The 72,089-nt window shown below is 32.0% G+C and overlaps 1 protein-coding gene across 1 annotated transcript; it reads right to left on the bottom strand.

Annotated features, from left to right (window-relative positions):
- Nucleotides 1–28,485: 28,485 nt before the first annotated feature.
- On the bottom strand, nucleotides 28,486–29,987 carry LOC139858094 (homeobox-leucine zipper protein ATHB-13-like). The gene is made up of 3 exons (XM_071846948.1): nucleotides 29,915–29,987; nucleotides 29,407–29,786; nucleotides 28,486–28,904 (listed from the first exon to the last, which is right to left on the bottom strand). Exons 1-3 carry the CDS (start codon nucleotides 29,985–29,987, stop codon nucleotides 28,536–28,538), a joined length of 822 nt encoding a protein of 273 aa, XP_071703049.1. The 3' UTR covers nucleotides 28,486–28,535.
- Between the last annotated feature and the right edge of the window lie 42,102 nt (nucleotides 29,988–72,089).

The following is a 72,089-nucleotide window of genomic DNA, read 5'->3' as shown; positions in this document are numbered from 1 at the left end:
TAAACATGTGTAAATTAAGGGATATCAACCACCAAGTACGTCTACCGAATCTTGAGATGTTCGGGAAAAGTTGAATGACCTCACAAGACGGGCTGCAATGATTGGATGTCATTCTAGACCGTAAGGTAATATTGTAAAGTTATGTCAAATGTATTCTACTAATTAGATATATTTATTCATGTGTATAAATTAAAAGGTTGGTTTATGTACACGAGGATGGGTATGCTTCTGACACATATGTTGTGTCATCAACTCGGGTGATGGCTAAGTTACCGTTGCCCGGTTTTCATCGACAGCCCATAAAAAGGAGTCGTCATGTCAGTTCACCATACGCTACACCAAAACAATATGCCCCTAAAAGATAGAAAAGCTTGTTGCACAAGAACAAAAAACCGTAATCGGAGAAGAACCAAGTGAAAGGGGTGAACATATTACAGCAACAGATCCTGATAAAGAGATGGCAGCTACGAATATGGTTGAGCAGACTATTGAAGAAGAACTGCAAGAAAGAAAAGCCATGGATCAAGAAGCGAACATTTTGATGATACGATCAAAATATCGCCGACTTAACCAGGAGCATTACATCGGTGCAGCCACAATAGGCATGGATATCGGTTCATATTTAGAAGCCTTTGATTAGAGGCTAAGTCATAAGGACGAAAAAGAAATCTATAACTGTCATAACCCGTCCTTAACCATAAGAACGTGTTAGATAACGTATGATTTCATTGCGAGGTATTGACCTCTATATGCGACATTTTTAAAAGATCAACTGCATATATTATACATTACAAACCATGATTCTTATTTTAGTACAAGCTTTAGACAACATAAAGATGATTATCGTTTAGCGATAATCTTAGACTTACAAACTTTACAAATGATGATAACAACACGATTTCTAGCATATTTTACAATACAAATCCTCGGATATGCAGTTTTATTTTTGACACAAATATGCATACTCAAGATCTTGCTTAAATTCAACATGTTGCAGCGGAAGCTTTTAGTTATCACCTGAGAATAGACATGTTTAAAACGTCAACATAAAGTTGGTGAGATATAGGTTTAATGCCGTCAGCAATATATATATAGACCACAAGATTTCACATATAAACATTTTAATAAAAATATTCTAAGTGGTTGAGCACTTGGTAACCATACTTAACATTTAATCACGTCGCATATTCCCTTTATTATGAAATCTTACTACACCGTACCAAGTGTAGTCACGAAACGAAGTACTGTGCAACCGTTGAATACTGGTCGTCCAGTCCGGTTGGGGTTGTCAGGCCCGATAGATCTATCAACAGGATTCGCGTTTACAATACCGCTGTAAATAATAGTTACCAAGCTACAGGGAAGTATGCCAGTGGTACAACTCAACGTAGAATATATTTTTCAGTTACTTGTGTCCATATCGTAAAACATAAAATACATGTATTCTCATCCCGAAATATTTAGAGTTTAAAAGTGGGACTATATACTCACTTTTACCTTGAAGATATGTAATTTCGACTTGGTCTCCGATTGATATCACGAACCTATCCATATATAATATATCAATACCTTTTCTTTTTAAACAAACGTCACATATATATACTTATAATACTTTTAATAATTCCTTAGTCCGTAGTTAGCAGTCCGATGTTAGTAATTCAATTTTAATGGTTCATTTTTAGGTGTTTAATAAACCCCCAATGAAATAAATAAAAACCCCCATCGTATATGTATTGGTCGAGATTAATCTTGACCCACGGTACCGGTGTTGCCAAATGACGTGTTGCGTACATAAAGTACCGGTGTTGTCAAATGACGTGTTGCGTACAATTATGGGATCTTATGATTAATCTTCTCGTATTGTTTACGGGTGATCCTGAACCATATAAAATTAAATTATGAGTACATATATATAAAATATCATGTTATTTTAAAAAGATGTGATTTATTTAATTTTCTCCAATTATTTTCGTAGCTAAACTAGTCTTAGATATCCGATCTTGTTTTGGTCATAGTTTCTTCGTTACAACTCCGTTTTCGTTGATTCAACTTGCCACTTCCTTGGATCGAGTCCCTCTTTAATACTATGAACTGTAAATACCTTAGTTTGTATTCAAAATCACAGGTCATAGGTCAAACTTTAGTGAAACTTATGAAGTTAATCATTTTCCATCATGTAAACAACCTTAAATGATTATTTTTCTAAAAATACTTATACTTTGAGTTAAATCATGAAATTTTTATGTGTTATCATATTCATAGTAAAAATCATTTTTCCAGAAAATAAACCTCCAATTCAAAGTTTAAGATGGTTTTTAATTATCCAACCCAAAACAGCCCCCGGTTGCACTCCGACGTCGTAAAAACAGTTTTTAAGGTGTTCTTTGAAAAACCAAGTTATACCTTGTTAAATTAGAATATATTTATGATATATTACAGGTCTTGAAGTATTTTAAAAGTTAAGTTAGAAGGATCTATTTAGTTTGCAAACAAGTTTGAAAACATTCAAACTATGTTCTTGTTGTTAAAATTTTATACCATAAAATAAGATAGCTATACATATATGAATCGAATAAGGTTATGAACATAGTTACTACCTCAAGTTACTTGGACAAGATTGCTGTAAAAGAGGAGTAAAGACCTAGAACCAAAAGGGTGATGGAATTGGATGAAAGATTGGAAGTAAACTTGTGTTCTTGGAAGGATTCTTGAAGTGTTTTTGTAAGAGTTTTCTTATGGTGATTAAGTGATGTTTTTATGGCTAGATCTTCATGGATATTAGCTGAATGGTTATGGAGGTTAAGGCTCTTAAAAGTGTGTGTGTTTTAGTTAAAGGAAATGTGTAGTAAAATGAAAATGGAATGGAGTATAAATGGTGGTGTAAAAGGTGTATAAGTTTGTAATTTTGTGAAAAATCTTTTAATCATGTGAAATTGTCATACTAGATAACAAAAGTAGTTACCTTATACATAAGGCATTGAACAAGGGCTGGTTGGTGGTGATTTGATGTGTATATACCAATAGTAAATACGTATAGGAGCTAGGTATGATACGAGTACATATACTCTAGATATACGTATAGAAATTTTGTGAAAAATGGAATGAGGATTCAAATATAGCTATCTTTTGTGAATACACTTATATTGTTTTATGTATTTAAGTTCTTAAAAAGTGATTAAATACATTACTTATACGATATATGTATAAACATTATAGGTCATAAGTATTTATGTCAATTAACGTTACGTATGGTTATCGTTTTGAAAACTTAAGTTAGTAGTTTCAAAATATACTTATAACTTATTGTTATTAATACAAAATGAGATATTAAAACATCCTTAGATCATGTTAAATATGTATATATACATATATATACACAAACGTATAATTATCATATGTTATATAGTTCGTGATATCATCGGTCAAACTAGACGGTCAAACGTTGTGTAAAACTCTTTTCAAAAACATAAATCTCAACAATTTAGATTGCTTATCATGTTAGTAAGGTTTAATTTATGTAAATATTAATCTTATAAGTATAGAACGATCGAAAAAGTGCGGGTCATTACAGTACCTACCCGTTAAATAAATTTCGCCCCGAAATTTTAAAATTGTACCTATTTTGCGTCATCGGGAAACAAATGAGGGTATTTTTGTTTCATTTGATCCTCTCGCTCCCAAGTAAACTCGGGACCTCTTCGTGCATTCCAACGAACTTTAACGATCGGTATGTTGCTCTGCTTGAGCCGTTTAACTTCACGGTCCATGATCTCGATTGGTTCTTCTATGAATTGTAGTTTCTCGTCAACTTGAATTTCTTCAAGAGGAATGGTGAGGTCTTCCTTTGCAAGACACTTTTTAAGGTTCGAGATGTGAAATGTATTATGTACTCCGGCGAGTTGTTGCGGTAACTCGAGTCGATAAGCTACCGGTCCGATGCGTTCGATAATTTTGAACGGGCCTACATACCTTGGGTTTAGTTTACCCCTTTTTCCAAAACGTATTACACCTTTCCAAGGTGACACCTTTAGCATAACCATGTCACCGATCTGAAACTCTAATGGTTTCCTTCGGACATCGGCGTAGCTCTTTTGGCGACTACGGGCTGTTTTCAATCTCTCCTTGATTTGTACTATCTTCTCAGTCGTTTCGTGTATGATCTCGGAACCAGTTAATTGTCGATCTCCTACTTCATTCCAACAAATAGGAGATCTACACTTCCTTCCGTACAATGCTTCGAATGGCGCAGCTTTAATGCTCGCATGATAACTATTATTATACGAGAATTCTGCTAATGGTAGATATTTATCCCATCCGTTTCCAAAATCGATCACACATGCCTCGAGCATGTCTTCAAGAGTCTGAATTGTTCTTTCACTCTGCCCGTCGGTTTGCGGATGATATGCGGTGCTCATATCCAAACGAGTTCCTAGTGCCTCCTGTAGTGATTGCCAGAACTTTGAGGTAAATCTACTATCACGATCAGATATAATGGAAATAGGTATTCCATGCCTTGAAACTATTTCCTTTATATATAATCGTAATAATTTCTCCATTCTATCTGTTTCCTTTATAGGCAAGAAATGTGCAGATTTGGTAAGACGATCAACAATTACCCAAATGGTGTCGTATCCCCAGGCAGTCTTTGGTAACTTCGTGATGAAATCCATGGTAATACCGTCCCATTTCCATTCTGGAATTTCTGGCTGTTGAAGTAACCCTGACGGCTTCTGGTGTTCTGCTTTGACTTTGGAACAAGTTAAACACTCCCCAACATATGTTGCAACGTCTGTCTTCAAATTAGGCCACCAATAATGTGTCTTAAGATCTTGGTACATCTTTCCAACTCCAGGATGTATCGAATATCTTGTCTTATGTGCCTCGTTTAATATCAACTTCCTTAATCCACCCAACTTTGGTACCCAAATACGATTTGCAAAATATCGAATTCCATCTTCCCACATAACGAGTTGCTTCTCATACTTCTTCATTATTTCATTTCCTATATTTTCTTTAGTAAGTGCTTCTCGTTGAACTTCTTTGATTTGTGAGTTGAGATTCATGCGAATTTTTATGTTCATCGCTCGTACTCGAATTGGTTCTCGTTCCTTTCTGCTTAGAGCGTCGGCCACCACGTTCGCTTTCCCGGGATGATAACGAATTTCACAATCATAGTCATTTATTAACTCAACCCACCTACGTTGCCTCATGTTCAGCTGTTTTTGATCGAAAATATGTTGAAGGCTTTTATGATCGGTAAACACAGTGCATTTAACCCCATATAAGTAGTGTCTCCATATCTTCAATGCAAACACGACTGCTCCCAGTTCTAGATCATGCGTCGTATAATTCCGCTCGTGAATCTTTAATTGTCGGGATGCGTATGCAATAACTTTCTTCCGTTGCATAAGAACACAACCAAAACCTTGTCGCGAAGCGTCACAATATATTTCAAAATCATCGTTCCCTTCAGGTAACGATAAAATAGGCGCCGTAGTCAACTTCTTTTTCAGTAATTGAAATGCACTCTCCTGCTCAGAAGTCCATTCATATTTCTTCCCTTTTTGCGTTAACGCTGTCAATGGCTTAGCTATTCGGGAAAAATCTTGAATAAACCTTCTATAATAACCGGCTAAACCCAAAAATTGGCGTATCTGCATTGGTGTCTTAGGAGTCTCCCATTTTTCAATGGCTTCAATTTTTGCTGGATCAACCTGAATTCCTTTGCTACTAACAACGTGGCCAAGAAATTGCACTTCTTTCAACCAGAAAGCACATTTAGAAAATTTAGCATATAGCTATTCTTTTCTCAACAACTCTAATATCAACCTTAAATGCTGCTCATGCTCTTGCTCACTCTTGGAATAGATAAGAATATCATCAATGAAAACGATAACAAACTTATCTAAATACAGACTACAAACTCGATTCATGAGGTCCATGAATACAGCTGGCGCATTTGTCAACCCAAACGGCATGACCAAAAATTCGTAATGACCATAACGTGTCCGAAAAGCAGTTTTCGGTATATCTTCTTCTTTGACGCGTAATTGATGATAGCCCGATCTTAGGTCAATTTTCGAATAAACACATGATCCTTGCAGTTGATCAAATAAGTCATCAATTCTCGGTAGTGGATACCGATTCTTGATAGTTAACTTATTTAATTCGCGATAATCTATACACATCCTAAAAGATCCATCTTTCTTCTTAACAAATAAAATTGGAGCTCCCCACGGTGAAGTGCTTGGTCGTATGAATCCACGGTCCAGTAATTCTTTTAACTGACTTTGAAGTTCTTTTAATTCGGACGGTGCAAGTCTATATGGTGCACGGGCAACTGGTGCAGCTCCTGGTACTAAATCTATTTGAAATTCTATAGATCTAAATGGAGGTAATCCCGGCAACTCTTCCGGAAAAACTTCAGGAAAATCTCTTGCCACAGGCACATCGTTGATGCACTTCTCTTTTTCTTTCTTTTCAACTTTATTAACATGTGCTAGAATAGCATAACACCCCTTTTCTAAACACTTCTTGGCTTTCAAACAGCTAATGAGTTTTAGCTTTGAGTTACCCTTCTCTCCATAAATCATCACCGGCATTTTATCCTTACAAGGAATGCGAATTGCCTTCTTGGCACACACAACTTCAACTCCTACTTTGGACATCCAGTCCATGCCGACTATTACATCAAAACTTCCTAATTCTACGGGTATCAAGTCAATTTTAAACGTTTCTCCGGCTAAATTTATTTTACAATCACGACAAATTTTATCGGCTTTAATTAGTTTACCATTAGCTAACTCAATCATGTACTTAGCATCTAGAGGTAATGATGAACAATTCAATTTAGCGTAAAAGCCTCTACTCACGTAACTTCTATCGGCACCAGTATCAAATATAATAGATGCGGATAAGTTATTAATGGTAAACGTACCCGTAACAAGCTCCGGGTCTTCACGTGCCTCTCTAGCATTAATGATAAATGCTCTCCCACGTGCAGGTTCGACATTCTTCTCTGGATTCGGGCACTGGCTCTTATAGTGACCTTGTTTTCCACACCCAAAACAAGTAACGGTAGCCAAAGCAGTTCTATTTGCATTGGTGGCAGGAGTCTTGGTACCATTTGTATTTGTAACGAGAGCCCTACAATCTTCAGCAAGGTGACCCTGTCGATTACATTTGTTGCATACCACACTACAGTAACCAAAGTGATGTTTGTGGCATCGGTTGCATAAAGGACTTTGTCCTTTGTAACCAAAACCTGAACCACTACCCGCACCTTTCGTGGTTTCTTGTTTCTTAAAAGATTGTTGTTGGTTACCTCGATCATAATTTCCATTCCACTTTCTTTTGTTACCCAATACTTTCACATCAGTATTGAATGCTTTCTTATCCAAGATGACCTGATCCATTAGCTCGTTCGCCATGGTTATAGCTTCATGAATTGTCTTAGGTTTCGATGCTGTAACATTTGCCTTGACCTTTTTGGGCAAACCATCTTTGTACATTTCAATCTTCCGTTCTTCGGTTGGAACCAATTCAGGACATAGCAAAACTAATTCCATGAATCGCTGATTGTAGTTGGTGATTTCAGTACCAACAACCTTCAGGCTTCGTAATTCATCTTCCAACTTCCTAACCTCGTTCCTTGGACAATACTCGTTGATTAACATTGTTTTGAATTCTTCCCAAGGAGTATCATAAGCTACATCTCCTCCTACAGCCTTCACATAATTTTTCCACCACGTGAGTGCACTATCTTGTAAAGTGCACGATGCATACTTGGTCATGTCCTTTTCAACACAACCACTTATTTTAAACACAGTCTCCATCTTTTCTATCCATCGGGTTAAACCGATCGGTCCTTCTGTTCCACTGAATGATGAGGGCTTGCAAGCTTGAAAAGTTTTGTAGGTGCATCCTACACGAGGATTTGGGTTAACTGCAGCAGCTCTTGCAGCCTCGACCCATAACATTCTGTCGTTCACTCGCTGATTGATGAGTTCCTGGATTTCTTGTTCCGTCATTCGGTTCAATCGCGCCATAATCTTCAATAAGAATGAAAAAAAAATAATTATTCACATGGAATATTATAGATGTAGTATGTATTTACAGTACATCGTAGCTTATTAATAATATGAACCAGTTATTATTATAAAAGCCTTTTCTTCTTATTAACATTTTATAATTATATCTAGGGTAGTACCTACCCGTTAATGTTCATACTTAATAGCTTAGTACAGAACCAATTACTACAATCTAAATAATACTTAACCATGGAAAATTATTGCATTTCATACTTCACTATTTTACATATGCTTATCTTACATCGAACATTAAGCAAACCACACTAATAATATTATACAAAACATTATATGATCCCATGGTTTAATACGGCAGCGCATCGTTTGGTCTATTTTCTAGGACGTTTAGGTTCAAGGAATGGCCTAACGCTTATCCTAGCTGTCTGCCTATATTTTGGCGGTGGGGCTGAAGAACTAGATGCCGGGATAGAACGAATAGGAATAGCGGGAATAGGGGTGGTAGTGTCTAGTGGAGTTGGTGCCACATCATCCTTACTAAACTCGGGATTTGAATTTTCTCATTCATTAGCCTTTCGTTTCTTTCCTAGTTCGAACTTGTCTTTTGTAATTTCCTGTATTTCTTCCTCGGGTTCACTTTCCTCCTCGGGTTCACTTTCCTCCTCGGGTTCACTTTCCTCCTCGGGTTCACTTTCCGGATTCTCTATAGTCGGTTCATCCGGAATTTGTGAGTCTTCCCCAAAGTTATTATTTTCGTCATCGGATAGGTTAATGACTGGAACGCCATCTGAAGATTCTGGTTCGGAGTCGCTGAATGTGATAACAAGTTTTGAGCCCGACATCTATCACACAACAACTAACCCATTAGTACTACATAATATTTACATATAAATTTTAACCAACAATGATAAGCAATGGTTTTTAAATCAGACCCGGTCAAAGTCCAGACTTACTAATGTATCCTAACGACTTATCAGTTAGACACACTAATGCAAACCTGGTTCGCTAAGACCACCGCTCTGATACCACATGTCATAACCCGTCCTTAACCATAAGAACATGTTAGATAACGTATGATTTCATTGCGAGGTATTGACCTCTATATGCGACATTTTTAAAAGATCAACTGCATATATTATACATTACAAACCATGATTCTTATTTTAGTACAAGCTTTAGATAACATAAAGATGATTATCGTTTAGCGATAATCTTAGACTTACAAACTTTACAAATGATGATAACAACACGATTTCTAGCATATTTTACAATACAAATCCTCGGATATGCAGTTTTATTTTTGACACAAATATGCATACTCAAGATCTTGCTTAAATTCAACATGTTGCAGCGGAAGCTTTTAGTTATCACCTGAGAATAGACATGTTTAAAACGTCAACATAAAGTTGGTGAGATATAGGTTTAATGCCGGCAGCAATATATATATAGACCACAAGATTTCACATATAAACATTTTAATAAAAATATTCTAAGTGGTTGAGCACTTGGTAACCATACTTAACATTTAATCACCTCGCATATTCCCTTTATTATGAAATCTTACTACACCGTACCAAGTGTAGTCACGAAACGAAGTACTGTGCAACCGTTGAATATTGGTCGTCCAGTCCGGTTGGGGTTGTCAGGCCCGATAGATCTATCAACAGGATTCGCGTTTACAATACCGCTGTAAATAATAGTTACCAAGCTACAGGGAAGTATGCCAGTGGTACAACTCAACGTAGAATATATTTTTCAGTTACTTGTGTCCATATCGTAAAACATAAAATACATGTATTCTCATCCCGAAATATTTAGAGTTTAAAAGTGGGACTATATACTCACTTTTGCCTTGAAGATATGTAATTTCGACTTGGTCTCCGATTGATATCACGAACCTATCCATATATAATATATCAATACCTTTTCTTTTTAAACAAACGTCACATATATATACTTATAATACTTTTAATAATTCCTTAGTCCGTAGTTAGCAGTCCGATGTTAGTAATTCAATTTTAATGGTTCATTTTTAGGTGTTTAATAAACCCCCAATGAAATAAATAAAAACCCCCCATCGTATATGTATTGGTCGAGATTAATCTTGACCCACGGTACCGGTGTTGTCAAATGACGTGTTGCGTACATAAAGTACCGGTGTTGTCAAATGACGTGTTGCGTACAATCATGGGATCTTATGATTAATCTTCTCGTATTGTTTACGGGTGATCCTGAACCATATAAAATTAAATTATGAGTACATATATATAAAATATCATGTTATTTTAAAAAGATGTGATTTATTTAATTTTCTCCAATTATTTTCGTAGCTAAACTAGTCTTAGATATCCGATCTCGTTTTGGTCATAGTTTCTTCGTTACAACTCCGTTTTCGTTGATTCAACTTGCCACTTCCTTGGATCGAGTCCCTCTTTAAGACTATGAACTGTAAATACCTTAGTTGGTATTCGAAATCACAGGTCATAGGTCAAACTTTAGTGAAACTTATGAAGTTAATCATTTTCCATCATGTAAACAACCTTAAATGATTATTTTTCTAAAAATACTTATACTTTGAGTTAAATCATGAAATTTTTATGTGTTATCATATTCATAGTAAAAATCATTTTTCCAGAAAATAAACCTCCAATTCAAAGTTTAAGATGGTTTTTAATTATCCAACCCAAAACAGCCCCCGGTTGCACTCCGACGTCATAAAAACAGTTTTTAAGGTGTTCTTTGAAAAACCAAGTTATACCTTGTTAAATTAGAATATATTTATGATATATTACAGGTCTTGAAGTATTTTAAAAGTTAAGTTAGAAGGATCTATTTAGTTTGCAAACAAGTTTGAAAACATTCAAACTATGTTCTTGTTGTTAAAATTTTATACCATAAAATAAGATAGCTATACATATATGAATCGAATAAGGTTATGAACATAGTTACTACCTCAAGTTACTTGGACAAGATTGCTGTAAAAGAGGAGTAAATACCTAGAACCAAAAGGGTGATGGAATTGGATGAAAGATTGGAAGTAAACTTGTGTTCTTGGAAGGATTCTTGAAGTGTTTTTGTAAGAGTTTTCTTATGGTGATTAAGTGATGTTTTTATGGCTAGATCTTCATGGATATTAGCTGAATGGTTATGGAGGTTAAGGCTCTTAAAAGTGTGTGTGTTTTAGTTAAAGGAAATGTGTAGTAAAATGAAAATGGAATGGAGTATAAATGGTGGTGTAAAAGGTGTATAAGTTTGTAATTTTGTGAAAAATCTTTTAATCATGTGAAATTGTCATACTAGATAACAAAAGTAGTTACCTTATACATAAGGCATTGAACAAGGGCTGGTTGGTGGTGATTTGATGTGTATATACCAATAGTAAATACGTATAGGAGCTAGGTATGATACGAGTACATATACTCTAGATATACGTATAGAAATTTTGTGAAAAATGGAATGAGGATTCAAATATAGCTATCTTTTGTGAATACACTTATATTGTTTTATGTATTTAAGTCCTTAAAAAGTGATTAAATACATTACTTATACGATATATGTATAAACATTATAGGTCATAAGTATTTATGTCAATTAACGTTACGTATGGTTATCGTTTTGAAAACTTAAGTTAGTAGTTTCAAAATATACTTATAACTTATTGTTATTAATACAAAATGAGATATTAAAACATCCTTAGATCATGTTAAATATGTATATATACATATATATACACAAACGTATAATTATCATATGTTATATAGTTCGTGATATCATCGGTCAAACTAGACGGTCAAACGTTGTGTAAAACTCTTTTCAAAAACATAAATCTCAACAATTTAGATTGCTTATCATGTTAGTAAGGTTTAATTTATGTAAATATTAATCTTATAAGTATAGAACGATCGAAAAAGTGCGGGTCATTACAATAACGACCCATCCTAATCCATCTGGACGAATACATTACATTTGGTTACATCGCGAGGTACTTGACCTCTATATGATACATTTTACAAACATTGCATTCGTTTTTGAAAAGACAATCTTTCATTACATCGAAAGTCATTGGCATGCATAACATTTCATAATATATCCAACTATAATTGACTTAATAATAATCTTGATGAACTCAACGACTCGAATGCAACGTCTTTTGAAATATGTCATGAATGACTCCAAGTAATATCTCTAATATGAGCAAATGCACATCGGAAGATTTCTTTTATATCTGAGAATAAACATGATTTCAAGTGTCAACCAAAAGGTTGGTGAGTTCATTAGTTTATCATAATCAATCATTTCCATAATTTTAATAGACCACAAGATTTCCTTTATCCAATAATCATACACTCGCAAGTGTTAAAAAAATCATTCATATGGATTGAACACTTGGTAACCGACGTTAACATAATGCATATAGAATATCCCCAAAACAGAAATCCATCTGTATTAATAACTCGAAGTACTAAAGCATACCATTTTCCAGTATGGGGGAGTTAGGACCCGTAGATCTACCTTTAGGATTCGCGTCAATTAGGGTGTCTGTTCTCTAATTCTTAGGCTACCAAGCTAAAAGGGGTGATATTCGATTCGATAATCCAACCATGGAATGTAGTTTCGATTACTTGTGTCTATTTCGTAAAACATTTATAAAAGCAGCGCATGTATTCTCAGTCCCAAAAATATATATTGCAAAAACATTTAAAAGGGAGTAAATGAAACTCACAATACGACATTGAACAATGCAAGGTTTGGCCTCGGATTCACGAACCTATATTATGTATATATATTAACACATATAATCGTAATCAAATAAGTTTATATATTAATATTAATAATATATTTTATATTTTCATTTTTCTATCTCGTTAGTAAATAATTAATATCTATTTTTAACTTAAGTAAGTTCTTAATATTAATATATCAAATACTTATTAAACTACTTTAATTAATTAATTTATTGATAATTGATATATATAATAAATGTAATACATATAACTTAATATTTGTTTGGTAGAAATAATAATAATAATACTAAATAAAAAGTTGTATTATTTTTACAATAAACAATAATAGTGATAATAATACTTAAAAATAATATTTTATAATAATAATACTAATATTTATAATAACTATAAAAGTAATAATTTTTCTGCTAATAATAATTATGATACTAGTTTAGTTGTAGTAATAATCCTAATGGTAAAAGTAGTAATAATAATAATAATAATAATAATAATAATGATAATAATGATAATAATAATAATAATAATAATAATAATAATAATAATAATAATAATAATAATAATAATAATAACTGGATAGATAAGTAACTACCTCAAAGGAGTAGTCCTAAAAAATTGCCCAAGTCCGGGTTTGAACCCGCGACGTCCCGCTAACCCGATAACATCCTTAACTATATTTATTATTATCGTTATGTCACATATCCTTAACGAATCATAATCATCATCTTCCATGATCATTATATCGTCATCACCATTAATATATATTCATCATTTCCAACTTATCTTCGTTACTCATCATCATTACCACATCATCATCATGTTATCGCTATATCATCATCTATATGTAACATCATTATGATCATAATCATAATCGAAATCATCATCATACGTAATCATCTACATCATATCATAACTACTCGCCTGACTTCATTTTCTCTCGGCCCAAAATCATATTCCCAAGCCCAAGTCCGATTACAGCCCAATTCAACAAGTACACAAAAAAAATATAGGTATCGGCCCAATTATATATCCAACCGATTTCATGATATGTGTTTGTGGAATTTTTGAGATTGGTGCATGGTAAAAAAAAAAAATGCTTCACGTGTTTTTCCTTGTCCCACTTCTTGTCCCACTAAGGCATATAATAGCAAGTGGTGTAGTTGCTTTAAACTTGTTGGCCAAAATATATTAACTTGTCCCACATATATCAATTGGTCTGGGGAAATTGGATATACGATGTAAAAATATATCTATATATATATATATATATATATATATATATATATATATATATATATATATATATATATATATATATATAGGGGTAGGATCAAAAGGGAAGTAACCATTCGGGGGAAGCGGGGGGAAGCGGGGGGAAGCAAAAACTTTTTTTTTCGTTTTTTGAAAAAACTTTGTTCACGAACATTATAGATGAGATAAAAATATGAACATTTAGTAGAGACACTTTGTGATAAATGTTTTTATTTTGGCGGGAAAACGCTCGAAGAAGTAATATATAACAATTATCGTGTTTTTCGAGCGTATTTTGAGGTTTTAGCTATTGGGGTTTAGATATTAGGGTTTATAGGGTTTAGATATTAGGGTTTAGAAATTTAGGGTTTAGGGTTTAGATTTAGGGTTTAGATTTAGGATTTAGATTGAGTTTTTAACACGAACGGTTTAGAGTTTAGGGTTTAGGGTTTGGTGTTTTGGGTTTATTCGGGCTAAATTTTTCTTCACAAAACATGAAAAAAAAACGTTCATATTCTTCACGAACAATATTATCTTTAATGTTATTTTTATCGATCGTTTTCCCACCTAAATAATGACATTCATCACGAAGTGTCTCTTCTAAATGTTCATATTTTCGTGTGATCTTGATGCCGGGAAAAAAAATTTAAAAAAAACCAAAAAAAAAATTTTTTTTTACTTCCCCCCGCTTCTCCCCGATTGGTTAATTCCCCATTGATCCTGCCCCTATATATATATATATATATATATATATATATATATATATATATATATATATATATATATATATATATATATATATAACCTACCTCCACTTGACATAACTTTATGCTATCAACATGTTTCATTATTAACGGACGTATTGTAGCAATCTAATGGGTATATTGTGATCGAAACAGAAACACTGAATAAAGCAGCCAATGGTGTCGGTCGTGGTGGTTCTTGGGTTCTTGTACGTGAACAGAAACCGAAAAGTGATCAAACATAGCAACTGTAACAGTGGTTTAATGGTGGCGATTATGGTTGAGGAGAATGGTGGTTGTGTTTGATTAGGAAAGAAACAGAAAGTAAGCGAGCAACTGCAGTAGTTTAATGGTGGTTCACGGTGGTTATAGTGGGGGTTTACGATGGTCGGTTAAGGTGGTATTACAACAGTGGTGGTGATGATTGTGTGCAAGTGATTGTAGAGTGGTAGGTTGTGGTACTTCTACAAACAAGAATAACCTGAAACAAATTATAGTTACATAGTGGTTCGTGGTTATAGATGATGGTGGCAAGTTGACGTTTTGATGGGTTTAAGTTGTGGTTGTTTGGGTTTAGATTATAGAACAGAAAACAGTAGTAGTCGACCAGAAAAAAAATAGTGGGTTTTGATTGAAGATGATGACTTACCGAGAAGGAACAAGAAATAAGTATGGTGGCGTAATTGGTGACGATAGGGAGATGGTAAGTCGTAGTTGTGGTAGAATAGTGATGGTTAATTGTTTGGACAGAACATAGCAGCGAGAAAACATTTGTGTGGTGATATGGTTTATGGTATTCCAATATCTTATCATTGAGAAGAAGAAAGAAAGAAAAGAAAAATAACGAGAGGAGGGTGGTGATGACAGTGGTTATGATCTAGTGATGGTGTTCATGTGTTCGTGGTGACAAGTAGAAATAAATTGAATCGGTTGTAGTTGTAAAGGTTTGATCAGGAATTAGAAAAACAAGAAGTTAAAGTGAGATGCTGGGTGTTATATCTATGAAAAGGAAGACATATGTATATATAGAATTCATATATCTATCGTGCATTAAACAATTATTAATAATTATCACATTAACATATTTAGACAAATTAACAGATAACAAAGATTCCAAAGTAAACACAGTAAACTCTTTTTCAATCACGGATGTACCATTTGTTATTTAGTTACTAACAGTTTTCACGGACTGTGTATCGTGTGAAATCAGTGGCGGATAAAAGTGTTCAGAAAAATTTCATATTTTTAAATTAACTATATTTATTTATTTTGGTCATTATGGTATAAAATTCAGTCATTAATTTAATAAATAAAAATTACATTAACTGTCCCTCTCATTTAGGGGTAAAATATAAAAAGTGTTAAAATTAAATAATTAGATCCTAAATACATTTTTAGTAAGCCTAAAATTTATAGAACTCATTTTCGGATCACCGTTTATTTTAAAATCATATAAGTTCGCATTAAACTGGTTTAATATCCATCGAATGACAATTGAGTGTTACTGTGGTTTACTAATTAGATTCGAAATCACAAAATATATTTAATATACTTTATTTATATATATAGATATGCTTTAAATAATAACTATCATAATATCATATTTTTATTTTATTTTGTATTAATAAATTTTATTATCAACAACATATAATATTTCAAATTATATTTTTAATTATTATTTATAAATATATATACACACAAATCTATTTACAAATAGTTGTTCGTGAATCATCGAGAGCAGTCGAAGGTCAATTGAATATATGAAACAGTTCAAACTTTTTGAGACTTTAACATTACAGACTTTGCTTATCGTGTCAAACTTATATAAAGATTAAGTTTAAATTTGGTCGAAAATTTTCGGGTCGTCACAAAATCTATGACATGGCAACTTCACTCGGCATAAGCATGAACAAATATATATGGCTGCCCAAGCGTTAGCATTTCAGAAACAGAAAGAACTTGATGATCAGCTCTCAAGAAAGCTGCTTTGCTACTTGCTGCTAACTTTGATAAAGAACTTGATGCTGAAAAGGAAGCATAAAAGAAACAAAAGCCAAAGAAGAGTTCAAAGATGAATGTTGTTGCCGATGCAACATGGGATAATGTTTACAAGAAAAAATATAGCGATGTGATGACCAGAAGATATAGCAAATCAAAAATATATAAGTGTCAAAGATGTCAAAGATGCACTGATCGCACATTCAACATCAGTAGAGAAAAAAATTAAGTTTGAACATATCCATGTTGATGAAATATGTAATTATGAATACTCAGAGTGGATGGAGTTGCTGGAGATCTTCAAACCTAGAAGAGAAGGCAAGCTGAAAAAATGTTATTGACACTCTAAGAGAGTTGTTTGATAAGGCAACTAGGTATAGTGATGCCCCAGATTTTTATTTCGATGTTGAGCTTGAAAATAAGAAGAAAATAATTGGTTCTGGATTTAGAAGGAGAGACCCAATCATCCTGCCACCATATATCCCTGTTTTGACCATCGACGAACTCATGAGTATGTTGCCTGTGAAGGAAGACGAAGAAGATTGGTTCGACTAGAACAAAATTAGATTGTATCCGTTTGTTTATATTAGATTGTATGTTATATATTATTATGTTGGGATTCGTAATATGTTTGTATCATGTAAATTAATATTAAATCTTACTTTATTTTTATTTGAGCCATTTGTTTATAAGTATTAGTGTATATGAACAAAAGTGAAATGAAACAACCAAACATACGAGTATATGTTATATAAACAAAAGGGAAATGAAATAATGAAATATATAATATAAAAAGTAATATACTCAAAATGTATATAACTTTTAGTCTTACAAAGAAATTAAAACCGTTAACAGATTACACAACTCCATAGGGAACCTTGAACTTGATGACACACATATATATTACAAGATCTTAAAACAACGCATCAACTTCAATCAACTACAGCATATATATTACACAACTTCAAATCTTTAAGAGATTCATGATCCACTATTTGTAGCAAAATCTTATCATCCCCATTCACTGCATAAAACCAATTTCCTCGAGTCCCCATCATCTTCGATGGATGAAGAAAATAACTACTCACGTAACCGTCATTACTCAACTAGTCTATCATATTAGTCTTCGTTGACAGTTCAAGTTTTATGAAATTGTAAGTGTTGAGTGCATTGATTCAAGTACAAGATACTTAAACTTATACTTAAAATCTTATAGTTACATAACTGGTGGATATGATGGTAATAAATACTTGCCAACAGTCGAATGTTTTGAATACCTAAATGGATGATTATGTCTGTTTTTTTCATACAACATCGATCAAGTAAAGCATGTGACTCTTATAACCAAGTGAAAGAGGGATGACATGTACCTAAGTCAATGTTTATAGAATTCTCCTCCAAATGCTTATATATGCAGGGCTTGCTTCATTGTTTGGAACTTCAACAAGATTTGACAAAACGGTGTTGAATACATACACACCTTGGTTTATGATATAAAAGCCGCGATGTCAAAGCTTGTTTAAGTCACAAACAATCAGAAAGGCCCTGCGTATTAAAACATTTGGAGGAGATTTCTATAAACATCTACTTAGATACATTTCATCCCTCTTCACTTGTTTATAAGAGTCACATGCTTTACTTGATGGTTGTTGTTGTATGAAAAAAGGAAGACATAATCATTCATTCAGGTATTCAAAACATTCGACCATTATCAAATACCTGTTACCATCATACCCACCAGCAATGTAACTAAAACTTTATAATTTTAACTTTAATTATGCAGTAAACTGACTCCAATGCACTTCACACTTACAATTCGATAAAACCTAAACCACCAAAGCGGACAAATATGATGGACAAGTTGAGTAATGGCTGTTACGTGAGTTGTTATATTCATCATCTATCGAGGTTGTTGGGGCAACCGAGTAAAAAGGTCCTTGCGGTGAATGCCGAGGATAAGATCTTGCCACAAATGGTGGATCACCAACAACTTAAGATATCTTGAGCAAGATCAGTCAGTCTTAAAAATAAAGTAGATGATCAGTTATCCTGAAAAAACAAGATACATTTGATAAGCTGTTTTAAGCTCGTGAAACATATTTTCTCTTTTGTTCCTTCGGATTTTTAGAATACGGTAGATGCTGGCTTCATTTCTATAAAACACGCACTATACACCATGCACACGCAACATGCACATATGCACCACGCACGCACCACACACCATACAGTAAACAAATTTGTGTGCGTATTTTACATTCAAACAATATTACTGTTCATTCAATGCCCAAATGAACTAGTCAGTATAAGTTTAACTCCAGGTTCAATGCACAAACATTACTTCAAGGTTCAAATACATTGCCCGATTTCATTTGGGCATTTAAAGCATAATTAGAATCATCAATTTAACCCCTGTTCAAATTTACACACTAATGTGGTAGTGGTGGTGGTGGTGATGGGGGTACAAGAGAAGGGAGTTAAGAGATATCTGATGTGTTTTGGTGTTGGATGATGTTGTTTTGTGATGAGAATCACGGTGTTAATGAAAGTTGATATTTATGGACGTTTAGGTGCGTGATGCCGTGAGCTTCGGGACCCCCACTTTTGGCTTTTAATGGCCATTATTTGTGCCCGTCGGCTTTTAATGAGGATTATTTGTGCTCGGGACCCCCTCTTTTGGCTTTTAACGTCTTAATTATCGATAATAAATCATAAAAGGTGATATACAGACCCCAGTTTTGCCTTTTAAGATCTTAATAGTCGAATAATTCATGAAATCTCAATATCCCATCTTTTCCCCCCAAACACGCACCACACACGATATAAAATGCACCGTGTTGTCCTATGCGTGTACGTCCTATTTTGTAAAATAGCTCATTTTGCTAGTATGATCGGTGTGACACGCACCACGTACGATATAAAACACACCGTGCGTGCATCACATGTTCTTTCCTATGCGTGTACGTCCTATTTCGTACAGTAGCTCATTTTACTAGTATGATCACTGACACGCATCACGCACGAAAATCTACGCATGCGTGGTGCGTGGTGCGTAATGCATGAACAGGGTACATATGTTGCAATTTCCATTTTTTAAGGTATATTGTTAAAGTCATCCGAAACAAGGGGCATTTTGCCCAATTTCCCTGGTATTTATTATTTAATATTTATGGAAATGGAAAAAGATGGTGGACTTTGGACTCCAAAACGTGCAGGAACCCTTCTGGTCAATCAACATGGTTGGATATCATTAAAGTTGGAAATACAACAACCTTCTGGCATGATAAATGGATTGGATCTAGCTAGTAGCCTCCAAGAAATATTCATACGGTTGTTCAATCTCAAAGCCAACAATGATGTTGTGATATAAGAAAGATGAATCTGAACGGACTCACATAACATTGGAACATGGAACTGAGTTAGACCTCAAAGAGGTCGAGCTAAAAATGAAATATTTAAACTCATTAAACTAATTTCATCTTATTCTTTTTATGGAGAGATGACGGGTATGGATCGTTCTATTTTATCTTGTAAAGATTTGTGGTCTAATATAATTACAGCGTTTCATAAGCTGAAGCAAAAAAAAAAAAAAAAAAAAAAACTTGATTCCCCAAGATGTCATTTGAGCTAAAGTCGATGATGGTCAAAAAATTCATTTTTGGTTAGACAATTGACGAGGATATGGATTGTTGAATGACAAATTCCGTTGACTATACCAACTTGAAATTCATAAGGATTGTAAACTTGGTGATAAAATTATTAAGGGCTCTTGGTCTTGGAATTGGGTTTGATCAGATATAGGTGAAATAAATAGGTTACTGCTTGTCGCGTTGATTCATGTGTTGGGGAACGTTACTTTATCTCAAGGAGAAGACTCATTGATTTAGAAAATAAGGGAATATAATGATTATTCTTTTGCAGGTACTGGGGTCCATATTGACGAGGTACAACTACCAAAGAAAGATCCTTATACACGCTGGTTTAGTTGTATTAGTAGTATTCCAAGGAAATTTACATTCATTTATGGAGATTGACTCTAGATAAGTTACCTACTAGGCTAAATTTATCACGTTGTTGTGTGGAGATTCAACAAATTGGTTGTGTGTCATGTTGCTTCAGCGTCGAGACAATCAACCATGTGTTGTTCGAGTGTCATATTGCACTTGACATTTGGAGCAAGGTTAGAAGATGTATTGACACTGAATTGCCGAGGTTTAAAGATTGGACCGAGTGGATCGCTTGGTTCGATGGTTGGCGGGAAAAAATGGAAGTGAAGAACATACTATATACTATTGTAGCTTCGGTCGTTTTGCACTTGTGGAGATACAAGAATAGTTTGATTTTTCATCCTTTCTTGAAGAAAAACATACTCTTTGATTCTATTTGTTTTACTGCTTTTTTTATGGTTTAGTAGTAGAAGAAATGTAACGTTACATGGAACGATTAGCTAGTTAAGCCTTTGCAATCTTTTGATCTTTCCTAGCTCCTTGCTTGGGGGTGTATATTAATAAATTAAGTTGTTCAAAAAAAAATTCATCTTATTCTTTAACTGCCAAGACCAATTCTTGAAAATGGACACTAGATCAACCGAAATTTTCACAACAAAGCTCTAACTTCTATGATTGATGACAACAAGTTCGGGGGATCTGTAGGAAACATGGAAACAATCCGCGACAAAACACTACCTGAAAAATTGATATACACTAATGAGAAGAATACAACAAGAGCGGGATTGAATAAACGTGATTTAGATCTTGATTCCATATTATGTCTGACATGCAAGAATAATGTGGAAACAGTTGATCATATATTGCTAACATGCCGGGAAACTACGAACATTTCGAGATTGGTATTGAAATGGTGGAACACACAATCGATTAGTCACCTTAGAAGATGCATTCGTTGAGAACCAAAGCTTTGTGAACACCACATTGGGCAAAATAATATGGCAAACAACAAAATGGATATGCGGATTTACGATTTGAAAGAATAGAGGTTGTAATGTCTTCGAGAACAAAACATGGTCACCAAACATATTTAGTTCCGATATTCAAATTTCAAGTTTCAATTGGCTATTGAAAACACTAAAAAATACATCGCTAGAATGACATCAATGGTTGATCAAACTCGGGTTCTACGTCTCGACAATAATTCGGCGTACTGGAATTGACTAATCTCAATACTCCCAGGCAACTGATTCTCGAGCAAATGAAAATAACCAAAACTTAATGTGAATTGTGTATTTGTACATATTGGTAGAATGTGGATGGGCTTTGGCTCCATACTTTCGCTTGGGCATGGCCCATTTAGATGTGTTGGTGATTTTAGTGTCACGATCATTTTGTGTGATAAGTGATTTACTTGAGACAAGAGGGTTTCGAGTTAAGCTCAAATACAAGTTAGGAGAGTGTGGAGTGCACGTTTGTATAAGCTAACTTGATTAATCCAAGTGAAAGGTTATGTTTGTAAGTTGGTGTCTTTTTGCCAAAAGACACAACTCTTTATGAATATGTGTCATTATTAATGAAATTGTGTCTTAACCTTTTAATCATAAGGTGTGACTTTTCATGGAAACTTTTATACCAAAAGATGCATCTTTTCATGGTGACTTTTCATAATCTATATATAGATGATACTTGTCTCATTTTCTATGATGATGAAAACATGAACATTCACAACATACATAAAACTCTTTGTTCTTGACTTCCAATTTTAATTGCCTATATTGGAGTTGTGCCTTTGTTTTATCCCGAATAAAGATTTCGTGTAACCCTAAGGCAATCTATGTATAGGGTCGAAATACTTTATCGCGAAAGTGACTACACGATTCAAAGGTTTATCCGGCATTCAAACCCTATTAACCAACAAAGCGATAAAGTATTTTGGTGATGATAAACCTTTGATGAATATTCTGCCGATCTGTAGATATATGTGTGAATGTGTCGTCCGGTACAAGATAAGGGAAAAAGGCTTCCATGAATATATTCATGGGAATAAAAGTTAATATGTCATGATTCTTCCTTGGGAATAGCAAAAAAATATTTATTCTCCATAATTTAGTCCGATGATTATATATGTTGGGGCCACAAAGATTTATTCTAAGAGAAACTTCTTTACTTCCCCTTGATAGATTTGAATATTATTTGATTTTTCGTTTGGTCATCGCATGGGTGGCAATACCGTTTTTGAGAAACTATATATACTGTAAATCCCGTTTGAAGATTCGAAGGTGGTGGCATCACGGTGCAAGTATGGTGGAACAACCAACCGTAGTGAGTACGCAATTCTATCCATCTTATTTAATTTAATGATTGATATAATTTGAAAGAATTTTCATGCATGAAACTTTCATGACAATAACATGATGATAAATTTGTGTGTGGTTTAAGGGTTATTCGGTAGAGTCTAATTAAACATGTGTTTGATTTGTGAAATAAATCAAAGTTGTGAAATACATGTTTAATATTGATAAAATAATATGGATAGTGTTACTGGAAAAGAGTAATCCTAAATTACATACAAATGTTTCTCAAGGCAAATCATGATGAATAAAACGTATATAGTGGCTAATTATCAATTGTTTTGGATTGATGCATGCATGTAATGATTCGGCCAAATGATACGTTTTAACGGTTACCTTTACCACTTAATTTGTATTTTCGTTTGTAACCGCCATAACGTTTCTTAAAGGAGTTAAAGGTTTATGGTTTTATTTTGTTTAACATGTATGTCATGAGTAAATTCATGACATGATTTTCATATATAATTCAATTTGCAACCTTTCAACAGTATTGGTGTTGTGGGGATACCACATATATAATTCAATTTACATATGTTGATTATGCGTCTGTTAAACAAGTCGAGTTCTACGTAATCTCAAAATTCGTTTGATCTTTTAACCAATGGTTATGGTAGTTATTTCTCTGTTATTGGTTCATGATGGTTATGCGTTGTTGAAAAATTGTGATTGTTGAGAAATTCACAAAAATAATCATGTATTTATAAAGTGAGTGTTTTGTCACTAAATAAGATAACCGTGAAAGTTTTTATTCATTGGTGAGTTATGTTCACAAATCATTTTCTAGTTGATCAAGATGGTATAAGTTAGTGATACAAATATATTTTAATATGGAATACGGATTAGATTATGCTTAATTGTTTCCAATACCGGTATGCTATAGAAATTGGTGGTATGATGTATGTAATTACATCAAGTGACTATTATAGAATGGTGTTAGAAAGATTAAGCATGGTCTAGTGAAATTCATTGCGATGGAGCTTAAGTAATTTAGTACTTGTAAAAGCAAACTATGGATTATGGTTTAATTCACAATGTGAATCCTTAAAGCATATTAAATATATATTGAGCTTACTATTGATCGTTAAGATTTTACATCTACAAGTTGTTGGATTTTACAATTGGTATAGATGAGGTATCTTGGATCAAAAGGTTGTTGTTGAGATTATTGACATTATAAACTTGTTGTCATTTATTCTTGATTCTAGAAGTAGATTTGACTAAGGTATCTTTATATTATAATCTTATTATCAAATGTAATAGGTAATAATTGTGTACATAATGATAATGAGAATACATTATCAAAGGTATACAAATTATAAGTTTACATTAGGGAGTTCTGAAAAATGGACAACTCATCGACTAATCAATCAATTAATTTTGAGTACGTAAGGGCTTCTTATGATATGATAAGAATTTAGTAAGTTCTTTGATTAAAGGATTACTAAGGAAGATTGATTGAAGTCGAAAAGGGTGAGAGTAAAGTCCATTTTAATCCCTAGTTGTGGGATATCATGTGCTAAGGCATGTAGTTAAGTATACAAGTGAAAGTCTAGACACTTATGCCTTAGACAAACTATGTTTCGTGAGTTTTATCACGAATGAAGTGATGTATGTGGACTTTGTTATGTCACAACAAAATTTGACTAAATCGCTTGATAAAAGCATTAGCTGGAAGCGCGCAAAAGTTAGCTAATGTTATGGGATTGAAGTCCATTTAAATCTTTCATAGTGGGATACCCAATTCCCTCCTAGTACAATGCTAGGAGCTTGAATTCAATGTGGAAAGCCTACTATCTTAAGATTGGAACACATTTATTATTTGATCCCAAAGTATGTGTTCGGACCCATGAGATAAAGAAGGTTGGAGTTTAATACTTCTTAATAGTTTTCTTGAAAAATTGCATCGTGGGAGCAAGATTAAAGAAAATCTACCTATGTGAGTATGAAGTTTAACGCTTCAAAGAAGCTTGGACTTGGCTTCCTATATACTCATGAAAGGATATGGACGCATGGCTTATAAAAGCGTCAAGATGAACAATAGAGCATTGAACTTATGTGTATATTTTCTTCATTATAATCACTATGGATAGAAAGGGTTCAATTCTTAGTAACACCCTTGATATTCGATTATATGAATTGAATTTATACTAATATGAAATTCAATCGTCACGACATTTCATTTATGCGTAAGTTTGTATGTATGTTCTAGGTATTTAGTAAATCAAAGGATTACACTAAAATGGGGGGGGGGGGGGGGGGGGGGGGGATTGTTGGTAATTTTAGTGTCACGGTCATTTTGTGTGATAAGTGATTTACTTGAGACAAGAGGTTTCGAGTTAAGCTGAAATACAAGTTAGGAGAGTGTGGAGTGCACGCTTGTATAAGCTAACTTGATTAATCCAAGTGAAAGGTTATGTTTGTAAGTTGGTGTCTTTTTGCCAAAAGACACAACTCTTTATGAATATGTGTCATTATTAATGAAATTGTGTCTTAACCTTTTAATCATAAGGTGTGACTTTTCATGGAAACTTTTATACCAAAAGATGCATCTTTTCATGGTGACCTTTCATAATCTATATATAGATGATACTTGTCTCATTTTCTATGATGATGAAAACATGAACATTCACAACATACATAAAACTCTTTGTTCTTGACTTCCAATTTTAATTGCCTATATTGGAGTTGTGCCTTTGTCTTATCCCGAATAAAGATTTCGTGTAACCCTAAGGCAATCTATGTATAGGGTCGAAATACTTTATCGCGAAAGTGACTACACGATTCAAAGGTTTATCCGGCATTCAAACCCTCTTGTCTCAAGTAAATCACATGTAATAATTTATAGTCTTAAAAAAAATATTTTGCTCTTCAAAATAAAGAAATTAATTAAATTAATTAAGCTTCGTAACGAAATAGAACTTCATAAGTTTATCAAAACAAATTATTTTTAAACTAATATTCAGTTGCACGTTTATATTAATGATTTGGATGATTTATAAAAACTTTAACTTGATTAAATTACTCGTGTTCTTAAAGAATATTTAAAAAAAATTACCCTGGGCAATGTTATTTTCTAATATAAAAATTTATATATCCATCACAACTATATATAGTGTATTTATGGAGTAGAAAGCTGGAATAACTCAGAAAAAGAGTAGCGCCTAGTACTTGATTCACAACTGTGGTGTGGTGGACGTATCAATTTTTATGTTACAAATATCATCGTCATCATTTAATTGGGCATTGTTAGTAGGAGATGAAAATTATAGTCCTAAAGTTTATTGTTAAGCATACCGTTTTCGTATTATTTAGTAATACAAGCACTTAATATATAACAAATGATGTTTTTATATTACTTAGTAATACAAGCACTTAATGTATGATAATAATGATGAAAACAGTAAAATATCTTTATTTTAACGACTTATATGTGTTTAGAACACTATTAACGATTCCGTCTTCTATCCGCCATTGCCCTCCGACTTCAAAGACACCAAAACTAGCACTCCGTCCATGCCCGCCGTTGGTTATCTACGTCTCGCATCACGACGTTGCTACACATAATTGAAGACGGATGCTTGCTTATTTGATTTGTACATTATGCTTTTAATCTTGTACTTAAAAATAATTAATTAATTTAGAGGATGTGTGAAAGTGTATGATGGGTACGTCATGGTCATTAGCAAAATGTCTTGGGTAAGTGATGGGAAGGAATTGATGATGTGACGCTGATGTGGCAGTCAGTCTTGAGAGGAAAAATACGTCATGGTTGAAAGTGGTCTTAAGCAATTGATAAAGGAAGATGGTTTTTATGTGTTTGGGAGATTGCTCTTCTTCGGAAACGTGCTTCGGTTATATTTTTTCTTTTTTCTTTTTTTTCACTATCAGTCCACTCCATAATTCCATCCAGATCTGCAAAATAACTTAATTGGAGTAATTGAAGCATATTTATAAGTCTGCAAGGTTCTAGTCATAATAAGAAAACATTTTGTTCCTAAAATTTTCAGAAAAACATATAGTGTGCATTAAAAACGTTTGTGAGCGCATGGACATAAGACAAAAAAGATCTTCAGACTAAGGGTGTGTTTGAGTGACAAACTTAATGTAGCTTATGGGAGCTTGTGCTTATCTATAGTTAATATTAAATCTCTAAAATGATGATGTCATAAATAAATATTTTCTAAGCATAAAAATAATTCAAAATTAAAAAGAAAAATTTTAAAACATCTTTGATGATGTCATTATTTTATATTAAATTTAATTAAAAAATACGAAATCTTTTATAAAAGGAAATAATAATCTTCAACAGCACACCAACATATTTACAAATTTTAAAGCATATTGTACAACCTTTATATAATAATTGTATTTTTATTTTCTAAAAATATTTCAAAAGACATTTATTATTACTAATAATTATTATTAAAAATATAAATACTCAAATTTGAGCAAACTTTATTATTATTATTATTATTATTATTATTATTATTATTATTATTATTATTATTATTTATTTTTATTATAGTAATTATAATTATAATTATAATTATTAATATTCAAATATGGATTCTCTTTACGAGATTAATTACATTGCATATGTATGCGAAAATTCATGTCTCTATATATTTGTAAAAACAACGACAAGTTTCTTAGTCGAACGGGTCATTAAAATAAATGACTTTAACATTTACATTCAGTTAATACATAAAACATGTCATTAAATTATTTCGTTTAAACAAAGTCATGATTCTACGGGTAATTTCACTAGTTTTTTCTATAAGCTCAAGCTAGTAACATTGTTTGAGTGACAAATCTTTTATAATTTTTTTAAAAAAATAAGTTTTTTTTAAAAAAAAATAAGTTTTTAAAAAAGAAGCTATTTCAACTAACTTAAAAAATAAGTTCATAGTTTATGAAATAAGAAATTACATAATAATTAACCTTTATATGATTATATATCATCAACTTTATTGTCCTTTTAAGTAAATTTACTACAAAATAAACTTTCACTTCCACTTATTTTATCAAACACTTATAAAAACAATAAGTTCCAACTTAAAAAAAACTCCAGCCATAAAATAACTTAAAAACCTTAACTTAATCATCAGATGGGAAGTTTAATAAGCAATTAAGAATATGGACTTTTATAATCCAGATGCATTAATATATTTTGCTTTAATATCTTTTTGCGTAACATGAATAATTTAGATAGACCCAATCGGAATTTATAATTAAAAATTAAACATGGCACATGATTCCTCCAATTAAATATAAGGTCTCCGATTCTGTTTATTCACAAAAAATCAATGCGTATTTTAACTTTCATTATCATTTTTCCTCTTAACAATTAAAACAAATTGTAAATAATTCAATTCTATACACTAATTAAATTTCAAAATGGTGCTTGTATCAAATTTGAAATAAGAAAAAAAAAAAAAAAAAAAAAAAAATTCAACTTTCAATGAAGATGTTGAGAATGCTGATCATGCCAAGGCCAAAAAGCCTGTTGATCTTCGATTCCGTTAAACATGTTGCAAAATCCTTCGTTACCAACGGTTTGATTTAATCGTTGGCTAAGGAGATCCGTGGTCGAAGGGTTTTGTAGAAGTTGTGTTAGCGAATTCGGACCAATTGATGACATGGCAGGGTACATGTTGTTTGATATTTGAGTGTAAAAAATTGGGCTTTCTTCTGATGGTGTCATTGTGCCTGTAACATTGTTGAGATCACAACTGTTTTCACTTCCATTGCTCCATGATCCTTCCGTTTCTTTGTTTAAATTTATGGGTCTGACCCCATTTGATTCACCACCTTTTACTGCCAATAACTGAGGAACAAAAATGGAATCTTGATAAGTGTTTGACATCTTTAGTCCATTTTTATAACTACCCATTTGATTTTGATAAAGATTTCGTTTTTATGAGAATCTACAAAGATTTTGTATCAAAATTATTGATTTTAACATTACCCGTATGATAAAAATGTCATCTTTCAGAAAAATCTTGATGACTTGAGAGCAAAAAATTGAATCTTGAAAATTGTAGCCTTAAGAAACTATAATGAGGATAATATTAAATATTAATGAACTGACTATAGTTTTAATATTTTGAGGAAAAAAAGTTTTAACTGCATGGTATTTAGCTACTATACATACCTCAATTCTTTGAAGAATTATGACAGAATTGAACATGACAGAAACTTCAGATCATAACTAGCAATACCCACGTGATATAATTTGTTACCATTAAAGATTTAAGGACAATTTTTTATGCAAATTGTGTAGCTAAATTAACCCCAATGAATTTCAAGAAATATAATCTTTTAAATACCTCGGCATGAAGTTTCTTGTTTAGGTTCTTGAGAGCATCATTATCAGCCTTAACAGAATCAAATTGTCTCTTTAAGATATCATAATCTTTCTCTAATTGTTTAGTCTTCCATCGAGCCCTTCGGTTTTGGAACCATATAGCAACTTGTCTTGGTTGCAACCCAAGAGCTCTAGCTAGTTGAGTTTTTCTTTCTGGCTCAAGTTTATTTCCCAACTCAAAGCTCTTTTCAAGAGCTTTTACTTGTTCCAAATTAAGCCTCCTTTTCTTTTCGCCAAGTTGCGATCCATCGTCTTCTGACATGTCATCATCGGCTGCACCACCACGCGTTTCTTCCATCCCCGAATACGACATAGATCTCCTCATTAAAAGTGTTTGAACACCTACATACAAAAAGAAGTAATAATAATATTTAAAAAGTTAACAAACTATGACCTACACATAAAACTATATATAATAAATGTCCCTACTTAATTTAATGGTGCTTGGTGATCAAGAAAGAAAATGAAACCTTGGAAGTCATGAGGAAGGTGGTGGTCATCTTCATAACCAAAAAACATGGGTTCAGGTGGAAGGAAGGACATGTCAGTGAGAAAAATAAAGAAAAAACTTATTTTTTTTAATGTGAAAAGTTGGGCTAAAGTCACAAAGATTGATTGATAGCTGTATGTGTCAATGTGGTTCTTATGGTGTTGGATCTTAGATGGAGAAAGCTAGGAACGTGGGGTGGCAAAGACACTAGAGAAACAGGTATAAGCTCTTTTTAAACCTCAAAGAAATAAGAGATGGAAGTGGGGTGGGGTGGCTTTTTCAAACTATAACTTATTTGATTTTATTTTAAATGCACTATCGACGTTACCCGGGATCACTCAAAGAGGACTTATTGACTTAACTACTTTCGCGATCATATGACACTCAACACACACATTAGAAGAAAATTCAAATTGCAACAACTCTGACAGTACGGTTGAAATTCGGCCTCATTGACCTTCATTTTGACATTTTTCATTGATTTTGACCTTTGAACGCGTTTTAACCCCTCATAAGTTGCTATATAACATTCTAAGTTGTAATCGTTAAATTTGCCACCAATATTAAACACATTAAGCAATTTGAATAAATAACACAAATCCCAAATAACGTATTTGTACCTAATACTCAAATCGTAATCGATAGGATATTAAATCGGTGTTAGTAATGTATTTTTCTCGAAACCTTATTGAAAAATGATCACGAGTTAGTAATGTATATTATGAGGGTAAAATTCGGATGGAGCTAAGAGGAAATCGGTGAATCTTCTTAGTCACCTTGAATACTCCTTTTATCAATATTTCAAGATTAATATACTTTATGTTGAATATTTAGTTTATTTTTCAAAGTTCTATGGTTAATCGGCGAATATTTCTAGATTAATATACTTTATGTTGAATATTTTAGTTTAAATTATATATGTTGAATATTTAATTTAATTTTTATGTTGAATTGAATATCTAAGTTAATCGGTGAATCTCTAGATCCAATCTTATAAAATGTAGTGGTTGAACGTTAATAACATTTAGGGTACAAAAAATAGTGTGTAGATATTGAGTGTATACGATTCATGCTTTATTCAAAATGGCTTTATTAGCTTTTAGGATCGGCAAAATTCAACAACTACCAAATATGTTTGCCTAATCCTAAAAGTGTATTAACAAACAATGCACGCCTAACTAAAGTTCGAACTTGATAGCCATTGATCATAAGATAACAATTTTGAAATAAATAGAACAAAAACAAGAACAAGCGTGAATCAACAAATAATTTGCTATGTATAATGTCCATAATTATAATTAACAATTAATTACTTAATATGGTAAAGTCGCAAACCTAATCTGATTTTTGTTGTCACACAGGATTTTATATATTGTAATTTGGAATTATATATTAATCAACAAAAGTCATAATTAAGTTAAGTTAATTTACTTGTCACGTAAGATTGAATATAAAAATCAAATAATGAACCATTAAAAATTATTCTAATAGGATTTTCAAAATTGCATTTATAGTTAAGTTACTAATGTTTTAATCAAATTATAAATTATAAATGACCCATCTCATTTTAGTTGTGTATTTAAATTTAAGAATTAAGAAGAAAATATAAAAATAAAAAAATAAAAAGAGTGGAAAGACAGTGTCTTTGTGACAACTCACATATGACCCAATTAAGGCCATTAGTTGGAAGGTTGGTAGGACCCATCATCGAAATAGGATATAGCATCTTCCATGCAAATTCATGTTTTAACCAAAAACTAATACTCTGGCTTCACATGCCATCGTGTTCCCATGTGCATCCTCTCTCCTTTACATTTTCAACTTATTTAGTTGTTTATTCATATATATATATATATATATATATATATATATATATATATATATATATATATATATATATATATATATATATATATATATATATATATATATATATATATATATATATATATATATATATATATATATATATAGTTTCAAATGTTAGCGTCTGAATTACTTGTAACTCAATTTGACATCTTTCGGTCTATTCTCTGAATATGTCTATGAAAAAGAAGTTAGTAGGACGTACTACTCCCTATTATCAGGGGCGTCTCTAATAACCGAATATCCTGTTGACATACTTACATTTGTACATCTGTATCAAATATAGACTTATATATAGAATAGATCTTGTACGTGTATTATGTATAGTCTAGATAACATTAGTCAACTCAATCCCTAAGATCATGGGATGATTACATAGGATCGGTTGTATTCACAGGTGTATAAATATTGTATTATGCTAATGAGAAAATCACGAGTTATCATTCTTTCATGGTATCAGTTTAGGTGCCGAATATCTTCTTTTCAATCCCCTTCTCTAACTCTTTTTCAATACAATTACAACAATCATAATGGCTGCAAACGGTCAGATTCATCCTGCAACAACTGTTAACAATATCAGAAACTTCATTCCCATCGTTCTTGAGATGGAAAACGGATTGTATGAATCTTGGGCAGAATTGTTCAAGATCCATTGTAGGGCTTTCTCTGTCATTGATCATATCATTCCTGAATCCACTGATGCTTCTGTTACTGTTTCTTCAACCGATATTACCAATCCACCCACTCCACCGAATCCTGCTCTATGGGATCGGCTTGATGCTATTGTACTTCAGTGGATATATGGAACTATATCTAAGAACCTGTTTCGCACAGTCATGAAAACCAACTCAACTGCTCAACAAGCTTGGGATCGGTTGAAGAATCTGTTTCATGACAATCGCAATTCTCGTCATGTCTACCTGCTACACAAATTCCACAACACAAAACTTGACAATTTTTCTAATGTTTATGATTATTGTGAAGAACTTAAAGTTCTATCCGACCAATTGCCCAATGTTGGACCTGCAATTGAAGAAGATCACCTCGTTTTACAAATGGTTACGGGGTTGAGCCCTGCTTATGAATCAGTTGCTTCACAAATTACCCACATGGACAAGCTTCCAATTTTTTATGTTGCTCGATCCAAATTAACATTGGAAGAAAGTCGTAAAGCAAAGCAAGCCTCTTCCAATTCCACCATCGCAGATACTGCTCTAGTTGCTACCACCTCGAACCCTAAATCCTCCCAGCCGCCTACTCCACCTAATACCGGTCGTGGTTTCGGCAATTATCAGCTCGATCGATCATCTAATCGTGGGGGATATCGTGGTCGGGGTACGGATTACAGAGGGAGAGGTCGCCCATTCTCCGATAATAATTACTCCGGTACTGCCCTGTTCAATTATAATTGGCAATCGGGTTGGCAACATCAATCTAATTATAACCCATGGGCCTGGCAACAAAACTGGGCTCCCGCCCCTTGCCCGTATCCAACTGCTCCTTGGCCGCGACCCAATAACTCTAATGGACAACCGGGCCTGTTGGGTCCAAGGCCAAATGCTTCACCATATGCACCTTCTGTTAATTCAAATGCGCCCACGGACATCGAATCGGCTATGTATACGATGAGCTTAAATCCGCCTGAGGATAATAATTGGTATATGGACACGGGGGCCTTATCACACATGACCGGGTCACAAGGTAAACTCATGTCTTATGTTCATTCAAGCTATCCTAAATATATTTTAGTTGGGAATGGCAATCGTATTCCAATTAATGGATTTGGCCACACCTCTATCCCTACACCTAACAAACCATTATTTCTATCTAATATCTTATTTGCTCCTCAATTGGTTAAAAATCTAATCTCTGTAAGACGTTTAACAACTGATAATAATATTTCTATTTCTTTTGACCCTTTTGGTTTTACTGTGATGGACTATCCGAAGGGGACCACCATCCTTAGATGCAACAGCACCAGGGACCTATATCTACTCCATTCTTCCATGCTGCACCAACTCAACAAACCTTCCGCTTTTATTGCTTTGTCTCAGATTTATGGCATCATCGCCTCGGACATCCGGGTGGTGATATTTTAAAATCTCTTAGAAATAAACGTTCGATTACTTGTAAATTGAACACTAGTAATAAAATTTGTCAATCATGTGTTTTTGGCAAACAGACTCGATTACCTTTTTATACATCACACACTTCTACTTTTTCTCCTTTTGAAATATTGCATAGTGATTTATGGACATCTCCTATTGTTAGTAGTAGTGGACATCAATATTATCTTCTTTTTCTTGACAATTATACAAACTTTCTATGGACATATCACATTGGACACAAGTCACAAGTCTTTCAAATATTTCAATCTTTTCACGCCCTTGTACAAACTCAATTTGGTGCTCAAATCAAACCATTACAATGTGATAATGGAATGGAGTATAACAATACATTATTTCACAATTTTTGTAATGGCATGATATTTCGTTTCTCTTGCCCCTACACCTCCTCTCAAAACGGAAAAGCCGAAAGAAAAATTCGTGCTATTAATAATATTATGCGCACTATTTTATCTCATTCTTCCGTTCCTCCCCATTTTTGGCACCATGCTCTTGAAATGGCAACCTATCTCATCAACATTATTTCAACCAAACTTCTTCAAAACATCTCCCCCACTCAAAAACTATATAATCGTATCCCCTCATATTCTAACTTACGAGTTTTTGGTTGCCTATGTTACCCTCTCTTTCCTCCTACAAAGATTAATAAACTTGAGTCCCGATCAACTCCATGTGTTTTCTTGGGGTATCCATCTAATCATCGAGGTTACAAATGCTATGACTTATCAACTCGCAAAATAATCATTTCTTGACATGTCATTTTTGATGAAACTACCTTTCCTTTCTCAAAAATAAACCCCACAACTTCTTCCAATTACTCTTTCTGTACTGATGACACCAATCTTCCAATGCAGCAAATATCCACGCCTACTATGACTAGCCCCACAACCTCTACAACTACTTCTCCTAATGGGCCTTCTATGACTAGCCCATCTTTCGATCCACATACTACTCCAAATATTACTACCTGTCCAAATACTCATCCTACAAATACTCCTAATCCTCATTCTACAAATAATACTTCCCTTCCAGAAAATAATGCTTCACTTACTACACTACCCTCTAGTCCTACCACTACTAATCCTACTACTTCTACTGATAACACGACTACTTCTCATACAAATACAAGTCCTACTACTACACCACCCTCTAGTCCTCCTACTACTAATCCTCCTGCTCCCATTCGAAATATTGTTACACGTAGTATGTCGGGTATTGTCAAACCTAAAATTCCCTTTAATTTAACCGCCACCACCTCTCTCTCTCTCCACTTCCTTCAAACCCCAAAGACGCCTTATCCGACCCTAATTGGAAACGTGCCATGAACGACGAATATACAACTTTAAAGAATAATAATACATGGGTACTTGTACCACGTTTACCTAACATGCAGGTTATTAGATCTATGTGGATTTTCAGGCACACAACCAAGTCGGATGGAACGTTTGAGAGATATAAAGCTCGCCTCGTCGGTGACGGGCGATCTCAACATCTTGGTATTGATTGTCATGAGACGTCTAGTCCCGTTGTCAAACCGGCAACTATACGTATGGTACTTAGTATTGCGATTTCTAAATCGTGGCCCATTCATCAACTAGACGTCAAAAATGCGTTTTTACATGGCAATCTAAACGAAACTATGTACATGTATCAACCTATGGGTTTTAAGGATCCGAGATATCCGGATCACGTTTTCCTTTTGAAACGCTCACTATACGGTTTAAAACAAGCACCTCGGGCTTGGTATCAACGTTTTGCTGATTTCGCATCCACCATTGGTTTCACTCATAGCAAGTGTGATCATTCGCTTTTTATATATCACCATGGACAGGATATCGCTTATCTCTGATTATATGTCGATGACATTGTTCTTACTACGTCTAGCCATATGTTACGCATGAAACTTATGCGTTTATTGTCACATGAGTTTGCTATGAAAGATTTAGGCCCGTTACATTCTTTTTTGGGTATTTCGGTCGTTCGAACCTTGCATGGACTTTTCTTAACACAACAGGCGTATGCTAATGCTATTATTACTCGCTCGGGCCTTACGAAGTGCAACCCCATTTCCACACCTGTTGACACCATAGGTAAAATCAGCTCCAAAAAGGGCCGCCCGTACGCCAACATCACTCAATATCGAAGTTTAGCTGGTGCACTCCAATATCTCACTTTCACGCGACCGGATATCTCCTATGCGGTTCAACAAGTTTGCTTGCATATGCATGATCCGAAAGAGGTACACATGGACGCTTTGAAGCGTATTATTCGATATATAAAGGGTACTTCTGAACTCGGTCTTTACATTACTAAGTGATAATGCTAAAAACGAACATATATTTCATAGCATTATCCCTCAAGAAAGACAAGCTTTTAGTTGCAATTGTTCTATTTCCAAGTGATATTCGTTTAAATAATAAAAGACGAAGACAAAAGACAGATTCGACGAATTGAAGACGCAAACGACCAAAAAGCTCAAAAGTACAAAATACAATCAAAGTGGTTCCAATTATTGATAAGAAACGTCTCAAAATTACAAGAATACAAGAAGCGAAACGCAAAGTACAAGATATTAAATTATACGCAAGGACGTTCGAAAATCCGGAACCGGGACCAAAGTCAACTCTCAACGCTCGACGCAACGGACTAAAAATTACAAGTTAACTATGCACATAAATAAAATATAATATTTAAATAATTCTTATAATTATTTATATATTATATTATTATTTATAAACGTCGGCAAGAAAGAAAACAAAGGCATGTGAACTTCACCAGCTGGCCATGCGATCGCATGGCCTTGAAGAGTAATCTTCATGCGATCGCATGGAGGCCTTTTTCAGCCCACATGCCTATAAATTCGCGTGTTTGTCTCAGTTTATATATCATATATCCATCTCTCTATCTATACGTAAATATATTTATATTTATATTATAATTTTAATTTTAATTTTAATTTCTAATAATAAGGGTATGTTAGCGAATGTTGTAAGGGTGTAAGTTGAAATTCTGTCCGTGTAACGCTACGCTATTTTTAATCACTGTAAGTTACGGTTAATGTTATTTTTAAATTAGTGTCTCGTAGCTAAGTTATTATTATGCTTATTTAAGACGAAGTAATCATAATGTTAGGCTAAAAATATTAAGATTGGGTAATTGGGCTTTGTACCATAATTGGGGTTTGGACAAAAGAACGACACTTGTGGAAATTAGACTATGGGCTATTAATGGGTTTTATATTAACTAAACGATACCTCGTTAAATTAATATATAGACTTATAATTTGACGTATTTATATATAACCACATACGCTTGACTGGGCACGGTGGGCGGGATATCTATAAATACCAATAATTGTTCATTTTACCGGACACGGAACTGAATTAATAGTTAATAGACTTGTTGAAATAGGGGTGGATTACATTCAAGGGTAATTGATGTAATTGTTAACAAAGTAGTAAAACCTTGGTTTACACGCAGTCGATAACCTGGTGTATTCATTAAACAAAGTATTAAAACTTTGTTACAATTCGAATCCCCAATTAGTTGGAATATTTGACTTCAGAAATAAGAATAATTTGGCGAAGACTTTCGCATTTTATGATTATGACTGATGGACTATTATGGACAAATCCGTATGGACATATTGAATAATCCAGGACAAAGAACAATTAACCCATGGGAATAAACTAAAATCAACACGTCAAACATCATGATTACGGAAGTTTAAATAAGCATAATTCTTTATTTTCATATTTAATTGCACTTCTAATTATCGCACTTTTATTTATTGTCATTGTATTTAATTGCACTTTTAATTATCGTAATTTTTAATTATCGCACTTTTATTTATCGCAATTTCATTATCGTTATTTACTTTACGCTTTAAATTAAGTCTTTTATTTATTTAATATTTTACATTAGGTTTTAACTGCGACTAAAGTTTTAAAATCGACAAACCGGTCATTAAATGGTAAAAACTCCCTTTTTATAATATAATATTACTTATATATATATATTTGTTTTTTTATAAATTAAAACTAATATAGCGTTAAGCTTGTTTAAGTGTATCCCTGTGGAACGAACCGGACTTACTAAAAACTATACTACTGTACGATTAGGTACACTGCCTATAAGTGTTGTAGCAAGGTTTAGGTATATCCATTCTATAAATAAATAAATATCTTGTGTAAAATTGTATCGTATTTAATTGTATTTCGTTGTAAAAATAATACTATTTCCTAGTACACCTCGCACACATCAAGTATTTTTGGCGCCGCTGCCGGGGACAATTCTGCTTAAACGCCGGAAGCGCAACGCTATAGAAAAAAAAGATTTTTATTAATTTTTAAGTTTACTTTTATAAAAATTCGCTTTCGTAAAAATACGTTTTAAATAATATATTCAAAAATATAAAAAGAAAAATAAAAAATTATATATTTTTAATAGTTTATTAAATATTTAAGTGTTATAAAGTTTCTTTATTTTTATTTTTAAGTTTGTAAAAATATAAATTTTATTTAAATATTTTGTATTTATTTAAAACAGAAATTTAAAACAGAAAACTAAAAATATATATATATATATATATATATATATATATATATATATATATATATATATATATATATATATATATATATATATATATATATATATATATATATATATATATATATATATATATAAACTACTCGGCCCGTACTGTAGCAGCCCATTTACTGGCCCGAAAACCTAGACCATGCGATCGCATGAGCCCGAAGGTAAAAACTCATGCGATCGCATGAGGGTACCTGACACGCCAGGATTTGACCTAATTCAGCATTAATTATGGAGTATATTGAATTATTATTATTATAAAACCCTAATTAGGTTATAATTAATTTATTATTTAGTTTAGTTTTTATTATTTAATTTGTATTATTTAGTTTATTTAGTATAATTAAATTATAAAATTAATAGTTTTATAAAATAAATAATATAAAAATAATATTTTTATAAAATTGTACTTTTTACAACTTTAAGTATATTTTTATATTTTGTTTCTTATTATTCATTTTAGCGTAATATTTGTATATTTCGCTCGTATTTAATTCTAAGATATAGTTTTTGCCATAGTTATTTTTATTTCTAGATTTTTAGGCTTTGCCGTAAAATCACTTAAGTGCTTTTTCTTTAGACTAAGATTTAGGTGCTTTAGAATTTTGCGACGCCTTTTTAAGTTTTAGTACCTTTTTAAGTTATTGCCATTTGGGATATAGTTTTTCTTTTAAGCTTTAATATTTTTAGACGTAACTTTTAATTCTTAGTTTTTAGTTCCTTTTTAAGTTTCGACGCGCTACTTTCTTATTTTTATTTTTCGACGCCTATTATATTTTGACCTTTTATTTTTCGACCTTTTTCGACGCGTTCTTTTTCTTTCTTATTTCTCGACATTCTAGTTTTAGGACTTAGATTTTTTTTTCTATTTCTTATCTAAAATTTCTTTAAATTTAAACGAAAAATTATTTTAAGTGGTTAAATTGATAGACATCAAAATTTTCTGGTTCGTAGTAATAGTTGGATTTGTACGTGGACCGGGTTATTGGAGCCAAACAGTACTCAATTATATTGAGACCAAACGAATCCTGCCCCTCTGCTGCATCTTTTGGCTATTCGAAACGTGAGCAAAATCAGAAAAGTCTATTAATTTGATAACTTATATAATTTTTCTTATTTTTATAACTAATAGGATATTCAGTGAATGCACCGAGCAAAACGATCACCACCTTTTGTACGTTCACCACCTGTAACTCGATCAAGACATCTAACAAATATTGTCGCCGTTGATTTTTCTTTAGAATCATCATCCAATCGACCAAGTACTCCAATTCAAATTTCCGATAATCCATTTTTTGAACCCGACCTCACAATTGAGAATCCGGAGAATATTCAGGGACAATTCATAGATCCTGAACCATTAATCTTTCCTCCGGAACCACCAATCATTCAAACAGAGATTGTTGAAGAACCTACCATTAAATCAGAATCCTATAGTGATTCAGATTCAACAAATTCAATCATGGAGAATCTGGAACCTCTAAGTATGGAAGACCGAATGAGAGCTAAACGCACTGGACAAGGTCACGCAATTACTCAACCTGAAATAAATGCGCCAGATTATGAAATCAAGGGACAAATCCTACATATGGTAACTAATCAATGCCAATTTAGTGGTGCACCGAAGGAAGATCCAAATGAACATCTTCGTACCTTTAATAGGATCTGCACACTATTTAAAATAAGAGAAGTGGAGGATGAACAGATATATCTCATGTTATTTCCCTGGACTTTAAAGGGAGAAGCCAAAGATTGGTTGGAATCGTTACCTGAAGGAGCGATTGATACATGGGACGTTTTAGTTGAAAAATTTCTCAAACAATTCTTTCCGGCATCTAAAGCCGTGAGACTTCAAGGAGAAATTGTTACGTTCACACAAAAGCCAAACGAAACTCTATATGAGGCGTGGACAAGATTTGGAAAGTTATTAAGAGGATGTCCGCAACATGGTTTAGACACTTGTCAAATAGTACAAATATTCTACCAAGGATGCGACATCACTACACGAAAAGACATCGATATAGCAGCTGGTGGTTCCATTATGAATAAAACAGCAACTGACGCTTACAAAATTATTGATAACACTGCTTCCTACTCACATGAGTGGCACCAAGAAAAAGATATCGTTAGATCATCTAAAGCAGCTAGAGCCGATTCTAGCCATGACTTAGATTCCATTTCCGCAAAGATAGATGATGTCGAGAGACGAATGGAAAAGATGACTAAAGATATTCACTCAATACGAATTAGTTGTGAGTAGTGTGGAGGACCACATTTGAAAAAAGATTGTCTCAGTATTGAACTAACAATGGAACAAAGAGAGAATGTTTCATACATAAACCAAAGGCCTGGAAATAATTATCAGAATAATTATCAACCGCCAAGACCTATCTACAATCAAAATCAGAACTATAACCGAAATGTTCCATACAACAACCAACAAGGTCATAGCAATCAACAAGTATCCAACAATACTTACAATCAGCAAAGACCTGTTTTTCAAAACAAACCAACACAAACCGATGATAAAAAGCCAAATTTAGAAGACATGATGTCGAAGCTAGTTGATTCTCAAACTCATTTTTTCACATCTCAGAAACAAACGAATGAACAAAATGCTCAAGCATTTAGAAATCAACAAGCTTCTATTCAAAATCTAGAACAAGAAGTAAGCAACCTAGCAAGGTTAATAGGTGAAAGAAAACCTGGAAGTCTACCAAGTGATACAAATGCTAACCCCCGGAATGAAACAGCTAAAGCCATTACCACAAGAAGTGGTATTACACTTAAACCACCTGAAATACCTATAATTTCTGATGGAGCTATTCCTACCCACAAGAACCACAATCTGATCAAGATAAGAAAAAAGAACCGGTAGTTGAAAAGGTTAATGAAGATAACACAGTTAAGGTTAAACCTTATGTTAAACCATACCAACCACCACTTCCTTACCCGAGTAAAATGAGAAAAGAAAGACTTGAAGCCGAGCAATCCAAATTCTTGGATATGTTTAAACAAATAAATGTAAATCTTCCTTTCATTGATGTGATTTCAGAAATGCCTAGATATACTAAATTTCTAAAAGATCTAATCACAAATAGAAAGAAAATGGAAGAACTCTCGGCTGTTACTATGAATGCTAATTGTTCTGCAGTGCTGTTGAATAAGATACCAGAAAAATTATCAGATCCAGGAAGTTTCACAATTCCATATTTTCTGGGTAGTCTTAGTTCAATAGAAGCATTGGCAGACTTAGGTGCTAGTATAAATCTAATGCCGTATTCACTATACACTAAACTAGATCTTAGAGAATTGAAACCAACAAGAATAAGCATACAACTAGTCGATCGATCAGTAAAATATCCTAAAGGGATAATGGAGAATATGCTAGTTAAAGTTGGTACTTTAGTATTTCCAGTAGATTTTGTTATTCTGGACATGGAAGAAGATTCTCGAGTACCTCTCATATTAGGAAGACCATTCTTAAACACGGCTAAAGCAATAATAGACATGTTTGGTAAGAAACTAACCTAAGTATAGAGGACGAGAGTGTTACCTTTTCAGTTAATAGAGCAATGCAACAACCGCAATCTGCAGATGATACATGTTATTATATTCGAATTATAGATTCACATGCAGAATTGTTAGAAGAATTTCCAGAATTACAAGGAACAGGAGAATGTTCTTTAGGAGAAGGAACTGAACCAATTGATGAAACTGAAATGTTAGCTACACTTATGGCTAATGGATATGAACCAACAACAGAAGAAATTCAAATGCTAAAAGAAGAAGACAGATATCGATACAAATCATCGATAGAAGAACCACCGACATTAGAGTTAAAGCCACTTCCAAACCATTTGGAATACGCTTATTTACATGGTGAGTCTGAATTACCTGTAATAATATCGTCTTCTCTTACTGAAAATGAAAAATCTCAACTCATTTTTGTGCTAAAAGCTCATAAACCAGCCATTGCATGGAAAATTCATGATATTAAAGGAATAAGTCCTTCATATTGCACACATAAAATCCTTATGGAAGAAGGTCATAAAACGTATGTGCAACGTCAACGAAGACTAAATCCTAATATGCAAGATGTTGTTAAGAAAGAAATTATTAAACTGCTAGATGCAGGTTTAATTTATCCAATCTCTGATAGTCCATGGGTAAGCCCAGTTCAATGCGTACCTAAGAAGGGTGGCATGACTGTCATCACGAATGAGAAAAATGAGCTTATTCCTACTAGGACTGTAACAGGATGGCGTGTTTGTATTGATTATAGAAAATTAAATGACGCCACCAGAAAAGATCACTTTGTGATGACCCGGGAATTTCCGACCAAATTTTAAACTTAATCTTTATTGATTTCGACACGATAAGCAAAGTCTGTAATATTGAGTCTCAAAAACTTGGAAATTTATATTCATGTAATCAATTACCTTTTGACCATTCCCGACGATTCACGAACAATTGTTTGTAAATAATTATGTATATGTAAAAGTAAGTATATGTATATTAGATTGAAGTTATAAAATATAATTTAAGCATTTGAATTAAAAACGTAAAATAGAATACAAGGTAATTGAGTGTAAATTTAAAATGAATCTATATATATAACTAAGAATTCTATGATTAATTATTATTATTATTATATGTGTATTATAATATGAATATAATTTATAAATAATAATAGATATTCATTAAATACTATCATATTATATTATGTAATTAATAATATATAATACAATTTCAAATATAGTTGTTGTATTAAAATTTATATCTTCATTATCAATATAAATATTAATATTAATATTAATAGTAGTATCATTAATGATATTATATGAAATCTGGTACATTTGATTTATGATTATTATTTAATATTATTAATAGTATTATAAATATTATTAATATCATCATTATTATAACTAGTAGTAAAAATTAAAATTTTATTTATGATTAATATTAGTATTGCTATTAAATTTTATTATTGACATCAGCATTATAAATATTATTGTTTAAATATGAGAATTGATACATGTAACTTGTTAGATCTTAATTATTATTTGTATTACTATTATTAAAATATTATTATTACTTTCAATATATATGTAAAATAAATATAAAGTTTGAGATATAAATTGTTATTATATTATTATTACTAATATTATCAATCACTAATAATATTAGTATTACGATAATCAATATTATTATTAATAATAATATTATTGTTATAAATTTTATAGTTATTATTATTATCATTACTAATTGTATTATTATTATTATTATTATTATTATTATTATTATTATTATTATTATTATTATTATTATTATTATTATTATTATTATTATTATTATTATTATTATTGTTATTGTTATTATTATTTATATATTTATTATTAGTAGTAATATTATTATTAATGCACATATATAATTACAGATACATGGATATATTCGAGATACAGTTATACATATATAAGTTCATATGCACACATACAGACTTTTATATATAAATCAATTTTATATATAAAATTATTATTATTAATGCACATATATAATTACAGATACATGGATATATTCGAGATACAGTTATACATATATAAGTTCATATGCACACATACAGACTTTTATATATAAATCAATTTTATTGTTATATTTTTTTTACTGAATTGATCCAACACAGAATCCAAATTCCATTTACATCCTTGACTAACTATATCAAATCTTTGTATTTATCTGATAAATGATTCCATTACAGCAACTAAAGCCAAAAGCAGTTAGCAGTCATGTTCTTAAATTTATTTTTTTATTTATCATGCTGTACGGTGGTATACCCTGTCGACCTCAATTGGAGATACAAAACAAACATAGCCACAGGTAATCGAGATGCTTCAATCACACACTACTAATTAAAAACCTTTACAAGCCATTTTCAAATTGATTTTTATTACAGAAAAACTCCCTGAACCCGTCGGTTCCCGTTTTTTCATTTTTTTTTGTCAATTATCGAATTCGAATCAAATTTAAAAATCCTTAAATGCGATTTTGTTAGGAATTAGATAGGTAATCTTTCTGCAAAGTTTAAAGATCCAATTTTTCGTATTAATTGTGAATTTTCGAGTCAAAGTTTTTAAAATAAAAAGTCAACTTTTGTTCTAAGATCGAATTCGAGTTTGTGGTTCGGTTTTAGGATCAATTGATGATTTCAATAGTTTATATACATGGTTCACAAACTATTTTATGCTGTAACTATAATCTAATATGTACTCTAATACAAAAACTAAATTTTTTTTTTAAAACAAACCGTGAGCTGCTGTGCAGCGGTTTATTTTTTTTTATTTTTTCGGTTTCTAATAATTCAGTGAAATGGATTGATCGTTTATATGTTTTTGAAAAATCCTAAATCTTGTTTTGTAATTCGTTGATTAATTGTTTTGAGCCATGGTTGATCCCGTGTTTGTGAAGAAGAAGGAGAAGAACATAGGGTATAGAAAGAAGGGGTTTTATACATTTAAATGGGTGTATAATTAGAAAAACGAGACTGGACGATTGGTATAGGGTGTTTGCTGTGTACGAGAGGTCGGGGGTTCGAGCCCGGTTTGGGCCTTCTTTTTAGAACAAGTTTTAAAGGTAGTTTCCTTATTAAAATTTATTTCTATTAACATTTATATTATTATGAATATTAATATTATTGTTGTTACCATGTATTAATGTTATTATTTTAAGTATTATGAAGAGTACGACTTTTATTATTATTATCACAAACAATTATTATTATTATTATTATCATGATTATTAACTAATATGATGTAAAAGAAAATATAGATTTAGAACTATTAATATGATAGTAAATATGGTTATGATTATGTATTATAATTAGAGATTATGTATAATATAAGAAGAGATAGGTTTATGAGTAATTAGGATACGATAAAGGTATATAATGTAATTACATATGATATTGATAAGATTAGATATAAACTTGTTGCGTTCATGAAAACGTTTATGTTATATATAAGAGTAATATGGATGCGATTACGCTTAATGCTATAGTTAAGATATTAAGTATTTAAAACAACGTTATTATTATACGGACATGATATATATGGATGCTATAAGTTAAATCATAAAACTTAATCGTTATTATTTTTAAGTATTATTTTTATTATCTTTATTATTATTAGTATTATCATTATTATCATTAGTAGTAAAACTGTTATATTCATAATTATTATTATTAGTATTACTACCAATAGATATTTTTATATAAAAATACATTATAAGAATATTAATACCACATATCACTATGATTTTATTATTAACAAGATAGTAACTAAGCTATATATAAAATATATCAAATTAATAGGTACATATATATTTTATCATATATAAACCCTAATATAAATTAATATTATTATTAATATGTTATAATGAAAGATAAACACTAGTTAAATAAAATATATAAATTAAATATATCTATATCTATATAATAAATAATTTAACAAGTATATCATTAAAAATAATAAATATATTTATTCGATTACGATTTATGTGTTTTAATATATATAATTGATATAGGTTCGTGAATCCGAGGCCAACCCTGCTTTGTTCAGATGTTCAATATCGTCATATATATTTTTTCTACAAAATACAGTAGAGTGAGTTTCATTAATCCCTTTTTAAATGCTTTCGCAATATATATTTTTGGGACTGAGAATACATGCGCTGTTTTTATAACTGTTTTACGAAATAGACACAAGTAATTGAAACTACATTATATGGTTGAATGATCGAAATCGAATATGCCCCTTTTTATTAAGTCTGGTAATCTAAGAATTAGGGAACAGACACCCTAATTGACGCGAATCCTAAAGATAGATCTATCGGGCCCAACAAGCCCCATCCAAAGTACCGGATTCTTTAGTACTTCGAAATTTATATCATGTCCGATGGAGGATCCCGGAATGATGGGGATATTCTTATATGCATCTTGTTAATGTCGGTTACCAGGTGTTCAATCCATATGAATGATATTTTTGTCTCTATGCATGGGACGTATGTTTATGAGAAATGGAAATATGAAATCTTGTGGTCTATTAAAATTATGAAATGATTATTTATGCTAAACTAATGAACTCACCAACCTTTTGGTTGACACTTGAAAGCATGTTTATTCTCAGGTACGAAAGAAATCTTCCGTTGTGCATTTGATCATTTTAAAGATATTACTTGGAATCATTCATGACATATTTCAAAAGACGTTGCATTCGAGTCGTTGAGTTTATCAAGATCATTATTAAGTCAATTATAGTTGGATATATTATGAAATGGTATGCATGTCTGTCAACTTTAGATGTAATGAACGATTGTCTTTTCAAAACGAATGCAATGTTTGTAAAATGTATCATATAGAGGTCAAGTACCTCGTGATGTAATCAACTGTTGTGAATCATTTATAATCGATATGGACTTCGTCCGAATGGATTAGGATGGGTCCTTTCAGTTGGTATCAGAGCGGTGGTCTTAGTGAACCAGGTCTTGCATTAGTATGTCTAACTGGTAGTTGTTAGGATGCATTAGTGAGTCTGGACTTCGACCGTGTCTGCATGTCCAAAGTGTTGCTTATCATTTTTGTCGAAAATCATCTGCTTATCATCCTTAGGAAATCACTTACTCATTATTCTTAGTCTAGACACGTTTTACTGCATTGACTGCATGAATAGTGTATAGAAAAAATTCATACCTTAGCGTATCTGACAATTCATATCTTAGCGTATCTGTTACTATAGACCTTGCCTGATATCTCTCGTAAATTTCTCCTTAATTTAAGGGATCCTGGTACTATATATATCTATGCAAATTATGCATTGAGAATATCATCCAACTATCAATTGCTGTCACTAAACTCTTCATACCAAAGATCTTTCCTGAGATCGCGTAAGATGACCTCTACGAATCGACCAAGTTCCTCTGACTCCGAAGACAGCGTGACAGGAGCACACCAACCAATCAACTACCGTGATTACTGGAGAAAATGGGGGTGAGTTCGCGACATACTCACCCTATGGAGAAGGGAAGAAGGTACTCCATATCATGAATCGAATCTACCACCTAACCTTGGAGTACTTGACCCGCTCACCGGCGAACCCATTCGCAACACTGTTTATACCCTTTTTGCCAGAATTTTTCGTCTTGAGACTACCATTAACGGAACTAGAGAAGATATCCGATCTCTACCTCACACTGATAACCAACTAGGGTTAGTAGAAGAAGTTAAAGAACTCCGAGCTCGAGTGTTAACTTTAGAGAGCACGGTACACAATTTGCAAGCACCAGCAGTATCACCAACACTAGTAACATCACCAACCTTAGCACCAACAGCATTAGTACCACCAACAACAACATCCGCATCACCAGCTTCGACATCTCATTCTGTACCTCGAGTATAATCATCGTTCTACGTATCGTTCTATCTATTTTATTTTCGTTCGACATGGCGATTATGTAATCTCTAATGTTTTAGAGATTATATATTCTTGTTCTAATGGTAAATCAAATGAGATTAATATCACATTAACTCATTAAATTCATGATTATATCTGAAGAAAATATATATGTATATATATTTTTTCATAAAGATTGTAATTAAAAATTCTTTCGTACAAACTGTTAATGGTGAAAATATTTTTAACGGGTAGGTAATACTCGAGGAATATTTAGATTTCACTTTAATAAGTTACACTGTACATTCGACGAAGCTGATTCAACAGTCATTTACTATCCTATTTACATTCATCGATATACGAATCCGTTCACCACAGAATAACCATTTTTATTCAAGTTCATATTTGGATTTTGACTTCTCAGAATCCAACAAGTGGCATAATGAAGAAAACATTGAACAAAATAAAATTTGTTAGAAACAAACGAATTAACTAATTGAAATATTGTTAAGAAACCACGCTAACTGTTCCTAGCTAACTGGTTACATTTTATTTTCCGCAATTTAATTATCGCAATTTATATTCTCGCAATTTTATTCATCGTCATTTATTTTCTGTTATTTATTTTACGCACTTTAAATGTCGGGACACGTATATAAGGTTTTGACATATCATATCGACGCATCTATATATATTATTTGGAATAACCATAGACACTCTATATGCAGTAATGCCGGAGTTAGCTATACAGGGTTGAGGTTGATTCTCAAATAATATACATAATTTGAGTTGTGATCGAGTCTGAGACATATACGGGTCACAATACGTAATAATTAATTCGATTATTAAATATTAAATTATATATTAATTATTGAACTGTCAACTGTGGACTATCGACTGAGGACCAATATTGAACAATTAAAATGAATTAAAATATTGATTATAAAATATGAAACTGAACAATTCTTCAAGTTTGCCACTTGAATTCATTTTAAACTTCATTTGTATCTCGACAATCACATTCTGCGTACAAACCTTTCATGATTCTTGAAAACACCTCAATCGAGAGGATGAACCAACGACACTTCATCTACAGAAGGAAAGATTTATGCATATAGTTATGCACCTGAAAACATTCAGAACCTGAGTAAACATATAACACGTATTCGTGCTAGCTCCTTTGATATTGTTATTATCAAAAATAACTTTGCATTCCCTTTCCAAAGTAGCAAATTTTGTCACAGCTCCAGCAAGTCAACTTCAACTTCTCATTCAGAACAACCTTATTATAACCTTGATATATACGCATGATCTTTTATTGTTACCAGGGAACCTTTCATATTCTACCATATTACCAACAGACGTACCAGCAACCTCGTTGCTTCTTGGTTTAAATCTCTCCGATAAATCATTATATTTATTCATTGAAACCCTATCATATATTCATCCGCATCTTGTAACGAGAACTGCCATAACAATTACCAGGAATTAGCAATCAGTACTTTGAAAACTCACAGCATATCTACATCAACAGTTATATGTATGACATTTATCTCTTAGAATTATAATCTCTCATTCTGAAATTCTGAAAAGCACTCAGTCACAAATCAATACTCTGAATGTTGAAAAAGCTGAATGAAGCAGCAGAAATTGTAGACAACCTTAAACGACCTTAATCATCGAAAGTTTGATGATAAAGAATAGTATGTTGGAAAAGCTCAGAAAAGTTGGAACTGGAAAACGGATTGAACTAACCATGAAGGAAACTAAGGACAAATACAAGGACCATACCATATATTTAAAGAATCCAGGTAATTCTGGATCCGATGAAACCTTCAACGAATATTTTGCTCCGTACTCATGTTAAAATCTTGCGGAAAATCTTCCTCATCAACCATCGAACTTAGAAATTCCAAAAATATCATCATCAATATCTTCGATATTTCTAAGGATATTTTCATAAATATTCTCGTCCGAAATTATATACCTCTTCATGCTTCCTGTGTATCATTATATTGGAAACATTCAATAGAAAATTTAGTACCGAAAAGCAGATTATGCGAAACTATGAAGAAAGCCGTGGACAAATCATAAAGAATAAGTTTGACTTCAAAGAATCCAAACGATTCAATGTATGCTAAAGTCTTTAGTGAATATCTTGCTCCTTACTCCAAACTCTTGCAGAAAATAGTTTCCATCATCCTCTGATCTTAGATATTCCGAGATATCATCATATCTTTCATTATAAATATCCTCCATATTTTTGGAGATATTTTTATAACTATTCTTATCTGAAATCATTAATCTCTTCGTGCTATCAGTATTACATCATATAGAAACTATTAGTTTCTATATTCTGTAAACTTTCGAGCTTAAAATATGAATGGTATTGAAGTAATGTTGGGAATTGATGCATGAGTTAGTATAATATAATGACACTTGATCAACATGATTATATTACAGTAAGCCATGCTGAGTTTCTAATGGGACGTGATGATTCACAGATCATAACGTCATCATGTGCCATGTTACATAACTCTGTCATTCTGCTTAACTTCTGAACATATCAAGAAAGTATATTCTTGATAGTTCTATTCTCAGTGAATCTGGTAATTTGACAAATCAAATCGTGCTATTACGTTCCTTCTTATTTAGAACATTAATAATGTTCATTCTGAAACTTATATCTGCGAATTCTGGACCATTACAAGAGATGCCAAATCGCCAGAAGAAGAAACGAAGGGACAAAGCTCTGAAATAGAAATTGGAGTATAAATTTCAGCAAATAGGAGGGAGTATTAACTATGGATGACAATGATTATAGGAAACAGAAAGGGGGACATTGAAATATAAGGAGAGATATAAAGCCCGATAACAACGCATAAATTACAAACCGTGTATATCAATGTTTATCGCAACATAAAGACACGAGAAAATTAAAAGCACTATAACCCCAAGAGCAAAGTAGAAGTAAGCAGATTCCTCGAGTGGAAGTTGGAAAAGGAGAATGATTGTTATGATAGTAAGGATAAGGACAAGGATTAGAACTGGATTAAGCATTTCCACAATCCTTTGGATGTATGAACTAAGAAAAAAAATATACAGGAATGGTGAGAATAATGGAACGGAAGAGTTTAATTTATAATGGAAATATCAGACCGAGTAATCGAGGCAGATCATCATATTTAATTATAGAGATCCTAATTTCCTTACTCGCCGAAGAATCAAATCTTTTAGATTTCGAAGATTTTCTTTAAATCCCTTGAATTTCGGAATTCAACCCTGACTCTGTCAACAGTTAAGATGAATCTTTACTTTCCTATTTCACTCTTTGGTGATAGCTTCATTTGTACTCTTCGAATAATCGAATTATTTTTATCCATATTACTCAATGATGATAAAACTCAAGTTATCAACTCATATTCGTCATGAAAATAATTTTATCGTTAGCCATGAATACCTCACTCAAATTTCGGGACGAAATTTCATTAACGGGTAGGTACTGTGATGACCCGGGAATTTCCGACCAAATTTTAAACTTAATCTTTATTGATTTCGACACGATAAGCAAAGTCTGTAATATTGAGTCTCGAAAACTTGGAAATTTATATTCATGTAATCAATTACCTTTTGACCATTCCCGACGATTCACGAACAATTGTTTATAAATAATTATGTATATGTAAAAGTAAGTATATGTATATTAGATTGAAGTTATAAAATATAATTTAAGCATTTGAATTAAAAACGTAAAATAGAATACAAGGTAATTGAGTGTAAATTTAAAATGAATCTATATATATAACTAAGAATTATATGATTAATTATTATTATTATATGTGTATTATAATATGAATATAATTTATAAATAATAATAGATATTCATTAAAGACTATCATATTATATTATGTAATTAATAATATATAATACAATTTAAAATATAGTTGTTGTATTAAAATTTATATCTTCATTATCAATATAAATATTAATATTAATATTAATAGTAGTATCATTAATGATATTATATGAAATCTGGTACATTTGATTTATGATTATTATTTAATATTATTAATAGTATTATAAATATTATTAATATCATTATTATTATAACTAGTAGTAAAAATTAAAATTTTATTTATGATTAATATTAGTATTGTTATTAAATTTTATTATTGACATCAGCATTATAAATATTATTGTTTAAATATGAGAATTGATACATGTAACTTGTTAGATCTTAATTATTATTTGTATTACTATTATTAAAATATTATTATTACTTTCAATATATATGTAAAATAAATATAAAGTTTGAGATATAAATTGTTATTATATTATTATTACTAATATTATCAATCACTAATAATATTAGTATTACGATAATCAATATTATTATTAATAATAATATTATTGTTATAAATTTTATAGTTATTATTATTATCATTACTAATTGTATTATTATTATTATTATTATTATTATTATTATTATTATTATTATTATTATTATTATTGTTATTGTTATTATTATTTATATATTTATTATTAGTAGTAATATTATTATTAATGCACATATATAATTACAGATACATGGATATATTCGAGATACAGTTATACATATATAAGTTCATATGCACACATACAGACTTTTATATATAAATCAATTTTATTGTTATATTTTTTTTTACTGAATTGATCCAACACAGAATCCAAATTCCATTTACATCCTTGACTAACTATATCAAATCTTATAAATGATTCCATTACAGCAACTAAAGCCAAAAGCAGTTAGCAGTCATGTTCTTAAATTTATTTTTTTTATTTATCATGTTGTACGGTGGTATACCCTGTCGACCTCAATTGGAGATACAAAACAAACATAGCCACAGGTAATCGAGATGCTTCAATCACACACTACCAATTAGAAACCTTTACAAGCCATTTTCAGATTGATTTTTATTACAGAAAAACTCCCTGAACCCGTCGGTTCCTGTTTTTTCATTTTTTTTTGTCAATTATCGAATTCGAATCAAATTTAAAAATCCTTAAATGCGATTTTGGTAGGAATTAGATAGGTAATCTTTCTACAAAGTTTAAAGATCCAATTTTTCGTATTAATTGTGAATTTTTGAGTCAAAGTTTTTAAAATAAAAAGTCAACTTTTGTTCTAAGATCGAATTCGAGTTCGTGGTTCGGTTTTAGGATCAATTGATGATTTCAATAGTTTCTATACATGATTCACAAACTATTTTATGTTGTAACTATAATCTAAAATGTACTCTAATACAAAAACTAAAATTTTTTTTTAAACAAACCGTGAGCTGCTGTGCAGCGGTTTATTTTTTTTTTTATTTTTTTCGGTTTCTAATAATTCAGTGAAATGGATTGATCGTTTATATGTTTTTGAAAAATCCTAAATCTTGTTTTGTAATTCATTGATTAATTGTTTTGAGCCATGGTTGATCCTGTGTTTGTGAAGAAGAAGGAGAAGAACATAGGGTATAGAAAGAAGGGGTTTTATACATTTAAATGGGTGTATAATCAGAAAAACGAGACTGGACGATTGGTATAGGGTGTTTGCTGTGTACGAGAGGTCGGGGGTTCGAGCCCGGTTTGGGCCTTCTTTTTAGAACAAGTTTTAAAGGTAGTTTCCTTATTAAAATTTATTTCTATTAACATTTATATTATTATGAATATTAATATTATTGTTGTTACCATGTATTAATTTTATTATTTGTTCATATTGTAAGTATTATGAAGAGTACGACTTTTATTATTATTATCACAAACAATTATTATTATTATTATTATCATGATTATTAACTAATATGATGTAAAAGAAAATATAGATTTAGAACTATTAATATGATAGTAAATATGGTTATGATTATGTATTATAATTAGAGATTATGTATAATATAAGAAGAGATAGGTTTATGAGTAATTAGGATACGATAAAGGTATATAATGTAATTACATATGATATTGATAAGATTAGATATAAACTTGTTGCGTTCATGAAAACGTTTATGTTATATATAAGAGTAATATGGATGCGATTACGCTTAATGCTATAGTTAAGATATTAAGTATTTAAAACAACGTTATTATTATACGGACATGATATATATGGATGCTATAAGTTAAATCATAAAACTTAATCGTTATTATTTTTAAGTATTATTTTTATTATCTTTATTATTATTATTATCATTATTATCATTAGTAGTAAAACTGTTATATTCATAATTATTATTATTATTAGTATTACTACCAATAGATATTTTTATATAAAAATACATTATAAGAATATTAATACCACATATCACTATGATTTTATTATTAACAAGATAGTAACTAAGCTATATATAAAATATATCAAATTAATAGGTACATATATATTTTATCATATATAAACCCTAATATAAATTAATATTATTATTAATATGTTATAATGAAAGATAAACACTAGTTAAATAAAATACATAAATTAAATATATCTATATCTATATAATAAATAATTTAACAAGTATATCATTAAAAATAATAAATATATTTATTCGATTACGATTATGTGTTTTAATATATATAATTGATATAGGTTCGTGAATCCGAGGCCAACCCTGCTTTGTTCAGATGTTCAATATCGTCATATGTATTTTTTCTACAAAATACAGTAGAGTGAGTTTCATTAATCCCTTTTTAAATGCTTTCGCAATATATATTTTTGGGACTGAGAATACATGCGCTGTTTTTATAACTGTTTTACGAAATAGACACAAGTAATTGAAACTACATTATATGGTTGAATGATCGAAATCGGATATGCCCCTTTTTATTAAGTCTGGTAATCTAAGAATTAGGTAACAGACACCCTAATTGACGCGAATCCTAAAGATAGATCTATCGGGCCCAACAAGCCCCATCCAAAGTACCGGATGCTTTAGTACTTCGAAATTTATATCATGTCCGATGGAGGATCCCGGAATGATGGGGATATTCTTATATGCATCTTGTTAATGTCGGTTACCAGGTGTTCAATCCATATGAATGATATTTTTGTCTCTATGCATGGGACGTATGTTTATGAGAAATGGAAATATGAAATCTTGTGGTCTATTAAAATTATGAAATGATTATTTATGCTAAACTAATGAACTCACCAACCTTTTGGTTGACACTTGAAAGCATGTTTATTCTCAGGTACGAAAGAAATCTTCCGCTGTGCATTTGATCATTTTAAAGATATTACTTGGAATCATTCATGACATATTTCAAAAGATTGCATTCGAGTCATTGAGTTTATAAAGATCATTATTAAGTCAATTATAGTTGGATATATTATGAAATAGTATGCATGTCTGTCAACTTTAGATGTAATGAAAGATTGTCTTTTCAAAACGAATGCAATGTTTGTAAAAATGTATCATATAGAGGTCAAGTACCTCGTGATGTAATCAACTGTTGTGAATCGTTTATAATCGATATGGACTTCGTCCGAATGGATTAGGACGGGTCCTTTCACACTTTCCCTTACCTTTCATTGATCAAATGTTGGAAAGATTAGCCGGAAATAGTTACTATTGTTTTCTTGATGGTTTTTCCGGATATTTTCAAATTCCAATAGCACCCGAGGACCAAGAGAAAACCACGTTCACGTGCCCTTATGGTACTTTTTCTTATAAACGCATGCCATTTGGACTTTGCAACGCCCCTGCAACCTTTCAAAGGTGCATGATGGCGATTTTTCACGACATGATAGAAGAATGCATGGAAGTTTTCATGGATGACTTTTCAGTCTTCGGTGATACATTTGAATCATGTCTAGTTAATCTTGAACGAATGCTTATTAGATGCGAACAATCAAATCTAGTTCTTAATTGGGAGAAATGCCATTTCATGGTTAAAGAAGGCATCGTTCTTGGTCATAAAATCTCAAAGGAAGGAATTGAAGTGGATAGAGCTAAAATAGATGTAATTGCTAAACTTCCACATCCCACCAATGTTAGAGGAGTTAGGAGTTTTCTAGGGCATGCTGGTTTTTACCGACATTTCATAAAAGATTTTTCTAAAATTGCCACTCCTATGAATAAACTCCTAGAAAATGATGCTCCATTCATCTTTTCAGATGAATGCATCAAATCTTTTAATATTCTTAAAGAAAAACTCACTAATGTGCCGATCATGATAACTCTAAATTGGAATCTACCATTCGAACTAATGTGCGATGCAAGTGATTTTGCAATGGGAGCTGTTTTAGGACAAAGGATTGAAAAACGATTTCAACATATATATTATGCTAGTAAGACGTTACAAGGAGCACAAACGAACTATACAACTACTGAAAAAGAACTCCTTGCTATTGTCTTTGCTTTTGACAAATTTCGTTCATATCTCGTTCTAGCAAAAACGGTGGTCTATACCGACCATTCTGCTCTTAGATACCTATTTTCGAAACAAGATGTTAAACCAAGATTAATCCGTTGGATCTTACTCTTACAAGAGTTCGATATTGAAATCCGAGATAAAAAGGGAGCAGAAAATCTCGCCGCTGATCATCTTTCTCGTCTTGAAAATCCCGAATTAGAAGTTCTAAATGAATCGGCCATACAAGACAAATTTCCTGATGAATATCTATTGAAGATTGATTATACTGAAATTTCATGGTTTGCAGACTATGCAAACTACTTAGTATGTGGATTCCTTGAAAAAGGATTATCGTACCAGAAACGAAAGAAATTCTTTAGTGATATAAAACACTATTTCTGGGAAGATCCACATCTGTTTAAAAGTTGTCCCGATGAAATAATACGCCGATGTGTATTCGAAGATGAAGCTAGTCAAATCTTAAACCATTGTCACACAGGACCAACAGGAGGGCATTATGGGCCACAACTCACAGCAAAAAAAGTTTACGATGTTGGATTCTATTGGCCTACAATTTTCAAAGACGCACACCTTCTTTGCAAATCCTGTAATGCTTGTCAAAGGGCTAGAAAGATAAGTCAACGTGATGAAATGCCACAAAATGTCATTCAAGTCTGTGAAGTATTTGACATTTGGGGTATTGACTTTATGGGTCCATTTCCAAAATCTCATAATAATCTCTACATTCTCGTTGCCATTGATTATGTATCTAAATGGGCGAAAGCACAAGCTCTCCCAACTAACGATGCATGAGTTGTAGCCAACTTTTTAAAACGTCTTTTTACAAGGTTCGGAACACCGAAAGCTTTAATAAGTGATCGGGGTACTCATTTTTGTAATAATCAACTTGAGAAAGTTCTTAAAAGATATGGAGTAACTCATAAAATCTCCACTGCTTATCATCCACAAACAAGTGGACAAGTTGAAAATACCAACCGAGCTTTAAAACGTATTCTAGAGAAAACCGTAGGATCAAATCCGAAGGAATGGTCCATTAAATTGGAGGATGCACTCTGGGCTTTTAGAACAGCCTACAAAACTCCAATTGGAACCACACCTTTTAGACTCATTTACGGAAAAGCATGTCATCTTCCAGTAGAAATTGAACACAAAGCATTTTGGGCTTTGAAGACATGTAATCTTGATTTACATGAAGCTGAACGTCTACGGTTAAGTCAACTAAACGAATTAAAAGAATTAAGACTTGAAGCATACGAAAATTCGTTAATCTATAAGGAAAGAACGAAGAAATGGCATGATAAAAGAATCAGAAGTTCAAAAGAATTTAAAGAAGGAGATAGAGTTCTTCTTTTCAATTCACGATTCAAGCTATTTCCTGGAAAATTGAAATCAAGATGGTCTGGACCATTCATAGTCAAAAGAGTTTTCCCATACGGAACAATAGAGTTAATAAATTCAAATGGGATTGAATTTAAAGTTAATGGTCACAGAGTTAAACATTATATAGATAGTCCAATGGAAGTCGACAACGAAGTTAATCACAATTTCGACACCACAGCTAACTAAGTGTGGGGAGAATCAAGTCTTTAAAGGATAATATGTATTTCTGTTAGAGTTAGATTTTCTGTTTTCGTGTAGTTCTCGAAAATGGAACCCGAATGGTCTTTCCCTAGCAGACCCTAAAGAACTAGTCTTCTCCCCCCATTCTGAATTTTTATTTTTTTTTAGGTTTTACGAGATGAAGACTTCCTGTGAACTAAACCATAGTCTAATGCTACACGCTTTGATCACTAAACGTAATAATGACACCCTTCCAAGTGAAATAGTATCATTAATCAGAGGTAAATTGGACGGAGTAAGAAAAGAATTCAGGAACGAAAATAATAAGTTACAGTTTGGTAAAGGAAAATCAAAATCCGCAGAGAAAATAAGAGCACGACACCTTGAAAGATGTCACAAATGCGGAAAATGGTCACACGAAGGAAAATGCTCGACGAATCAGACATATTCTAATACCGAATTTGTTACTTTATGCAGAGACGGACCGTTCATATGTTTAGAAGAAAAAACATTAAATGCTCGAGGTTACGCCTATGTAGCTATGGAAAACCGATTAGTCCGACTATCATATGAGTGGGCTAGAGCATATCACTAAGAAATCTATCTCACAAGTACAGTTTTCAATTTTTATTTTTATTTTTTATTGTTTTTAACCTTTTGATAATAAACGCTAAATTGTTCGCTATAAAGTATTAAATTGGTATTCAATAAAATTAGGTCTTGCGACCGAAATTATTGATATCATACATAAATTTATTACATCACTGCAAAATTTACCGTTTATTTTTAAGGTATAAATATCTTTAATCAATCAACCCAAAATATTTCAGAAATTCGTCAGGAGTAAAACTAGGTAATATAGCCGAAATTACTTTACCGAAAAGAGGGGCGTATATTTTTGATAATATTTGATTGATTAAAGTGGGATAAAAGACCAAAAAAATTTTTTATTTTTAATTTTACTTTGTTTTTAAAATTAATATATTAATATTAAATTATTATTGTAAACTTTTAAAATCAATATATTTAAGTTTGTAAATATTTGAAAAATTAATATTTTTAATATAAGTTTGTATGTATAAAAACAAAAATATAATATAAATTTGGTGTGAATTTTTAAAATTTTAAATATGAATTTTTAATTTTACGCATTTTAAATTTAAGTTTGATGTGAATTTAAAAACAAAAATTTACTTTATTTCGTTAAGTTAAAAATTTGATTTTTAAAATTCGTCGTGAGTTGAAAACTAGGTCGTTGAACCGAAATTGCTTTATCCGAGGAAGGGACGAGAAGTTTTATTATCATTATTTTTAATCTTATTGAATTAAAGTATTTCAAAAAAAAAATAAAAAATCTTTGCTTTTAAAACAAACACCAATATGTTTGGAAACTTTGGTACAAATTTAATCATTTTTCTACGCTAATCACCCTCAATAATTTAAATTGTTACTGATTTCTTGCAAATGAGGGTATTGCAAGATCTTAAGTGTGGGAAGGGGTTAAATTCTTTCGGATTTTTAAAATTTTAAATTTAAACACTTGTTTACCATTAGAAATACTAGTAACGCAGTAGTTGTATTAGAATCTAGTGCTCTCTGATAATAAAGAACAGCCCTAGTCTTATATACTGACTACCCAATTATGGTAAAATTTTTCAAAATTTTCAATTAAATGAATTCAAAATCATGTTTATACATATTTATGAACGATAAAACTAGGTGTTAACACCGAAATTATTGTTACCTCGAAAAGGACATAAATTGAGAAACAAACCAAAATATTAGAATTCATTTAAAATGGAATAGAGGACAATAAAAAGGCAAAGAAATAAAAATAAAAGCCAAGTGTGGGAAAAATTTACCAAGTTATTTTGAGCATATATCACATATTTTTGTACAAATAACTGAAGATGCTTTTGCTTTAGACTAAACTAATCAGTTTTACCCGATTTACTGTAATATATTTGAAAGAAAGATGGATCTACACGATGAATCAATTCCACCATTAAAAGGAAGTAAAGTCTTCCGAAAAAGACACGCGCTTCTTGATTTAGGTCATGAAGTTGTCGTCCAGACCAGCTGTAGGTTGACGAAAAATCTAGAAAAGTCATCTCTAAAATCAGCAGGAAATCCACGGACCTCAGCATCAAACAGGGTCGCCAAGTGGTCAAACTTATCCTAACCATGAGAGGATCTGTCTCGTAAAATGGGGAGGACGCCGTGCAAATTAGCTGGAACTAAATCGGGTGTCAACTGTAAGAACGGTGGTTGCATAGCATGGTCAAAGCCAGGACCTTGTGCCAGACCGAAGAAAAATTATAAGGGTGAGCTTTACTATTGCTCCTACCAAGGATAGTAATTGCATCCGACACGTTATATACCATAATTAAAAGCATGTCAGGGGATATTGCCTTAACAGTTGCTTGTTCAACACTTTCCTTTACAACCGGACGGTAGTTTATCGAAAGGTAATATATGGAGCAAGTATACTGGACGTGTTGCTTTCCCAATACAAGGTTAGCAAGTGGGTGACACAAAACCACAAGTTTTGAGCTAAAATTTTCAAATCTGAAATCCACCAAACCCACAAAAATATTTTGCAAACACCGGTGAAGGGTTATTCCGGAAAACTTATCTAGGGTAAAAGCTAGATTTAATTTTCAAAAGATCAAATGTTTTCATAAAGATCCAATTTCCTTAATGGATCTAAATTTTCATAGTCATGTGGGACTGTAAACCACATCGTTACTACCATTGTTCATACCGCCGTATAGAAATCACTGATGTATAAAGTGTGAAGAATAAAGAAGTGATTCTAGTATTTTTATTTCAAGACTATATTGCTTGAGGACAAGCAACGCTCAAGTGTGGGAATATTTGATAATGTTAAAAACGAACATATATTTCATAGCATTATCCCTCAAGAAAGACAAGCTTTTAGTTGCAATTGTTCTATTTACAAGTGATATTCGTGCAAATTAGCTGGAACTAAATCGGGTGTCAACTGTAAGAACGGTGGTTGCATAGCATGGTCAAAGCCAGGACCTTGTGCCAGACCGAAGAAAAATTATAAGGGTGAGCTTTACTATTGCTCCTACCAAGGATAGTAATTGCATCCGACACGTTATATACCATAATTAAAAGCATGTCAGGGGATATTGCCTTAACAGTTGCTTGTTCAACACTTTCCTTTACAACCGGACGGTAGTTTATCGAAAGGTAATATATGGAGCAAGTATACTGGACGTGTTGCTTTCCCAATACAAGGTTAGCAAGTGGGTGACACAAAACCACAAGTTTTGAGCTAAAATTTTCAAATCTGAAATCCACCAAACCCACAAAAATATTTTGCAAACACCGGTGAAGGGTTATTCCGGAAAACTTATCTAGGGTAAAAGCTAGATTTAATTTTCAAAAGATCAAATGTTTTCATAAAGATCCAATTTCCTTAATGGATCTAAATTTTCATAGTCATGTGGGACTGTAAACCACATCGTTACTACCATTGTTCATACCGCCGTATAGAAATCACTGATGTATAAAGTGTGAAGAATAAAGAAGTGATTCTAGTATTTTTATTTCAAGACTATATTGCTTGAGGACAAGCAATGCTCAAGTGTGGGAATATTTGATAATGTTAAAAACGAACATATATTTCATAGCATTATCCCTCAAGAAAGACAAGCTTTTAGTTGCAATTGTTCTATTTACAAGTGATATTCGTTTAAATAATAAAAGGCGAAGACAAAAGACAGATTCGACGAATTGAAGACGCAAACGACCAAAAAGCTCAAAAGTACAAAATACAATCAAAGTAGTTCCAATTATTGATAAGAAACGTCTCAAAATTACAAGAATACAAGAAGCGAAACGCAAAGTACAAGATATTAAATTATACGCAAGGACGTTCGAAAATCCGGAACCGGGACCAAAGTCAACTCTCAACGCTCGACGCAACGGATAAAAATTACAAGTTAACTATGCACAGAAATAAAATATAATATTTAAATAATTCTTATAATTATTTATATATTATATTATTATATATAAACGTCGGCAAGAAAGAAAACAAAGGCATGTGAACTTCACCAGCTGGCCATGCGATCGCATGGCCTTGAAGAGTAATCTTCATGCGATCGCATGGAGGCCTTTTTCAGCCCACAGGCCTATAAATTTCGCGTGTTTGGCTCAGTTTATATATCATATATCCATATCTCTATCTATACGTAAATATATTTATATTTATATTATAATTTTAATTTTAATTTTAATTTTAATTTCTAATAATAAGGGTATATTAGCGAATGTTGTAAGGGTGTAAGTCGAAATTATGTCCGTGTAACCCTACGCTATTTTTAATCACTGTAAGTTATGGTTAATGTTATTTTTAAATTAATGTCTCGTAGCTAAGTTATTATTATGCTTATTTAAGACGAAGTAATCATGATGTTAGGCTAAAAATATTAAGATTGGGTAATTGGGCTTTGTACCATAATTGGGGTTTGGACAAAAAAACGACACTTGTGGAAATTAGACTATGGGCTATTAATGGGTTTTATATTAACTAAATGATACCTCGTTAAATTAATATATAGACTTATAATTTGACGTACTTATATATAACCACATACGCTTGACTGGGCACGGTGGGCGGGATATCTATAAATACCAATAATTGTTCATTTTACCGGACACAGAACTGGATTAATAGTTAATAGACTTGTTGAAACAGGGGTGGATTACATTCAAGGGTAATTGGTGTAATTGTTAACAAAGTAGTAAAACCTTGGTTTACACGCAGTCGATAACCTGGTGTATTCATTAAACAAAGTATTAAAACCTTGTTACAATTCGAATCCTAAATTAGTTGGAATATTTGACTTCGGGAATAAGAATAATTTGGCGAAGACTTCCGCATTTTATGATTATGACTGATGGACTATTATGGACAAATCCGTATGGACATAATGAATAATCCAGAACAAAGAACAATTAACCCATGAGAATAAACTAAAATCAACACGTCAAACATCATGATTACGGAAGTTTAAATAAGCATAATTCTTTATTTTCATATTTAATTGCACTTCTAATTATCGCACTTTTATTTATTGTCATTGTATTTAATTGCACTTTTAATTATCATAATTTTTAATTATCGCACTTTTATTTATCGCAATTTCATTATCGTTATTTACTTTACGCTTTAAATTAAGTCTTTTATTTATTTAATATTTTACATTAGGTTTTAACTGCGACTAAAGTTTTAAAATCGACAAACCGGTCATTAAACGGTAAAAACCCCCTTTTTATAATAATAATATTACTTATATATATATATATATATATATATATATATATATATATATATATATATATATATATATATATATATTTGTTTTTTTATAAATTAAAACTAATATAACGTTAAGCTTGTTTAAGTGTATCCCTGTGGAACGAACCGGACTTACTAAAAACTACACTACTGTACGATTAGGTACACTGCCTATAAGTGTTGTAGCAAGGTTTAGGTATATCCATTCTATAAATAAATAAATATCTTGTGTAAAATTGTATCGTATTTAATAGTATTTCGTTGTAAAAATAATATTATTTCCTAGTACACCTCGCACACATCACTAAGTCTAAATCGACTGAATAACTCGCATACACCGATGCAGATTGGGGCGGTTGTCCCGACACTAGGCGTTCTACTTCCGATTATTGTGTCTACTATGGTGACAACCTAATTTCTTGGTCTTCTAAACGTCAATCGACGTTGTCTGGTTCTAGTGCGGAAGCTGAATATAGGGGCGTGGCAAACGTTGTGGCCGAATCTTGTTGGCTACGCAATCTACTTCTTGAACTTAACTGTCCCACTTCGAAAGCTACATTGGTTTTTGTGACAATATTAGTGCTATTTATTTATCCGGCAATCCGGTTCAGCATCAACGCACGAAACACATTGAAATGGATATTCATTTTGTTCGCGAAAATGTTGCGAAAGGTCAAGTTCATGTTCTACATGTGCCTACTCGTTATCAGATTGCGGACATATTTACGAAGGGTCTTCCAAGTCTCTTGTTTACTGATTTTCGATCCAGCCTTCGCATCGGGAAACTCGACGCTTCGACTGCGGGGGAGTATTTACCGAATATCCTGTTGACATACTTACATTTGTACATCTGTATCAAATATTAGGGGTGTTTAAAATATCCGAATCCGAAATCCGAATCCGAATTATCCGAAATCCGAATCCGAAAATATCCGAAAAATCGGATATCCGAAAATTCGGATATCCGAAAAATCGGATATCCGATTTTTCGGATTCGGATATCGGATGGAGTTTACAAAATTTTCGGATATTCGGATATCCGAATATCCGAAATTTCGAAAAAAAATCCGAAAAAATCCGAAAATTATTTGAAAATTATCCGAAATATTCGAAAACTATCCGAAATATCCGAAAAAATATCCGAAATATCCGAAAAATATCCAAATTATCCGAAAATATTAGAAGTTCTTAAAAAATATCGGATATTCGGATAATCCGATATCCGAATCCAAAATTTCGGATATCCGAAAATCGGATATCCGAAATTTCGGATTCGGATTTCGGATGGGGTTTTTCACTATCCGAATTTTCGGATATCCGAAAATTCGGATATCCGAATTTCGGATATCCGAAAATGAACACCCCTATCAAATATAAACTTATATATAGAATAAATCTTGTACGTGTATTATGTATAGTCTAGATAACATTAGTCAACTCAATCCCTAAGATCATGGGATGATTACATAGGATTAGTTGTATTCACAGGTGTATAAATACCGTATTATGCTAATGAGAAAATCACGAGTTATCATTCTTTCAGTCTCAGAGGGTGCGAGTGGAGCAATCGCACATGACCCAAATTTTTGAAAGAGCTCAAAATTTTGAAAAACAGACTGTTTTGTAAAATGGGATATAAAAACTAGAGTGTGTGATCACTGATTTGTATTAAATCGATATGAAATTTAATATGAAAACTGCGGCATTTGATAAAACTTGATGATGAGGATGTTAAAAAATTTAATTTTTGTAAGGACTCATTCCTGACTATTATTATTATTATTATTATTATTATTATTATTATTATTATTATTATTATTATTATTATTATTATTATTATTATTATTATTATTATTATTATTATTTATCTTTAATCTTTAATCTTTAATCTTTAATCTTTACTTTTATATACTTTAACTAATTAATAAATTATACCAACCCGAAAGATATATATGACTTATGAGCATGAGAATACATTTGTAATTTGTTGTACCGATCAATTCTAATATTACATATTGTTAAATAGTTAAATTTTCATACCACTTGGGTTCAATTCCTGATTATGCCAAATTGTTCAAAAAATGAGTGTGACTAGAAGGTGTACATAATGCGCAATTCACCCAGTACCAGGTCTCGTGCTCAGGAGGCTTGATTACCCGATGTTTTACCCTCTTTGGGGGAGCCAATGTGATCGTTCATAGGAGAGTTTTCTCGCTTACAAAAAAAAAATTAAAAAATAAAATAAACTGTTAAATTTTTCTATAAATCAATAACAAGTGTTTTTTTTTTGGGCTAAAATTAAGCCCCATTTGATTGAAAAAAATGATTTTAAAAGAAATTGAATGTGTCAAAAAAAATTAAATCCGGAGAAATTGAGACTCATAAATTCTATGGAATGCGAAAAAATGTGTTTTTATTGACATTGAGTGAAATTGAATTCAAATTTATAAAATTATTAAAAAGTTATACAAAAAATTTTATTTTCTCAATTTCGTTTTTATTTTCAGACTCGGATTTTCGAGTGAAGTTTTCAGATTCTTGATTCGAAATGCGCTTCGAAAACACGCTTCGGACACGCGCTGCAAAAATGTGCCTCGAAAACACGCTGTGAAAAACGAGTTGCGAAAACGCACTGAAAAAACGTCCATCATAAATATATGAGGATGTTTTACTTTTTCATAGATTCAATGTTGGAAAGAATTCAAATTCATCAACATACCGAAGGAATGAGTATTCCAATCTCAAGATTCCAACGATTTTAATTTCTTCTAGAATATCTCAACCAAACAGCGCGGTCTAAAAAATTCAATTCTAGTTCCATCAAATTCCTTTAGGATTTCATGAACCAAACGTGACCTTAGTTTAGTTACGTTTTTCATTGATTATTATTTTCATTTTATAAAGCATTGAAGTTTATAAATAAAACGTATGACTACTTGACTAGCAAGAAGCAAACGAAAGCAAACGAGACCACGAAATAGAAACAAGCTATGAAAACGGACTTGACGACGTATCCAAACACCACGATAATACTAGAGCAAACCATTGATTTTTTTTTTTACGATTTTTAACGTATAACAATCGATTATTATATATACATGAGAGAGATTGTGGGGTGACATGCAACGACTTGTATAATAATCTATGAATTTATTTAATAGTAAAAGTACAAGGTGTTGGGGACAAGAAGAACAAATGTTGTGTTTTCTTGATTAGTTTATTCATATTTTTGGCCTAAGAAAGTGGCAAATAATATTCTTGGCTGCTAATTAAGAGAATGATCTAGTGTTAATTTTTTGGATGTATGTAGATATAATATACTAGTAATAATAAGTTACATTTTGTCCCGCAATAATAGTGTAGAAGTGTTGGAGGACATAGGAATATTTCGAGTTTAAAACCCGTTCCCATGTCAGTTGCACTCTATCTTTGATATCTCATACGGATTAATAGTTTAATACGGATTATTGTGTTCTTTTATCGTGTTTTACTTTTTAAGGTGGATGAACATTGCCATGTTTTTTTCTTTGTTTTTTCAAGGAAAATACCCTACAATCACAAGGCAAGCTAAGTCTAGTCAATGGTATGATACTATGATTCGGATATTGCATGAGAATGGATATGTTTGAAATAAACACCTTAAAAAATGGATTCTACACATTTTTGGAGGTGTTTGTTAAGTTGCAGGTGTACTATGTATTCAATATATTTATTGGGCTGAGAAGCCCATGTACTATCAGTGTAAACTCTCAAGTAAATTAAGCAGAGTTACGCTTCTGAATTTTTATGACCCAACAACAAATAGAAACTTGCCCAAAGCCCCAAACAAACACATGTTTTAATTAAATTTATGTTTAGGTTGGCAGATTGTTAATACGTTTTCTTCAAAGATATACTGTAGTAATTTAGCATTAAAAGTTCGTCAAAGTCGAGTTTTAGATTCATAATAGGAATACTATTTTTGAAATGATAGTAGTGAGTAATATGTCGTCAATCAAAAGGTCGAAAGAGGAATGATAATAGATCGGATTATGTTATATCAACATTTATTTCCATTAACTAAAGTTTCATCTATATCTATTTAATTTAATTCATCCATGAATATACATATCCGATGCATTATTCGAGTTGATGGATATCTATTGGATAATTCAACGTTAAATATATTTTTTTTGAACTTAATACTAAAAGTAGGTTGTAAAGAAAGGGGAAAACTTTTTTTTCTTTCGGTTGATTAACGGTCGGCAGTTTTGATCGATTAGTTGTCGATTAATTCGACATTAGAAAAATAACTACATAAAAAAGGGAGTGAAAAAAGATTATAAAGGAAAGGGAAGAACATGTTTTGAAAAAATGGGAAACAGTTGTATATATAATCTCGTAACTAGATATAATAGATAATATTTTGGGCGATCTGTTACCACTAATCGGCGCCGCCGCTGATTAACTCTTTCCGGTGATTACTGGCGGGATCAAACGCCTCCATCCATGGTGGGCAATACTAGAAGCACTCCTCTTAAGGATGGGTGGTATTTAAAGGAACGACGCAACAACAATACTACTTATCGGAAGATCGATTTGGATTTTGAGAAAAGATCGGAGAAAAAATATAAATCGTTTTATGTTACGAACTTTCCAGAGTACGCGGATGTACCATCATTATGGAAGGTGTTCGATAATTTCGGATACCTAGTTGATGTTTTCATCGCCAACAAACGAGCAAAAACGGGAAAACATTTTGCCTTCATCCGATTCATGGGTGTTAGACATGTGTTAGAGATGGAAAATAGACTTTCTGATATCTGGATGGGAAATTTCCATTTATTTGTGGAAGCGTCTAAGTTTGATAGATCCAAAAATCTCATAGTTCCTGGTGTGTCGACTATTCCTACTAGGGTTCATAAGGAAGACGTGGCTCCTAAAGTGGATGAGAAAGTGGTTGATCCATCGGATGATGTTTCATATGCTTCTATGCTCTCGGGTAACAAATCAATACCGAAGAAGATTGTTATTGATGATGATATGGTTACTGTTAACAAAGAGGATTATGTCGTGTTAGTAAAGGTTAAAGATATCGGTACTTTATACACATTTAATCGAGTGTGTATAGCGGAAGGTTTTAAAGATTACTCGATTCAATACGTCGGTGGGTATTGGGTGTGGCTGAAATTCATTTCAGAATCATCTCTTTTAGCGTTCAAGAGTAATTCCAATTTAATGTCATTATGCTCATGCACAAAATATGCTTTCGATTACTTTACTGTGGACGAGTGAATCGTTTGGTTAGAGATTTCTGGCTTGCCATTATGTGCATGGGGTACCAATGCGTTTAAGAAAGTTGCTTCAAGTTTTGGGAGGTTCCTATTCTTTGAAGCTAACAGTAAGTTGCCCGTTTCTTCCGGACGTGTGTGTTGGGGTGCAAACCTATCCCACATAGGAGGGAGGCAAAAACAAATGTATGTATATAAGTCTAAGGGGAAGTCCCTCTAATACCAATTGGTTTTAGAAAAGGATGGACTCTTGGGCTTATATTGCAGAACATTGTGTTTGGGCTATGCGATCTAACAAATGGCATCAGAGCTAGGCTATAGCCCGATGTGGTGAACAACGCAGTGGTGGCGCACCCCTAAGCGCACGGTGCGACATGGCACACCCCTCAGTTTGCCAACGATAATGGAGCCATGGTGCCTTATATCGAAAGTCTTCATTCCCAAGGTGTTGAAAGTGCGGCGTGTCCCGATGGAGGATTGTTGGGGTGCAAACCTATCCCACATAGGAGGGAGGCAAAAAAAAATGTATGTATATAAGTGATAATGCTAAAAACGAACATCTATTTCATAGCATTATCCCTCAAGAAAAACAAGCTTTTAGTTGCAATTGTTCTATTTACAAGTAATATTCGTTTAAATAATAAAAGGTGAAGACAAAGGACAGATTCGATGAATTGAAGACGCAAACGACCAAAAAGCTCAAAAGTACAAAGTACAATCAAAGTGGTTACAATCAAAGTGGTTCGAAATTATAAGTACAAAGTACAAAGTACAATCAAAGTGGTTCCAATTGTAAGGGTATAAGTCGAAATTCTGTCCGTGTAACGCTACGCTATTTTTAATCACTGTAAGTTATGGTTAATGTTATTTTTAATTTAATGTCTCGTAGCTAAGTTATTATTATGCTTATTTAAGACGAAGTAATCATGATGTTGAGCTAAAATATTTAAAATTGGGTAATTGGGCTTTGTACCATAATTGGGGTTTGGACAAAAGAACGACACTTGTGGAAATTAGACTATGGGCTATTAATGGGCTTTATATTAACTAAATGATACCTCATTGATTTAATATATAGACTTATAATTTGACGTATTTATATATAACCACATACGCTTGACTGGGTACGGTGGGCGGGATATCTATAAATACCAATAATTGTTCATTTTACCGGACACGGAACTGGATTGATAGTTAATAGACTTGTTGAAACAGGGGTGGATTACATTCAAGGGTAATTGGTGTAATTGTTAACAAAGTAGTAAAACCTTGGTTTACTCGCAGTCGATAACCTGGTGTATTCATTAAACAAAGTATTAAGACCTTGTTACAATTCGAATCCCCAATTAGTTGGAATATTTGACTTCGGAAATAAGAATAATTTGACGAAGACTTTCACACTTTATGATTATGACTGATGGACTATTATGGACAAATCCTTATGGACATATCGAATAATCCAGGACAAAGGACAATTAATCCATGAGAATAAACTAAAAACAACACGCCAAACATCATGATTACGGAAGTTTAAATAAGCATAATTCCTTTATTTCATATTTAATTTCCTTTATTTCATATTTAATTGCACTTTTAATTATCGCACTTTTATTTACTGTCATTGTATTTAATTGCACTTTTAATTATCGTACTTTTTAATTATCGTAATTTTATTTTATCGCACTTTTATTTATCGCAATTTCATTATCGTTATTTACTTTACGCTTTAAATTAAGTCTTTTATATATTTAATATTTTACATTAGGTTTTAACCGCGACTAAAGTTTTAAAATCGACAAACCGGTCATTAAACGGTAAAAACCCCCTTTTATAATAATAATACTACTTATATATATTTTTGTATTTTTACAATTATAAGTTAAAAATATAGCGTTAAGCTTGGCTAAAGATCCCTGTGGAACGAATCGGACTTACTAAAAACTACACTACTGTACGATTAGGTACACTGCCTATAAGTGTTGTAGCAAGGTTTAGGTATATCCATTCTATAAATAAATAAATCACTTGTGTAAAATTGTATCGTATTTAATAGTATTTCCTTGTAAAAATATATACTATTTCATATACCCCTCGCATAACATCAAGTATTTTTGGCGCAGCTGCCGGGGAACGCTAAAATGCCGAAAGCGCAACGCTATAAAAAAAAAGATTTTTATTAAGTTTTTATTTTGTAAAAATATACGTTTTTAAAAAAAAATACGAAAATATAAAAAGAAAAATAAAATAATTATATATTTTTAATAGTTTGTTATATATTTATATATAAAATTATAAAGTTCCTTTATTTTTATTTTAGTTTTTAAAGTACAAGTTTTTATTTGTTTATATTTATTAAAACAGAAAAAAAATATAATAAAAACATTCGGCCTGGTACTGTAGCAGCCTATATACTGGCCCGAAACCCTAGCTCATGCGACCGCATGAGCCCGAAGGCAAAAATTCATGCGATCGCATGAACATACCTGACACGCCAGGTTTGACCTAATTCAGCATTAATTACGGAGTATATTTTAATTATTATTATTAAAACCCTAATTAGGGTATTGTTATTATATTATTTAGTTTATTTTGTATTGTTTTTAGTTTTAATTAGTTTTAATAAATTATAAAATTAATGGTTTTATAAAATAAATAATATAAAAATAATATTTTTATAAAAATTGTACTTTTTACAACTTTAAGTATATTTTTATATTTTGTACCCTTTTAATCGTTTATTCATAATATTTATATTTTTCGCTCGTATTTAGTTTTAAGTCATAGTTTTTGCCATAGTTATTTTTATTTCTAGATTTTTAGGCTTTGCCGTAAAATCTCTTAAGTGCTTTTTCTTTAGACTAAGATTTATGTGCCTTAGAATTTTGCGACGCCGTTTTTATATTTTAGTACTTTTTAAGTTTTTGCCATTTGGGATATAGTTTTCCTTTTAAGCTTTAATATCTTTAGACGTAACTTTTAATTCCTAGTTTTTAGATTTTTAAGTTTCGTCGCGCTACTTTCTTTTTATTTTTCGACCTTTTATTTTTCGACATTTTTCTACGCGCAATCTTTTTCTTTCTTATTTCTCGACGCTCTAGTTTATAGGACATAGAATTTTTTTCTATTTCTTCTCTAAAATTTCAAAACGAAAAATTATTTTAAGTAGTTAAATTGATAGACATCCATTTTCTGGTTCGTAGTAATAGTTGGATTTGTACGTGGACTAGGTTATTGGAGCCAAACAGTACTCAATTATATTGAAACCAAACAAATCCTGCCCCTCTGCTGCATCTTTTGGCTATTCGAAACTTGGGCAAAATCAGAAAAGTCTATTAATTTGATAACTTATATAATTTTTCTTATTTTTATAACTAATAGGATATTCAGTGAATGCACCGAGCAAAACGTTCACCACCTGTAACTCGATCAAGACATCTAGTAAATATTGTCGCCGTTGATTTTTCTTTAGAATCTTCATCCAGTCAACCAAGTACTTCAATTCAAATTTCCGATAATCCATTTTTTGAACCCGACCTCACAATTGAGAATCCGGAGAATATTCAGGGACAAT

The sequence above is a fragment of the Rutidosis leptorrhynchoides genome, chromosome 7 (genome assembly GCF_046630445.1).
Source record: "Rutidosis leptorrhynchoides isolate AG116_Rl617_1_P2 chromosome 7, CSIRO_AGI_Rlap_v1, whole genome shotgun sequence".
Classification (NCBI taxonomy): Eukaryota; Viridiplantae; Streptophyta; class Magnoliopsida; order Asterales; family Asteraceae; genus Rutidosis; species Rutidosis leptorrhynchoides.
Note: the sequence above shows the minus strand (reverse complement) of the source record. Positions and strands in the feature narration are given on the sequence as shown.

What these genes read in the sequence shown, in the direction of transcription:
- LOC139858094 (XM_071846948.1), bottom strand. Translation starts at nt 29,987, where the DNA reads ATGTCCTTCCTTCCACCTGAACCCATGTTTTTTGGTTATGAAGATGAC. An exon ending in CCTTCCTCATGACTTCCAAG is followed by an intron (nt 29,787 to 29,914) that starts GTTTCATTTTCT and finishes TTTTGTATGTAG; the next exon opens with GTGTTCAAACACTTTTAATG. An exon ending in ACAAGAAACTTCATGCCGAG is followed by an intron (nt 28,905 to 29,406) that starts GTATTTAAAAGA and finishes TTTGTTCCTCAG; the next exon opens with TTATTGGCAGTAAAAGGTGG.